We start from the raw sequence: 71834 nt of genomic DNA on the forward strand, positions 1-71834 counted from the left end.
TTTGATTTTATTTTTTTTAACAAAATTAACTACAAATTTTTAGAAATACAAACTTGTAATAGCTCAAATTTGATACAAACTTGAATTAGTTCGATTAAGAAAAAAAACTACTACAAATTAATAGAAATAAAACATTCATAAGTTATAGCATCCATCATTCATCAATAATAAACATCACAATTCATATATTAATCCTAAATGTGACTTAAGAGTGAATGATTTTGGGACTAATTTAATTATTTAATTTTTTAAATAATATAATAAATGTACATAATTTATTAAATTTAAAAAAAATTAAAAAATCGAGTAATTCGGGTAGTTTGGGTAGCCCGATACCGATCGGGTTATCCGATACCCGATAATTCAAAAATCCTATACCCGAACCCGATCCCGAAATCCGAAAAATCGGATATCGAATATCCAATTATCCAATATTTCGGGTTTGGATATCGGGTATCCAATACCCAATATCCATTTTGACACCCCTAATTATAATAATTAAACTTAATTAAGATACGTTTAAAATAGAAAATAATCTTGTTGATTTATGTTATAAAAGGCATAATATAATGATAGTTATATACACTATACTCCATATAAAGGAATAGCATAAATGTAAGACAATTAATACAATAATGCAATTTATTAGAAGATTTTGTTCTGTTTAATAAAAGATTTTTCCTTCCTATTTATTAAAATTAAATTTACATTTATACTGAATTGATTTGAATCTTAAAATAAAATTGCAAAGGTAATTTAAATATGAAAACAAAGGCTTGGCATAAAATATTACACAGACGATGATATAGGAGTAGTATATATGATTATATACAAATATTAAATCGAGCCCCACCAAATTTTCCACATAAATCTATGGTATAAAGGAATACTACTATTTTAAATTTAATTCATAAAAAATAAATTTGATGCCATAAAATTAATTGTAGTGCCAATGCATAAAACAAAGGCAATTCCTGTATAAAATTATCAATTAAATGAGATAATTTACTCCCTAAAACCAGTCGATTTTTTATTAAAATATTTTTAAAAATCAAAATCAGCTTGCTCTCCAAATCAATATTGATCTTTAAATTGGGATGAACATCTACAGTTTAAAGCACAACTCTAAGTTCATAACAGGTGGGCTTCTACTGGGTCGGGCCTGGGCCAGGTCTGGATCGGGCTTTGAATGGGCCTGGGCCTATGCTGGGCTTGGGTTTATAAAAAGGCCCAATTGGAGCCCAACTTAACTCTCAAGCCCAGCCCAAGCCCGCTCTATTTCACTAGTGGGCCTGGGCCTAGGCCGGGCTGGCTCGGCCCATTTGACATCTCTAAGTAGAACAATGCTTTGAGGATGAATTTCAATTCCGGAAAATTGTATGAAGATGATGCACAAAACTCACAAGGCAAGATGATCCAAAAAAGGTTTACAAGACGAGATGGTACAAAAAGGTTCACAAGACGAGATGATATGAGAAGGTATTTGTTTGGATGATAGCATAAAAAAATTAAGAAATTGAATATGAATAACTATTATTAATATTTAACTGGACATAAATAACTATTATTATTATTTTATTGAGGATGATAAACATTAAGAAATTAATTACATGCATGTAGTCATTTTTATAATTTAGAATTTTAAGAATTATTTAGTGATAAAAATTTGTTGAATGTCAGTGACTATTATTATATTCCATTGGATGATAATGTTTAGAAATTAAATATATACACATGAAATCGTTTTTATAACTCAGAATTGCAAGAATTATTAAGTAATAAAAAAAATAATTGGATGTAAATGACTACTAATATTCCATTAGATGATAACGTTTAGAACTTAAGTATATACACATGAAGTTTTTTTTTTCCTTTTATATTTAATACTAATAATAAGTAATTGGATATGAATGACTACTAATATATTATTGGATGATGGACTTTGTCTCTCAGCTTTACAAGCGGCTGAATTTTGTGAAACAACTTTTGTATGATAATTTATCCAAGCACATCACTGCCGCTACATTTTTCCACATAAAGTTGATTCATACTACTATTTACTTTTTTTACTTTTTTCTTTTTCTGGAATGTACTGTCTTCTTCAGCTTTACCCGCGATGACTGAGTGTTATACCCAGGTCATTACAATTTACGTCAGCTACTTTTCAATTTACTACTTTCTCTCTTTCTATAATTGTAATTAGATGGACATGCTACTGAATTTTTATTTGATAGTAATATTAGTAATCAAGAGTCTGATCAATGCAGGGATTCGGTAGATGGCATTGCGACTCTGAGTAAAAAAGGGGCCACTATTTGTGCACACACATAATTGCAAGCCATCTTTGATTCACAACTCAACCAAAGATGATGTATTTTCACCTTCAGTAAATATTAAAGTCATCTCTATATTAATTAATTAAGTTGAAGCAATACTAATCAAGACTTTTACCAATTTGGTGGCAGTGATACCAGTGCGTGGTGATGGCCTAGCAATAATTCCAGAGCAACCAGTTCCCAGTTTAAGGTGGGATTTCATTATTATTTGATAACATTGACTAAATTATAAAACTAATTAGGTGTGCGTTACCATTCTCAGGTCTGGGTGTGATTAATTAATTGTAATATACTATTTCAGGCCAATTACTTCTCAGATTTTATGGTACTACTAATATTCAATTTCTAGGAATAATCGCATATTTAAATATAAAAAATTGCACGTATGTAAATAGATATAGGAAAGTAAAATATTAGTAGTACAATACTCGATTAAAATGGCTTGCATGCCTATCATAAGTGTTGTTGCATGTTCGGGCTAACAGCCCATTCAATTAGAAATAAAGATTGCCAGTTACAAAATATTAATCAATAATAGTACTCTATTTGTTTTGCACAAACTACGCTTTTAGGAAGAGGAAAGAAAAGAATATGAAAACTAAATATCCGAATCGAACGCAGCCTTAATTTTTGGAAATATTGATTCTTTGATTCGGTTTTGGTTTGGTTTGAACATATAAAAAAACGAATTAAAACAAACACTGAATTTACTTTTTATATTATAATATAGGGTCTTGTTAGGTTGAGATTTATCAACCTAAATGAGAATTGAGATGCAATCTCAGCCACCCATCCAGAACATTTGTGAAATGTCAACAGCATGTAGTTTATGTCAACAGAGGGGCATAATTGTAATTTTATTAATTTTTTTTTTATTTTTTTAGAATTTTTTTTAATTTTTTTAAAATTTTTTTTTTCGTTTTTATTTTTATTTTCTTTAAATTTTTTTTTCAACTACATATACAATTCATGTCAACTACACATCAAATGTCAACAACTTTATTCAATAAATACTATTTGACATGAATAGTACATGTAGTTGACATTATATTGTGCAGTTAACATGAATTGTATATGTAGTTGACATGGATTGTACACATAGTTGACATTATATGTGTGTAGTTGACATGAATTGTATATGTAGTTGAAAAATAAAAATTTAAAAATTTAAAAAAAAAATAAAAAAATAATAAAAAATAATTTTAAAATTTTTTAAAAATAATAATAAAAAATTTAATTAAAAATTGAAAAAAAATATTTATTGAATAAAATTTACTATGATATTACCATTCTGCCCTTTCATAATTAATTAATCTAAAGATATTTTCCATGTGGAAAAATCTGGACCACTCATTTAATAAAAATGAGTGGCTAATATTGCATCTCATTTCTCAATTAGCATAAAAAATCTCAATTGATCACGATCCTTATAATATGTGTATATATAATAATTTATACGTACAATATAAAAGTCAAACTTAACAAAGTGTAAAACAAGTTAAATGCAATATTTTTCACAGTTAAATATATGTAAGTCACATAGTAGTTATATTTTATTTTTGAATTGTTGGATTTTTTATTTTTGGATATTGTTATACAATTTCGATTATTTTCGGTTTTACTCAGATTTGAGTTTGGTTTGATTTTAATTTTTTAGGAAAATTCAACTTTCGGTTCGATCCGATATTAGCAAAATATTGAATCGAAAACGAAATGCATGCACACCTCTACTTTTAGGAGCAGCCGAGCAGGAGCATTTATTTTTCCATGAATGATAAAATGCATAATTAGAAATTTAGTATCGTTATTATCAGTATTTCTCCAATTATATTATCAAAATTCAAAACCCATGAAAATTGAATTGAAATTGGAAAAGAAACTTTTAGACCGAAACAAGATTGAAGAGCTTGGGAACTTGATTTTGTGTACTTTTACAGGAGAATGCTAATTTTCATCAACCCTATAATGAAAAGGCATATTACCTTGATTTAATGCAAGACTCTATTAACAATTTTGAGAAAATTGATAGTATTAAAGTTTTTTTACCCTTGATATCTGCCCTCTATCTTTTGAGAAAAAACGAGTAACCAAGCAAAAATTTTATATCAAATACAAAAAATAAAATATGCGATTGATAAATTATTACTCCTAAAATAAATGAAATGGCAGAAGGGCGCAATCCCGGACGACGACGATATATATGTGTTGGAAACTTGGAATGTTACGAGTGTTGTTTTACGCAAATAATTTGGTAGTGTGTTATTTATATACCGTTTTGGGATAGGGTTGTGATCAATTGAGCTGCTAATTCATTAAATCTCAACAAAAATTTTGTTGATATTTTTTATACACTGCGTTTATGAGTTAGCAACTTAAGAAAGTTAGCAACGGATCAAACCTGGTTTTGGTATAATATCTCGGTTGAGTTTTGACTCATGGATGATAGAGCTCACAAGTGTGTTTAATTAGCTGTTTTCAAAGTTTCCATTATTTATGAATAGTTATAAAGAAAATCATGAAAAAAATCATTTATTAACAATTCTAAATCATTTACTATTTCATATGACTTTCCTAATCCCTTTTTAATTTTATTACTGGAGTATAGAATATTCGTGGACTGGCTAAAACTCAAAAATGAAGCAGTGAGCTAGAGAAAAAGTAACCCACAGTTTTAATTCCAGCACCTCCCACAGTTTACTTTTTTCTTAACCACGCAACCTCCATTATAATCCCAATTAACAACTCCGGGGTTTTTCACGCATTATTCCAATTCTCTCCACTTCACAAATCTCAACGAAAATGTCCGATTCTGTTTTCGCCAGCATCGTTCAGGCTCCTGAAGATCCGATTTTAGGGGTAACGCTGCTCTTACTATTTTCGATCTCTTTTTGCTTTAATGATCCGATCAGATTGAATGAGTTTAAGTTTTTTGTGATCCTTTGCTTCCAATATCACGCACAACTTCAACTTGTATCGTGTTCATTTTTTTCTTTTTTTGTTTATTCGAGTTTGGATCACTGACTATGAATGGAACAGGTAACTGTTGCTTATAACAAAGATCAGAGCCCGGTTAAGTTGAATTTAGGCGTCGGAGCTTATCGAACTGAGGTGTGTATCATCTAAAGCATTTTGCGTATTGAAAATTAGTATATATAATATTTTTGGCTTTATATTTGGTAAACGACAGGAAGGAAAACCTCTTGTTCTCAATGTAGTGAGGAAGGCAGAGCAAATGCTTGTGAATGATGAGTAAGTTTTTTAATGCTTTTATATTTTGATAGAGTGGGAATGTCAACTTTAATGTTTCATTTTCATGATATTACAGATCTCGTGTGAAAGAATATCTTCCAATTACTGGAGTGGCAGATTTTAACAAATTGAGTGCCAAACTCATTTTTGGAGCTGACAGGTATAGGAACTGGAATATAGTTGAAGTTGCAGGTTTTTATTGAGTATAGCAATTCTTTGGAATTTATTGCCCCCTGATGAATTCATAGTTGTATTCTTCCAAAGAGGAACTGATTTTCTGTTGTCAAGATTCTATAAGATTTCAGTTATATTTTTGATGTTTTAATATAGAATGGATTAATATATAAGTATATTTTAGATTGTACAAGTTCTTTTTATAAATACTCATGTAATAACAATGCAGTATTGCATTTCCTTCGATAACTCGTGATAGATTTTGAACTCCTAAGTCTCATTTCATTTGTAGGATTTGTTAGGTTAATTCTTTTTAAGAAGCATACACCCTGAAGTTTTCTTTCAAAATTTCTATTCGATAAACAAACATCTGCCACACTCAAGTAACATTATAATTGCAGAATTCTTTTGAACTTACCTTTGTAGCTTTTAATTGATTTGAAGTCTTCTTTTGTGAATACACAGTCCTGCCATCCAGGAGAATAGAGTGACTACTGTCCAGTGCTTGTCTGGAACTGGCTCATTGAGGGTTGGAGGAGAGTTTCTGGCCAAGCATTATCATGAGGTAAGTGACATACTTTTCAATTTATTCTGTCTGTCAAATATTCCAAATATGTGTTCATATTGATAAATTCTGTAATTTGTTGTTGCCAGAAAACTATATACATTCCATTGCCGACATGGGGAAATCATCCCAAAGTTTTCACTTTAGCAGGGTTGTCAGTGAAGACTTATCGATACTATGATCCAAATACTCGTGGCTTGGACTTTTCAGGTTCTCACTCTTTTCATCACAAAACCTATAATATTGTTCTAATGTAGACAACTAGTGTAATTCGATGATATGAACTAAATTTTGAGATGGTTGTCTTATAGTAGTTTATATTTATTTGTTTGACACCACCTCTCTACACAGGACTACTGGAAGACCTTCAAAATGCCCCATCTGGAGCAATAGTTCTTCTTCATGCATGCGCTCACAACCCAACAGGTGTAGATCCAACCTCTGATCAGTGGGAGCAAATCAGGCAATTGATGCGATCAAAAGAATTATTACCTTTTTTCGATAGTGCTTATCAGGTAAGCATCGATGATGTAACAAGTTCCGCGGATAACTTAGAGCTCATGTCTTCTGGATTATCATCTTAAATGAGGATGCCCTTGATGCACATTAGTTTGATGTATAGGGTTTTGCTAGTGGGAGCCTTGATGCTGATGCAGCGTCTGTGCGGATGTTTGTTGCTGATGGAGGAGAATGTCTTGCAGCACAGAGTTATGCTAAAAACATGGGACTTTATGGTGAAAGAGTTGGTGCGCTTAGTATTGTGAGTGCCACTATTATTTATCATGCCTTTTGTTATAACTGCCACTAGTCTATTTTTTTTACAAAAGACTAGCAACCTTGTAAAATCTAGAACAAATGTTATCTTAAATTTGTAATTAATGCCTTACAAAATGGGGCTGCCTAATGCAACATCCTTGAGATGTTGATTATGAGAGTTTGGCTTGTCAAGAAAAAAACAGTAAAAAGTATAAAGTAGCTGTAATAATCTGCTAATCACTTTAAGTCAGCTTTATTTTGTTTTATATTATATTCAACCCAGGTATAGAGATGAGGCATTGAGAATCTAACTCAATTCACTTATATTTGATTCACAAGTTATTCAATTGATGAAGAAGCCTCATTTTGTTCCACAGGTGTGCAAAGGTGCCGACGTTGCATCTAGAGTTGAAAGCCAATTGAAATTGGTCATCAGGCCCATGTATTCCAATCCTCCTATTCACGGTGCATCGATTGTGGCGGCTATACTTAAGGATGGGTATTTTTCAAGAAAACCACTATATTATCTTTATATACTAACAAATAATAACTTCATGTCCTTTGCTAATATTCACATGTTGAGTTGAGTCCCTGATATGCTAAAGGCTAAAACTTATGAATATGTGCAGGAACATGTATACAGAATGGACAGTTGAGCTGAAAGCCATGGCTGATAGGATTATCAGCATGCGCCATCAGCTTTTTGAGGCTTTGCAAGCCAAAGGTAAGATGATAAACATTTTTATATGATAGCTTGGCTTATTTTGTACATATCAAAGTATTGATTGTTTTCCTTCAAAATGAAGAAGATTAATAATCTTACCCACGTGCAAAGTAGAAAAATGTGCATGCAAAAAATGATTGTTAAGATAGAAGGTGAACACACTTGCGGAAATTTTTGATAGCATGGTCAACCCATTTTTTTATTTTCCCTTTTAGACGAGAGAGTGAAAATGTGTCAATGGTTTTGTTCTTCTAAATTGATGATAGAAGTTGTAGTTTTAAATCAAACTCGAAATACTTATCTATGCAACTTAACTCTGTCTTTTTTGTTTTTAATCCCATTTGTGGTTTCTAAGCTAATGGGAGTGGTGTTCATTGTAATGGTATCCATTGGTGGTTTCTAAGCTAACGGGAGTGGTGTTTTATTGTAATGGCAGGGACACCGGGTGACTGGAGCCATATCATCAAACAGATAGGGATGTTCACATTCACAGGGTTGAACAGTGATCAAGTTGCTTTCATGAGAAAGGAGTTTCACATCTACATGACGTCTGATGGGTAAGGAAATTAGATTCTTTATTTACACTTGATAAGTGGTATCGGGGCTGGGTGGAGGTAATATGTGTAAGAAAAGCTAGTATTGTGCACGCAGCAAGGTGTCACATATAAAATGCAAATTTGATGTTAGCAGTTCGACATAAATACATAGATTTAGCCTTCAGGTATTGATCGTAGAGAAGGAAAGAATGAAAACTCTGACACATGCTTTATGAAGTGTTGTTATGAATGGTTCGAAAACCATAACATGCATCAGTTTGCTCTCTGGAAACTGCAGTCATCATATGTTTGCAACTCTAGTAGCTGAAATGAAATTTTTAAGATTGAGTGCTCCATGGTAAATGAATCACGAAAGTTAACTCTTTATCCTTCTCTCGCGATCTTTCTGTTTGCAGGAGAATCAGCATGGCAGGTCTGAGTTCAAGAACAGTTCCCCATCTTGCAAATGCTATACATGCTGCTGTTACCAAAGCTGCATAGAACAGTCGGTTAAGGGCGCGATTTTGAGCAGTGAATTTTAGTGTTTGTTGAATAAAAGGCTGAATGTGATTTGGAAGACAGTACGATGAGAATGTGAGATTGATTTGAACAATTTATCTTATTTGAATGGAAACCAGTGGCTGTATTGTTTCCGCCTCAATAATATTTCTCTCGATTTCCATGTCTGGTGGTATGAGTTTTAACATTTTAAATGCAATTTCTGTGCCAAATCGGTATAGTTATAAACATTATGGTGAAAAATGAGAAGGTAAAGTTTCTCTTACTCTACCAAAATAAGATTGACATACATGTCTACGGCTTAGTGAACTAAAACAATGTTGGAAGCATTTAATTAGACTAGACTTTTACGCCGAAAATATGGTATCCTTGTTTTCCCTCACACAACTCTATGTCTAGAACTTCACCCTATCTACAGTAGTATGAAACATTTTTCAACATTCTTGTGTACATAAAAACCATTTTTTCAAGTAATCGTCATCCTGTTATCATCTGCTTCACCTTTCATGCAAATGAAGGTGAACTACTAAATACACTTCCATTGTCATCAAAACAAAAATTTTCTATTTCACTTGTGCCTCAGGAGGCTCAACTCCCCACCCAATGAAATCCAAAAGTGTACTTGAAGTTGGTGTGTTTGCAGCATAACACATCTTCTCTGCTGGCTGGTCTCCTAAGCTCGGGACGTTGTTCTTTGTTGGCGACGTTGCGGCAGAATCAGCATATAGCACGTCATCTATACGCGACATCACTGTGTTAGCCGAGGTCTCTAGCACTCTCGAATAGCTCTCGAGGATCGCTAGCCCTACATCCTACCTCAACAAAACCAAAAAATTGCAGTGAGTCCAAAACAAGTTTGATGAACCCACAATTAGACCAAAAAGAAAAAGAGGAAGTTTAGTACTACTTTGTTGTACTGGATTTTTGTTATGTCAAGTGAAGATTGTGGAAGACCAGGAAACTGATGCTTCAATAAGAGCAAGATTGTCCGTAATCTCTCCTCAAACATCTCTCTCTTCTCTGCACTGACATTGAAACCCCATGAAGGCTTGGCTTCCTTTTGATTCATTTTCCTCTTCCATATGACAATAGATGCCTCAATTCTGTTTTTGATATCAACTACTTTATTTTCAGATGATAAGTCTAAGGTTGAGAGAAACTGTTGAGTATCAAACACCTCATCAGTTATGCTTTTGTAGATTGCATCACCTAGGCATGATTTGCCATTCTACAAGAGCAGAGACAGGATAAGTCAAGATACAAGTTTAAGCATTTAAATCATTTGAATGTACCTTTGGAAGAGTTTCCATGTAGCTTTCAGGGACATTCATATCTGATAAAATCTTAGCATTGATGGCCATGGATGCTTTCAGCACTTGAATGACCGCTTCCTTCTGCTCATGCATGAAGAGGCGCGAGTCTTCTGAGAGGCCGTTTGAGGGAACCTTGATCGTAGGCAACCACCACTTGTCTCCTTTCTGAACTCCTTTCTCAGACTCCTCTGCGTCTCTTGAGACATACCAATATTCTTGCTCGCTCTTGAAGTTATCCAACGTGTTCTAACAGTTATGTCATGCAACCAAATCAACCTCCGTTCAACACTAATCATTTATGGATTATGACTAGCCTTACAAGGAGCATTGCATCAAGCTTCCGCAGTGCCGGGATGTTCGTGAGGAGGTCTTTCCTTTGCTGCGTCACCATTATCTTGCAGTCAAACGAAAACGAGTGATTTTGGATACGAAATGCTCAAAATATGGAGTGAGTATTTCATTTTTGTAAAAACTACCTCTATGTTAGTTCCATCTTTTCCTTTCTGCTCAGAAGCAACGAATTCGACTATGTGATCTGTGACAGACACAAGCCATGCTACTTCACTTCTCCACCTTGCCTTCCTCTCTTCCGACATTGGCTCTAGCTTCCATTGTTCTCCAAATACAGAAGCTGTAACAACAACAACAACGACAACAACAATATTAGTATTTATTTATTCATCAAAGTTGAAAGACAAAGATAAATGATGGAGCATTAAAAATGATGGTACCGGCGAGATTGGTGAGGGCGTTGGACAAGGCATGCGCGGAAGAGACACCCTTGCCGCAACCAGACATGTCCTCGCCGAGGAGCAGCTTGGCAAACCTCTCCTTCAACGTGTCCGTTTCTAGACCAAAAAATGGAAGCAACGTCAAATTCAGACAATCATCTTCAACATCTTTGTCGCCTCTTACATTTGGGCCATTACTAATAATTCGATGTATGCAATCACAACAGAATGCGAGGAACACCTGAAACTTGCTTCTTCTTTGACGGTGAAGGAACTTCTGCTTGGCTTCTTCCCCCACCGTTACCATTGCTTGAGGAGGAGGAAGATGGGCTCCTATCACTTGCCTTCTCATCAGAAACAGTTTCTGCTTGCTCAGTTTCCATAGATTCAACACTTTCTCCATTATCTTGTTCACTGCTATATGATTGCATTTTTCTCTCCCTCATTTGATCTCAACAACTCAATTTAGCATTCCTATCATTTGGCAGAGTGCCAAGGAAAAAAGACCATCAATCACCCCTTTGTTTCTTTTATTTCTTCTTTTTTTTTTCTAAAGTTTTGTGCAATAGATGGAAATGAAAGATGAAATTAGCAGCAGGTCTCTAAAATGGAGAGAGAAAAATGAATGGCGAGAATGGCCAAGAAGCCCGGGAAACCAAACCATAACCAACCGACACTTCTTGCATGCATTTCTTTCTTTCTAATTCTTTTCTCTCCTCACATGCCCTATTGATTATTGAATATGTACCTATATCTACAAAAATAAACTAATTACAGTTGCTAAACTGTATACATAATAAATTCCACTTTACAATTTATTTTTCCCTTTTTGCATTGCATTTGGTGACTAAAAATAACGTGAAACTAATAAATTTTGATATAAACTTTTTGTTTTCTTTGGTACTTAACTATGGGTAGAATTTAACTTAAAATTTTATCAAAACTAGTACTAAGTACTACTCTCTTTGTTCCATAATAATAGAGTCATTTTGTTATTTTGGCATGTTCCATAGTAACTGAGTCATTTCCCTTTTTAGTAAAAGTCAACACATTTTTCTACATCTACTTTACTCTCTCTTATTTTTTTCTCTCTTCATCTCTTTACCTTTTTCATTTTCCACTTTATTCTCCTTTTACTTAACTCACCTAACACAATTTTTCTTAATCTTCGTGCCGAAAAGAAACGCCTCCATCACTATGGAACGGATGGAGGATTATTTGAGTCAATGTTCTAAATTTCATAATGTGTACTTTTATTTATATCGAATACTAAAAAGACAAAACTTAATTGGTTTGTATTGGATAAATGTGATCGTCTAATAATCAAATAGAATAATTGATAGCAAAACCATACATAAATTAATAAATATATGTGCAGTCCAATTGTTGGTCAATTTATGATAATATTGAATTGTAGTATAAAAGCTCGTTACAACTATAGTTGTATGCAGTGGGCGGAGCCAGGATTTTAATTCTGGGGGACTCAAATTAATGCTAAAATTTGTTGAGTGTTTTTTGTGTTAACGGCGTGGAAATACCTCCGGCATAAATGGTAGTATGTACGAGAAATGAATAATGAGATAAAGACTTAGAGCATGAGTAATAAAATTTAGAAATATAGTAAGTTAATAACAACATCGAAAAAAAGTTAAAAAAAAATTAAAGAACAGATTTTTATAATAAAGAGTGCTATTCAAATTGATTTTACTAATAATATATCTATGTATCTATGTATTTATGGAATTAATGAATAATTTTCTTCTATTCTAGATTTTTAAAATAAAAGTGATGATTAAAATGATTTCTAAATAATATTATGTGAAATATTTATATATTCATGAATTAAAGAGATAGGAGTAATTTATATTGTTAAATAATGAAAACCATTTAATTGTAATTACAAAAAAAAATCTACAAAATTAATAGTTACTAGAGAAAATTAACATGAAAAATTCTTTATGGTATAAACTAAAATTATTAGCTATAAGATTATTAGTATACAATTACTAGAGAAATTACCAAAAATTGCATAAAAACTAAAACATTAAAAATGTTTTATGTCAGCACCTAGAATTCATGCCACCTCAGCTACTAATTCAATTATTATGTGATTTATACATATTTTATCTATAGTAATAAGTGGAATGGGTGAGGGGCCCAAGGGCCTCCCGGACCCCACCGTGGCTCTGCCACTAGTTGTATGCGTTTTTCATAGTTGTTTTAAAATTCATACCTAAATACTCTCTATAGCTATACCTACCTATTAAATATTTGGATACATCGTTAGTTGAAAATTTCCTACAACATATTTAAAGGGTAAGAAGAAGAAAACATCGGGAACAGAGACAACACAGTCACATTGAGACATTATGAGCCCGACTCTAAGTTGAGTCATCCTTAACTCGACCTGGCTCTGATATCACTTGTTCGGATTGTCGACTGCAACAGATGTTTGATATTGTCCGCTTTGGGTCAAGCCCGCACGGATTTATTTTTGGATCACTCCCAAAAGGCCTCAAACAGATTGGGGTTGGACATGAATCATATACATCTTCCAACTTTCCTCAGACTCCCGATGTGGGATGGGTTTGTACTCAACATTTAATTTCCCCAATAAAAAGATCCCATGTAAAATAGAAAAGTTAGATATCTACTTTTCTTCGTAAACCTTTTTAGAAAATAATAAAATATTATCCAATGATTCTAAGGTGAAAACTTTTGCTATCAATAGTCCTGATAGTAGACGATATAAATTTTCCGATTCTCGACTGTCGTCACTGAATCGCAGCTGACCGAAGGAAGGGGTGGGTACACCGAGAAAGAGAAGCAGTACCTTCGGTTTCGAAATTGGGGGTTTTCAAGGGATTTAGCCTTCGGCCATCTCTATGAGGAAAATAAGCCTATAATTTCTTGTTATTAGTGCTTAAGACACCCTCGAAGTTCGGGTTCGGAGGTTTAAGCACAATTTGTTGGTGGCTGATTGTGGTTGCTATGTTGGTGGTTTGATGCTTGATTTCTTATGGTTGTCTGCTGCTTCATTACCTGATGCTTGGTTTTATCTTGGTTGTTTTCTGCTTCAATACCTGGTTGACTACTTGTTGCTTGTTTGTTTAGCCTATGATGAGATTTCTGTTATGTTTGACGGTTGATTGTTTGGTGCTTCTAGCTTACAACTGATATATCATGAGACTTTGTGTATTGTTTGATGGTTAATTGGGTGGTGCTTGTTGCTTACTCCTATATGATAACATTTGTGTGAGTGGGTAATGTTTTTCTCTTAATGCTTGTTGATGGTTGGTTGGTTGCTGCTTGTTTGCTTTCTGCCGTATGATGAGAATTATCTGATGGTATCATGTTATGCAAAATCAATGTGGTTCACATGATTACATTGCTAGAGGCAAAATAAGCAAAAGCATATAAGCTATTTGAGTGATCTCTGTCCTAGTAGCCAAATGCAGTGACCAGTTCCCCAATGTCACGGAAAGCCCCATCGTTGTTCTTAGGCCGTGCTAAGTAGTCCAACACCTCTCTCACCATCCTTTCTTCCACCTCTAGAACATCAGGTAATCCATATGTTCTTTCCAACTTGTCCTTGTTCATGTGGGGGAGTTTATAATTCTTCCCACCCCTGACTTCTAGCATTTGTATGGGACAATCATGTAGTGTAAGGAACACACTGTTTAGTGTTTATGGTGGCAAATCTTAATAAGAGCTGCACACATTCACCCTCAGTTCATCTGCATTGCTGCATAGTTTGTCATCCTCCAATGACTAGATTGCCCTAAAAAACCAAGGTCTAATATGTTTGTATGTGGAGAGTTTGGTGGTTGACAAACCAGCTGGATTTTAAATCCGTTTGAGTTGGCAGCTGCCTCTAATCTGGATTTGTTGTTCTTATGTGTGGTTTGGCACTATCCCGCTGGATATATATCTCTTTGCTCGCATCTATAGACCACTTGGCTTGAATGAAATGAATAATCTGTACAATAATAGACAAATTTAATGATGACATATGATGAGATTTCGTTGATGGTTTAATAGTGTAAAAATGTGCTTACCTTGCTAATGAGCCACTCCCTTGCAACTACCTTTGTAATTGTTGGAATTGCCTTTGTTTCCAGTGTGCTTTGAGTTCCTACTTGTACAATGATTGGAAAAATACCAAGCTTTCCATCAAATAGTGTTTTGGCCTTAAACTATGGTCTGAAAACAATACACATGAACGTTATTTTGGTAATAAACCTCTTTGACTTGCATGCTCTATATGAGTCCTCTTCATTAGGCTAACATGTACTACATGTCTGCACTCTTTGTTATGTAAAATCATTTCTCTTCCATACAAACTATGTTGCGCATGTGATGATATGATACTTTACCTTCACTTATTATGGGTTGGAGTTGACTAAAGTATCATCTCAACCGTGCCAACATATTCTAATCAGTGAGATGTGACTTCACTACACTTATATATGGTCTCAGTTGTTTCTTTTTGACCTAACTGCAAAGTATAGTTTTGCTTATTCCTTTAATGACAAAAAAAAAAAAAAATCCTTATCCACACTCTTTTTATCTGCTCTTTTATACCCTTGAACTTTCTTTGCCTACCATGATTGCAGGTTCTCCATTCTTCATCATCTTTGCAGCTGCCTTCCATAGCTTGTAAATGGTCTTCGTATGCACACCAAATGCCTCTACCGCCTCATATGCCCCTTTGTGAATAACACCACCATGGTTGTTCTTGAGGAGAAACTGTATAATATTGTTTTTCATGTTGTTGCTCAAGTATTGTTTTACCCTTTGTTCTTCATGTTGTTGCTCAAGTATTGTTCCATTCCCAACAATGATGAAAATTTTTTAGGGAACTTTTGAAGTTAATGCGGTGGAGTTTTTGATTTTTTTTGTGACCGTGATAGTTGGGTGAAGTAAATGAAGAGATGAATGTGTAAATAGAGTATTTAAAAGTTGAATTTAGTTTTCAAATTAGAACTTCAAATTTATTTTTATTTAAATCTAAGTGAAGTTTGGTTTCCTTTTAAGATTGTGCATTTTTGTTGTTTATTACTCCCTCTGTCACGTTAAACATGCAACATTTGCTTTTTGGCACGAGGTTTTATGTATTGTTGTTTTGTGATTTAATGAAGAGAGGGTAAAGTAGGAGAGAAGAAAAAGTAGAGAGAATATTATTTTCATTTTTAGAAATGTTTCATTTTTAATGGAACAAACCTAAAAGACAAGTTTCATTTCTAATAGAACAGAGAGAGTATTTAAAGTTTTTATTTTGTCATAAATATATGTACAATTTACGAAGTGGGTCCAGAACATTCCTTTTTCGTAAATCAAATCCTAAATGAATAAAAACGTTGCTAAATCTTCCTTTTTTATGGTGCCATCAGAAAACTAACGGTCAACGCCAATCATCCAAATTTTCCTTCTAATTCATAATTAATTTAAATAAATATTGTATAAAATAAAATTGAGAAGGTATAATTTTTTATTATTTATTTGTCTTTCAATTTACCTTCTTTTTTTTGAATTAATTACTTTTTAAAGAAGTATAATTATCTATTCCCTCTGTCCCATTCAAGATTGCCACATTCTTGAGTGACACGAGATTTTAGGTAGTGTTGTTAGGTGGAATAATGTAGAGAGGAAAAATGTGGTTGAATATTTTAATGAGGAGAGATGAGAGAGAGAGTTATTTCCAAATTTGGAAAGTGACCATCTTGATTGGGACAAACAAAAAAGGAAAGGTGATCATCTTGAATGAGACGGAGGTAGTTTTTTTAGAAGGTAAATAAGAAATATACTCTTTCCGTTCCATAGTATTAGAGTCATTTTGCCATTTTGGTTCGTTCCACAGTAATAGAGTCATTTCCCTTTTTAGTAAAAGTCAACATATTTTTCCACACATACTTTACTATCTCTTACTCTTTTCTCTCTTCATCTCTCTACCTTTTTCATTTTCCACTTTATTATTTCTTTACTTAACTCACCTAACACTATTTTTCTTAATCTTCATGTCATAAAGTTTTGTCTTCATTACTATGAAACGGAGGGAGTACCTATTTAATTTATTTATTTTTTATAAATGAGGATAGTAGTATAAAATTGATAGAATAGTAAACCCATTCGCCGCCAGTTAACCCTAGAAGCTACGTTTCTCTATAAGAAGAAAGAAGCCAACGCATCCACCCAAAATTCATTTCTTTTTTCTGCGAATTCCTTTACATTTCGGCTTTGGCGACCACCTCTCATATGTCTTGGTCGTCGTAATGGCTTATTATTTATGCTTCGCCGATCATCCTCTTCTATAGCCACCTATAAACTCCTTTATCTATAAGGTAATTGCTTTTTTGTTTGTTATCTAAATTCTATTCCCATGGTAATTGTTTTGTGATTTTATTGGTGTGTTAAATTGACCGATTTACAGTTTTTACAAGCTTTCAATTGCTCGATCTTGTAATTGGGGTATATCATTTTGGGAATTTCTTCACATCGATGTTAATTTTGCCGAGATAATTGATTCAGTGGATTTCAATTGAGTTTGATTTTTAATGGTTGGGGTTTACTTCTACTTATTGTTAGGTACAATTGCAGGATCCGATTGTATAGTGAAGCAGTTCATGAGTTGATCATATGACAGTATAATCTATTATCAGTGTTTTGTTTTAATGTGTAGCAATGATGATCGTTGCTAATTATTCTGACACCTCTTGTATGAGAAGAGCTTCGGCTCTTCTATGAGCAGATAAAGCAACTCTCTGAGCCCATCATATTTTCATTGCTTAGGGTTTGTTCTATCGTCTATGATCTTTTTTCCAAATATTCTATTGGGTTCTTTTCTTCATAATCTAGTGGAAAAGTTCTGATTGTTCCTTTGCTTGTCATGCTTGTCTAACCTGTTAAGGTAGGATGTGCATTTCAGTGCACATGTTTCTATTTATCAGTCATGCCGTGCATCATAATTATTCCTATCTAAACACAAGATTAGATTTTTAGTATTTTCGGTGTATTGTATTATGGCTTTTATGTGTAGATTTGACTCCTCAAAAGAAGAGAATGGTTACCTAATTTCTTAGTTTTCATAGTGCAATTTGTCTTAGAATTTCCTTTGCTTGTCATCTTGCACTGGTTCCTGGTTTTTAAATATCAAGCATTACAATTTTGAGCTTTCAATTTAAAGGACTTGATTTGTAAGATCTATCACTAAATCCTGCTCAACAATTCTCTGTTATATATAAAGTAAAGCTTAAAATACTGTCTCATTGGCTGGACCATGTTTAAGGGAGTGGCAAACATATTATGTGGGTTTGTACTTATGGGTAAAAAAAGTTTAGAGATGAGTGGTAGTGATGATTAATATGTATCTGAATACGTATCTAACTAAGTTAATTTTTTATTAGCTGTTCACAAGTAAAGGTTGCTTGTTACTGACCTGCTGTCAGTATATAACATGCCTAAAGACAGAAGAGAACGCTCCTTATCCCTGGATAGCTCAAGGCTATCCCCTTTCCCTTGTAGCTCTGGTTGTTCTAAACAGTTCTTGCCTGTAGACCCCCTTGAAGATGAGAAGAATATGAAAGAATGGGAAGAAGCTAGATGTCCAGTTTGTATGGAACATCCACACAATGCTATTTTACTTATCTGTTCGTCCCATGACAAAGGATGCCGTCCTTTCATGTGTGACACAAGCTACCGCCACTCGAACTGCTTTGACCAGTTCCGGAAGTCATTCAATGATTCTTCAGAAGAGATACTTAGGGATCAAGGTGTACAGGACTTGGCATCTCCATTGCTGTCTGCCCCACCTTTATCTGAGAGTGCTGTACCTGAACTTGAAGGGGAGGGAAATTTGGATGGATCGTTGTCCACACTTGCAGAGTCTTTTGAGAAGGCAGTTAAGCCGGAACTACTCTGCCCTCTTTGCAGGGGACAAATAAATGGTTGGACGGTTGTTGACTCAGCCCGCTGTTTTATGAATACAAAAGCAAGAAGCTGTGCCAGTGAGACATGTGATTTCAGTGGTACATACAAAGATCTCCGGGTTCATGCAAGAGCTGTGCATCCCCTTGTAAGGCCAACTGATGCTGATCCCCAGAGGCAAGATAACTGGAGGAGATTAGAACGGCAAAGGGATTTAGGAGATCTACTTAGCACTCTTCAATCTTCAATTGGAGAAGAGAGAAGTGGGGAAAGCACCTTAACTGTTGATGATGGTGGCTGGCTGACTGTCTTCTTCCTTGTCCGATTAATTCGTCCACGAAACTCCACCACCCGAACTAGAACCTCAAGAGCTCGTGCTCAGGTGGCTGTGCGAAGACCATTGAGACTTTGGGGTGAGACATATGATGGGGTAGCTGATTCCATTGAAGAAGGTAATGAATCTTCTGACAGTGGTCAAACTACCACTCGTAGGAGGCGCTATGTCAGAAGACGCCTAAATGACCCCGGTGACAACGAGTGATTCAGCAACCTGGAGCTCAGGGAGGTTCAAGGACATGGAATCGATGGCTCCGCATTGCTGTTAATCCTTGTTGTAGGAGTATTTCATAATATTTGGTTAATTATGCTTTTACCATCTTTCCCCATCAATTGTTGTAGTATTATTTATACTTAAAGCTGAATTACAAATTGTTTTCCCCCTCCTTTTCCGGCATCAATGTAATATATTGGATCATATATGTAAATAAAAAGGTGAAAGTTGATTATTCAGTTTGAATAATACAAAAAGATTTTGCAGCTTCAGTGCATTTGCAATGCCAAGCGGATCACCTCCCCTTCGGATGGACAAAACCATTCAAAAATTACTTTTTATTAATTTTTTTTATTTTACAGTTAGATAACCATCTCGATTTTAAATATTTATTTTAATTCAATTATTCTTATAAATACACCTTTCAAATCACTTCTTTTGTCATATTTTTCATCTTCTTTTTCCAGTCATTTTTCTTTTATTTTCTTTAATAATTGTGAATTTTCGCGTTACTTTATTTCATAAGTAAAGTTCAACTGTGGTCCTAAACATATTGTCGTTTTATCTATTTGGTCTTGAACATTATCTTTTTGATTATTTGGTCATTCACAAATGAACTCGGATCGATCAACGTCATTTAATAAGGTTTAACCAAAATTAACCATTTTTAATTAATCGGTCCTAAACAAATCACGGCCTTTATTCCCATCTTCAATCACCGAGCCCGGCAAGAAGAAAATCTGGAAGAAGAAAACAGCAACCGAGCAAATCAAGGGGTATTTTTTTTTTAGTTCTAGAGGAAAACTTAAGTTCCATATTTGTACTGGACTTTTTTTAAAATCCGACTTTGGGAGAGACGCATTAAGGTCATGCGTCTCCTTTTAATGAAACGCATGAGCGTCATGCGTTTTAGGGTAAGACGCATGAAGCTCATGCGTCTTTCAATTTTTATTTTATTTTATTAGAAGACGCATGACAGTCATGCGTCTTAGGGTAAGATGCATAAGGGTCATGCGTCTCTTCTTCGAACTTAAAACAGAAATGAGAGGTAGTAGCTTCATTCTGCGCACGCGAGAGAACGAGGCAGGCGATTTCCGGGCAATTTTCCGTCGATTCTCGGTGATTTCCTATCATTTTGGTAAGTTTTCTTCAATATTTAAATATTTATCCCTTATTCGGTGTTTATTGCATATTTTGTGTAGGTTTCACCGAGAATCGACGAAAAATCGCCCGGAAATTGCCGGAAATCGCCTGCCTCTTTCTCTCGCGTGCGCAGAATGAAGCTACTGCCTCTCGCTTCTGTTTTAAGTTCGAAGAAGAGATGCATGACCCTTATGCGTCTTACCCTAAGACGCATGACTGTCATGCGTCTTACCCTAAGACGCATGACTGTCATGCGTCTTCTAATAAAATAAAATAAAAATTGAAAGACGCATGAGCTTCATGCGTCTTACCCTAAACGCATGACCTTAACGCGTCTCTCCCAAAGTCGGATTTTAAAAAAAGTCCAGTAACGTAAGTTTTACTCTAGAAGCAAAAAAGAAATACCCCAGCAAAAGCAAATCAACTGCAGATAATCCATTTTCTTGAAAAGGAGAGCTCTTGCAAATCTTGATCTGCTCCTTTGCCCCGAAAATCCAATGATCGCATTGGATTTTCGAAGAAGAGGAACGCTGCAAATTATGATCCCTCTTCAATGCCAATCCAGTTTCAAGTGAACCCATTTACACTCCCATGAAAAGAAACACCAAAAAAATCAAATCTTTATATCTGAAATTTCTTCCACATTGACATACTCGTTTCAAGAATATTGGTACCCAAACTTTACCCCCAAAAATACGCAGAAATTGGAAAAGGAAACAAAGAAAACAGAGTTTTGGGCCTCGACCGCGGCGGCTCTGAGCCTCCACAAACGTCAAGCTCCGATATGGCAAGTTGTGCATCTTGCAGAGGTCTCTGATAATTGGGGAAACCTTCATCAAATGGCACCTCGGCAGCCTCGGAGAGAGATGATGCTCCAGCTGAAATTGGAGGCCGCCGAAGAACCAATCCATGTAAGAAGGGCCGTCAATGTCGCGGTTTGTTTTCAAACCAGTTGTTCCCCTTCGGGGGGGGGGGGGCCTACGTAGACGTCGGCGGCGAAGTGGTTGAGGGTGAATTGAATGTGTTGGGTTAGTTAAAATGGTTAATTTTGGTCAAAACTTGATTAAATGACGTTGACTGACTATTTTAGACGGTTCTGTCAATTTAGGACCGATTCCGGTCCGAGTTCATTTGTAAAGGATAAATAATCAAAAAGATAATGTTCAGCACTAAATTGATAAAATGGTTTAGGACCACATTTGGTCTTTACTCTTATTTCATTGATTGAACGAGTCAACTAATATTATATGCATCCTCTGTTGATAACTGAAGTTTGGACCAGGAGTTACGTGCACTAGGAGTGAGAAGTTACCACTAGTGGCGATCATTCAGTTATTTGTTCGATTTTTCATCAATTCTGAATCAAACTTTAAACTGAACTTTTTTATTAAAAAACAAATCAAATCAAATTCAAATAAAAAACAAACTATAAAAATAAAATATCAAACCACTAACTTGAGTTTATGCCTCACAGTATAATGTCAACAGTGCAAGGACATCTATAGTTTATTCTTCTAAATTCATCTACATTCATAACACTTTTCATACAACAAACAAACTCTGACATGTTATCATACCTAGTTTTCACACCTGAACACAACTTCTATTTTACACCTTCACTCATACTACAACATAATTTTATACTTTTATTTTAATTAAAATCTAATATAAATTTACTCATTCCGTCCCACTTATGATGATACGTTTTTCTTTTTAATTTGTCATAACTAAGATGACACATTTCTTTTTTTGGTAACTTTCTCTCACCAATAAATGCACTCAACCACTTTTTCTCACTCTTATTTAAATATTCATCTTTCTCTCTTTTTCAATAATTACACCCACCTTTGCTCTTTCCAATTTAATACATTAACCAATAACTTCTAAAATCTCGTGTCGGCTAAGAAATGTGTTATTTTAGTCGGGACGGGGGGAATATTTTTTAGTTTCATCTTACGATAGACTTTTATAAAATTATAAGAATTCCAGCCCCACTAGACATTAATTATAATTGTCCATGATATTATGATTCTTGAATTACTAAAAACAGATTTTATGCTAAGTATAGAGATTAGAAAATCAGATTTGTAACATACGCATTGTGTTTGTATTTTGAGTAAAACTTGGTGGACACAATGGCAATTTCTAGCCGCGATATATAAAAATCTACAATAAATACAAGCCTATTTTATTGTTATACTCATATCCATTTAAAGCATTGCTTGAAAAGTAGTACTCCCTCAGTCAGAGACGAAGCCAGGATTTTTTTCTGGGGGGTCCAAAAATTGTTTATAATTATGAGCTATTTTTTACACCGGCATCAATGTCCCCATAAATAATTGCAACATGAGCGGGAGGAATAGTGACATATAGAGATGGTAATTAGGTAAATAGTAGTGTTAGAAACTAGAGATATATACGACAACTTTAGTAAAAATCAATCCCGACGTCACAAATTGCACAATTTCTTGAAAATGACCATACATGCATCTTAAATACTACTACTATTAATAACATTTCTCTTTAACAATAGTAAATTCAAACAAAGCATTTATCATTTTTCACACATATTCATTAATCGAAATCTTACAGTAGCCTTTCAGTAAAGCTCTCTGCATTTTTTGATCAATTTATGTTTTAAAATAATCAAAGATCTGTGATTTAAAAAATAGACTAGCAATGTATATTTGTGTTTTAAAATAATTACAAACTCCTTCCGTAGATGACTCACTTTCCTTTTTAGTTTGTCTCAACCAAGATAACTCATTACTAAAAATGTAACTACTTTTATCTCTACTTCACAAAACAAAATTGCATAAACTCCCGTGCCGTCCAAGAAATGAGTCATCTTCCTTGGGACGAAGGGAGTATTTATCATTCAAAATAACTTAAAAAATAGACCAGAATAATAAATAATTACCATAATTAAAGTATTAAAAAAATAGAGTAGCCAGAAAAATAACTACTACTACTATAGTATAAATAAAGTATTAAACTAAAAAATAGACTATAAATAAATTATTGTATTTATATATCAGTATTTAAGAGTAATTGAAATAAGTTCTTTTGAGGAAATAAAATAAATAGTACTAAGAAAAAGGAAGAAAAAGGTTGTTGCCAAGATTCAGCTGTACTAAGAAAAAGGAAGAAAAAAGTTGTTACCAAGATTGGAACAGCTGACTTCAGGTAGGAGAGGCTGAACATCAGACCAACTCAACTAGCAAACATACCTATAAATGTTAGGAATATATGTAATATATAGTAATAATTTCAATAGCTGGGGGGCCCAGTGGCCCCCCAGGCCCCAGTGTGGCTTCGTCGCTGTCCTCAGTTTCATTCTAATAGAGTCATTTTATCATTTTAATACGTTTCATAGTAATACAATCATTTTCATTTTTAGTAAAAATCAACACATTTTTCACCACCTACTTTACTCTCTCTTACTTTTTCCTCTCTTCATTTCTCTACCTTTTTCATTTTCCACTTTAATCTCTCATTCCTTAACTCACCTAACACAAATTTTCTTAATTTCTATGCCGAAAAGAAACGCATCAATTACTATGGAATAGAGGGAGTACTACTTGTCACACCTCAACCCCTCCTTGGCATATATACTTATAATAAACAAAAAATTTAAGTAAAGAAATCATATATTAATTATATCACCATCCAAATACCACAATTACAAAAACCCACAATTTATTAACTTATTTACAAATATTCTACATCAGCACACATAATCCACAAACATTAAATATCATCAACAGTTTCATATCCATATGCATATGCCTCTATGTTCAATTTATTATTATGTGACAAATCAAGCCTGGTATCTGCTCGGGATTTCCATTGTATACGACCCGTAGGTCCCATTGCCTTTGTACATATATATATGACCCGAAGGTCCATTGCCATTGTATAATATGACCCGGAGGTCTCATTGACATTGTATAAATATATATGACCCGTAGGTCCCATTGTCATTGTATATGACCCGTAGGTCCATTGTCATTGATATCAGACCCAGGGCAAGTCTGTCACAGATCCTCTTTAGTCAAATGATTCATATAATGACAATATCATATATCAAACATATCTATATGTTCCATCAATTAACTCCAATAATATAGATAAATATATCCATTTTACAAATCAGATATCCACATCATATTACACCATCAATATCAAATAACACAACTATTTCAAGCTCACATCATATAATTCAAATATTCACTCCAATTTAACACAGAACAATTAATCACATAAAATATATAAAATTAAAAGTGTGATTTATACACACCTGATAATGACAAGTGATCTACTCGAACTCCCGATTCTATTTCCTATTCTACAACTCATATAACTCACCATTTATTTCGACTTATTTCTCTCTAACTCACCTCTCCTGCTTTTTGTTTTTCTCTCCCTAGCTCCTCCGTCACTATGTTTTTCCTCCCTGAACTTATGAAATCACGATGGATAAATTTAAATTAATGAGAAAGCTGGAGCCATTCCCAAAATTTTGTATGTTGTATATCTTTAAAATCTTACACGTATAAATATACATACGCGTACCCATACCAAGATAAGTACTACTTATTTAGTTTAATTAATAACATAAATTTGCAAATACTATTTAAATACTCTAAAAGTTTCCATGGCATTTAAGCATATACGTCACTTTAAACTATAGTCAAAGTTTTTTTATTTTATTCTATTGCTTTTGCTTTTGCTTTTGCTTTTGCTAACTAATCAAAAAATACATGTACTAATTTTAACACGTAATGATATGATATAGTATATCATTATAAATTTAGTTATGTTGATGAGTAATTAAATATTATCTCCTTAGATGTCCATTTAAAATGTCTTACGCCAATAAAAGATACATAAGCGCTAAGGATTGAATATGCCAAAATGTGCAAAATAATGCATGTTTCGGGTTACGGATGTTACACTACTTCTTTCGTCTCTTGAAAATAAAGATTTTGTAGATGACATAAATTTTAATATAGAAAAAAAAAAGAAAAAATAATTAAAATAATATTGGTATACAATGAAATCCGCGTGATGATTTTTGTTAAAAATATACTCCTAACAAACTAATTTGGTGGAGCACATTGATTGGAATACAGTTTTAGAGAAGGAAATATGGAATGATTATACGAATATATTTATAGGAAAGTAAAAATAAAAACTAGCACTACAACACACGCCGCCAGTATGTATTTACCCGAAACCCTAGCACTGCTCTGCATAATTTTTCTTTAAATTACCAAACGCAACACTTGCAAAATCATTTGAAACTTTTATGCTACTTCTCAAATTCATTTCAATTTTGTGTTTGAAATCGTTTATTATTGGGCTATGACGACCAATTGTGATAGGTCTCGTTCGTCGTAATGGCATTTTACAGTGCCTTGCCGACCATCCTGTTATATCAACTGAGCCCTTTCTTTCTCTTATTTTGGTTTATTCTAGAAGAATTTAAATTTTGACAAGCATATGTTTGCAATATTTATGTGGATGGCTGATTCGATTACTATTTTAAAGATTAAATGATTTCTTTGGAATGTGCTTTGCTTTCAATTGTTATTTCTGTTTCGTTAATTTTACTCTGCCTGCTATATTTTTGTTAACGTGGGATTAGAAACGTGGAAAGAGTCATATGATGATGGTAATGCGTAGTTCAAATGATGATATGTGATTTTAAACTATTTATTTCTTTGTACGATGGAATGGAATTATGAAATGAAATGTGATTCCACTTCCATTCGTTTCGTTTGCATTGTAAGATGAAATGAAAAGGGAGTGGAATGAAAATAATTTATTATGAAAATCATTTATTTTATATCTTCGTTCCATTCTCTTTTCTTCCATTCTATTATACAAAGAAAGCAATCTTTCGCTCCTATCTGATGACTCCCTTCAAATTTATAAATTCTCCATATATTGGAAAATAAATTTGGTTTGATAATTTCTATACATCAATGATGATGGTTGCTAATTATTCTGACACCTCTTGTATGAGAAGAGTCGCAAGGTTCTTCTGTGAGCAGATAAAGCAACTCTCTGAGTTGTTAAATTTGAGGCAGTTTGTTTTTAAATTCTTATTGGTTGCTGAGATATAAGAAAATGATTCAGCAGCATATGATTTTGGTGGACAAATCACTCTCTCAAGCAATTCATTCAAAACTTTTTTACATAGATTTGTTTCTAAACATTTCTGACATAAGTTAATAGTACTGTATAAAAAACCCATAACATAAGTATCAGTAACGAAGCTAGAATTATAATTTTGGGCTCAAAACTTCCATACTTCTGTAAATAGTTGGTTCCTGTTAAAAAATCTGCTGCCAATATTGAATAATGACATTGGGGATAACACAAGTGATAATATTAATTACACTCTTATTAGATGAATAAGTATTATAAGGCCAAATAAACCATATAAGATTAATAAGTATTATAAGGCCAAATAAACCATATAACACCTTGCATAAAGATCATTACATTGGGTACTAAAAATATGGTCAGATTGTTAAAAGATTATTGGAGAACGTTGCATTGCATGAATGAATGATAAAGTATGTTTGTGATCTTATATTTTGATTTAATTGATTTAAGTTGTTCCTTTGTAGCTAGTCATTTCTTTGGCAAAAAGCAATACTATTCCTTATTTTGATTTATTTTAATTTTTTTCTTCATAATTTCATAAATCACAATCACAAAATTTAACTTCTAGAAAATTAACTTCAAAGAGAGTGCATAAGCAGATAACAAACGTTTAAAGAGAGTGCATAAGCAACAAAAGCAGATAACAAACGCTCTATATTCCCTATTCAATGTTCCGATAAACATTAGAAACTTCGTTGCACTCTAACCTCAGAGAATGACTAACATTCACAACCCGAGGATCTTTGTTGCTGCCCATTTGCCATATCAATGGTGTCGGGAAGATATCTTCAGAAGTTCAACCAATAAATATACAAGAGTTAGGAAAATAATTTAGAAGTTAATCTACAAATGCACATGAGCTTATAGGACCCTTAGCACACAAATCATCAAGTGCAAATTTCGACAAAGGATACTGGTTAACTTAGAATTATCTAATGCATGCCCCCAAAATTTTTACCAATGATCTGAAGACTCAAAAATCTAATGGAGATTATATCACATTTATTTGACAGGAAAAAACGGCGTAGGTATATTACTTCATTTCTTTCAGATAGATTAGACTCAATGAGAAGAGTTACTTACAATTCTTCCTCGGGTTCATTTTTTAGAGCATTTTTCGCTATGCATTCGAAAGCAGCATCCACATTGAATCCTTCTTTTGCAGAAGTCTCAAAGTAAGGAATACTTCCTTTAGAGGCACACCAAGCTTTTGCTTTCTTCTCAGATACCTAAAAAATGGAAGGCATAAGCATGCAAAATTTTAAAATACCCAGAGAAAAATAAAAATGGGATGCTAGTGGTAATGCAGCTGAATACTATTAACCCAAGATTAATACTATACGCATATCATAAGATCCTATGTTTACTTTATCTCAGCATTTTCACATCACCAGAAAGAAGGTTTTCATGCATACACCCAACTACTTGAAGTTTAAACCTTCAGCAACATAAGCATAGAAGAGTTGATTTCAACACTAAGAAGCTACAAAATGGTACCACTCTGCTGTTGCCACCATCCACATCAATTTTGTTCCCTAAGACAACGAATGGGAAATTTTCAGGATCATGAGGGCTAGCCTGCATATTAAAATGGAACCAGTCAGTATTAGAGGATCAGGAAGTAAAACTGACAGCAAAATTAGCAGACTGGATCTATAACCTGAATAAGAAACTCCTCCTTCCAGTTGCTGAGGTTATCAAATGACTTCATGACATTAACATCATAAACAAGCACACAGCAATCTGCACCTCGGTAGAAAGCCACACCTAGGCTTTGAAACCTCTCTTGACCAGCAGTATCCCATATCTGTAACAGGTAGTAATTCATAGAAGGTTCTGGGCCTTGAGCAATGTCATTCAATAAACTCTAATTTGCCAACTATCAATTATAACAGTTCATGCAACTACTTAAATATGCATCCTAGTAAATTTAGATGTTAAAGAGGAAAAAGAAAAGCTTTTTATGGCATATTCCAAGAGTCAAAAAGTTTCATCACTAATCTTAAATGGAAAATACCATTCATTTAAGCATTGCATTGTGCTTAAATCTATATTCCCTCCGTCCCACATTACTTGGGTGTTTCTTTTCAGCATGAGATTTAAGAAAGTTGTCGGTAGTGACTTAATTGGAAACAAAATAACAGGGGGATAATAGACTAAGAAAGAGAATAAAGTAAGTGTCATTAGATTTTTTTTAAACCATAAAGGGAAATAACTTAAGTAAATCGGGACAACCCAAAATGAAGTACGACTGAAGTAACTTGGGACAGGGGGAGTATTTTATAACATCTCACACAATATAAGTTTCCAATTTCTATTTTAACAGCCAAGAAAAATTCTTCCACCAATTTATATGTAAGGGATTTTAGGAATCAGATATTGCACCGAGATCAAACATTTGTTGACTTGTTGTGAAATAAATCTAATTTTAAGTGCTGGCCTTAGGATTATTTAAATTGGTATAGTTCAACTGAACTAATTTCCCACAATCAAAGATGTAAGTGACTTAGTCCAAATTATATTATCTTCAATTTGATAAGTGTATTAAATTAAATCCTAAGGCCCAATTTCGGTACAATTTGACAAACAACAAAGTTAAAACTAAAGTAACTTCCCAAATGTCTGATCTTGGCGCAATTTCGGACTCCTAAAATCCCCTAAGGCCCTAAACATATATAGTAGAAGAATTTTTCTTAACTATTAGACTAGAAATTGAAAACTTAAAAACTTAAAAAATATGGGGTTTGACATATTCAGTCAGGACCAAGTTTCAACTCTTAAATAGTGAGTTTGTCCATCAACTATCTAAAACATAAAACCGAAAGCAGCTTATGATGTAACATAAATCAAAGCACACTTGAATATAGTTCCTACATGATGACATCATACTTAAATGGTACAACTCCCCCATCCCTTTGGGCGTTACGCTCGAACTTAAGGTTCATACTAAAAGAGCAGTTATAGCAACTACTGATTGAGCTCAACTGAATTGAAGAGCTTATCTGCTTATTGCTTGGGTCATAACTCAACTGCCCAGTTATTTAGGCTCAAACCCAACTAGAATCGGCATGCTCATTCACCAACCGTTTAACTGGTAGCTTGCATCTACCGAACTCAGAGTTTGTGCAGCATGACTTACCGAATTATGATACAGTCCAACAGTGGTCCAAAGGAGAAAATTTCTTTAATAAATATGGGCACCCTTGCCTTCCAGGTTTTTTATGCAATTGTATGAATGTGTCCTCTCTATTCATGTTTAAGCAGACATATCTTTTCATTAAAGAACTATAACATGTTAAGTCCTACAGTCAAGAATGTTGTATTCAAAAGCTACTACTTGCAGAATAGCCAATGATATATTCCCAGTCACCAAAATGAATTATATTATATAGATATAATCTCCTAGTTGCTTACTGAGCCCACCGACTACTGTAAGTACTGGAAATGATAGAATGCATTTTCATATTCAACACATATAAACCATAGCCTATTATTTCTATTGTGAAAAATTAGGAGCTGAAAGAGCAATAAAATGGATAGAAAGAAACTGCATCATGATTCCGGAGGATGAATTCCTAAGACTAGTTGCAGTGAACATATAAAACTGTGTTTTGCATTTGCACTCCTGACAAATGCAACACCTACACAAATACGGATAAACCTTATGTGAATGCTTGATCTACATCAACAATTATGCCAACAACACTTGATCAGTTAACTATAGGAAACAGTAAAAAAAGAAAATGAATATTTGTCATTACTTTCATCATGCAAGCACAAATGCCTATAGCCAATCAATGGAACAAATAAAAGCAGAAGCATCAATTGCAAGATTACATGCTTAGTGGTAAATAAATTCACATCTCAGGTTTGGGATGGAATAACAGCACCACAAAGTTATATGGATTACTTATTTCTACTAAACTCAGATAATGAACATACAAATAAGACAAAAAAACATGAACAATAGTAAATTTGGGTAGGCTAACCTGCAAGGTGAATATCCTATCCTCAAACTGGACCTCTTTGGTCAGGAAATCAGCCCCAATTGTAGCTTTATACTGATTACTGAATTTCCTATTCACATATCTGTTTTAGCTTAATCAAGGCCAAACAAAACTTCAATGCCACCTTGTCATTTTTCGGCATAGCTAAAATTTGCAGTACTTTATATATATTTAATAGATCGGCAAACCAACAAAAGGATACTGATTCATCAAAGACGTCTTACCAACCCTGGATATGCACCAATCAATCAATCACACACGAAAATTATTGATCAGTATTTTTTTAAAAATACTCCATATTGTGCGATTTTTTTTCGTGTTGGTGTGTATGTGTGAGTAGAGAGAGATGGGAGATTGAAAGAGAGACCCGCTGTCGCCGAGAATGATGACCTTGAGAAGGACACGGCGACGAGACGCCATTCCGATTCTGATTCCGATTCTGCAACTGTCCAATTGAGATGCGAATGGTAGAATTTGTGGAGCTCGCTTTATTTTCCAGGAGCACAATTCTGAAAAAAAATATTCTGCACAAAAATAATTGGGCCTGTATGTGATTTATAGTATAGTTGCTAAATTTGAAATTTGTATATAAATGGCTCAATTGAATTTTGGACGTGTTCCTATAATCCTATTTGAATATGGATGTATAATATATACATATTTAGAGGAATTGCCATTCCCGTTTGACGCACCTTTAACGTTGTTCATTTTGTTTTTGTTATGACAAATAGGGCAATTGTGAATCGAGAAACAAAAGAACATAAATAGACACAGAATTTAAGTGGTTCACCAACGTTGTGTTGGCTACGTCCACGAGCAAAAACGGAGAACAAATTGTATTATGACTGCGATTTTCAGATACAGATTGGACCTGTCAGATCACAGAATTATGTGCTATACTCCTATATATATAGGCACACATTAGATAGACTGGGCCTAGGAAACATAATCCTATCCCAATTAGGAAACCTAATCCTATACAAATTCAAGGCATACTAACAAATCTCCACCTTGACTTGAATTCTCCCTTGCGGACGCATCATCATAACACCAGACGAACAACCTTCTCCATTCTTGCCTCAGATTTGCCCTCCACGGGCAACTAACAGCTCATGACATTAAGCAAGTCCAACCAATGTTGGAACTTGCTTTGCGGAACCGACTTGGTGAACATATCAGCAGGATTATCAGCAGTATCTACTTTCTTCACCTCAATTCTCTTCTCATCTCTTAGAAAATGATACCTCATATCAATATAAAAAATGGACTTGATCTTTGGTTAAACAAATAGCGCTCTGACTATCACAGAACACAACACACTTGCTCTTGATGTAAACCAAGATCACCAACTAGCCCTTGCAACCATATTCCCTCTTTAGCAGCTTCTGTCAACGCCATATACTCTGCTTCAATAGTAGACAAAGTAACTGCAGCCTGCAAAGTTGCTTTCCAACTAACAACAGAACCACTAAGAGTGAAAACATAACCGGTCATAGATCTTCTACTATCGACATCTCCAGCGTAGTCAGAATCAGAATAACCAGTCACTAAATAGTGAGTATCACCTCCATAAATGAGACCAACATCAGACGTACCTCTCAAGCTGTGAAGACACTCAAACATGGGTCTCACAAATCGGACCAGACCTGACGCCAACCTGGCTCTGATACCACTTGTCAGGATTGTCGGCGTCGGCAGTATTAGTTTGATATTGTCCGCTTTGGGTCAAGCCCGCACGGATTTGTTTTTGGTCTCCCAAAAGGCCTCAAACTAATTGGGATTGGACATGAATTATATACACCTTCCAACTTCCCTCAAATGTCCGATGTGGGATAGGTTTGTACTAACAAACCTCCCCCTCAAACCGAGACCACATCGAAACACATAATGGGCTCCGACTCAGACGGATCGTCGGCCCCACTCAAACATGGGTCTCACAAATTGGACCAGACCCGACGCCAACCTGGCTCTGATACCACTTGTCAGGATTGTCGGCGTCGGCAGTATTAGTTTGATATTGTCCGCTTTGGGTCAAGCCCGCACGGATTTATTTTTGGGTCACTCCCAAAAGGCCTCAAACTAATTGGGATTGGACAGGAATTATATACACCTTCCAACTTCCCTCAAATGTCCGATGTGGGATAGGTTTGTACTAACAGTTTTATATATTTAATTTAATTACAATACATTAAAAAATATTATTGACATTTCAAATTTCACAAAATTCATAAAAATCAAAGCTCGATTTGCTCGTTTTCTCTATAATTTCAAATAAATTAATATATAACAAATCAAGCTTTTGTTTTATGAAATTAAAATTTTCAATACCATTTTTTAATGTATAAATCGAAGCGAACACCGCTAAACATGCATTAAACGAGAGTGGTGTTCATACAAGGAGCTCATATAAGGTATGTAGCATTTCATTCATAGGAGATTTCAAGTCAAACATGGTGTCGTAGTCACTGGTGCAGTTGCTTGAGACGGTGATCTTCGTTCTTTTGGGACTGCCATGTGATCAGTGGCGGAGCCAAGTGAGAATAAAGGGGTACGAGTGTACCCCCAAAATAAGTTGGTACAGTTGGTCTAGTGGTATGATTTCTGGTCTTCCACTGTCGAGGCCTGGGTTTGATTCTCCTCAGCGGTGCCTTTTATCAGTTTTTTATCCTATTTGTCTAGTATCTTCACATATTGAATTTTATTTAGTAATATCTTTGCTTTTAAATCTGTTAAATATTATAAAATTCGTTTGAAAAACCAACACAAATTCACACACATTCTCGTGTAATGCATGTTTCATCATAATATAGAATTAGTTTTTTTTTATCTTTTTTATTTCCTTTAGTTGCACATCTACGTGATGTTTGTTTTATTAAAATTAAAATTTTAGATTTTATGAGAGAAAAAATTAAATAAAATATTAAATTTATCATATTTTGAAGCTTCAAATCGTTAAAATTATTTATCGCACCCCCAAACGAAAAATGTTGGATCCGCCACTGCATGTGATGTAGGATTCCCCGAAAAGTTTGGGTGGTTTCAACTTTCAACCAATTGCACCTATATCCGTGTATTCAAATTGTTTTTGTTCTCTCTCAAAGAACGCCTAATGAGCCTCGTTGTGAATATCTTCCCAACTGACTGTGCTAGATCACAGTTTCTGCACATTGTTGACGATGCTAGCGTATTTATTGATATTCGTGTGTAGTCAGACCTAATGTTTGCAAAGATGGCGTCAATCGCGCTTTTATGCCAACCTTGGTTTGTTGATATTGCATATGGAGGCAATTCTCTCCCAAACCTTGTGCACTGTTTGTATGTTGCCTATCACTGGGTTCTCAAACACATCGAGGAAGCACATCGCTAGCACTTTTGTTTCCTCCATCGAATACTGATTCATGCCTTCCCTGAGAGCCTTCTCATTTTTTTGGCCTTCGTTTGGGAACTAGATCCGAGCTTTAGAGGGAGTGGGTGCACCGTACCAGCTAGTTCTATGTATCTACGTTGATTTTGGAACCACGAGTATACGATGTCCCCGTTTGTGGGCGTGTTGCAGACAGTTATTGTTGTTGTGTGGAGAAGCTCATATTGATTCTTGCTTATTGTATTTTTTGAGAAGCTCATACTGACTTTTAAAGTGCCAAACTAATCACATTTTATCATTTAACTTTGATCCAAATCTCTTCTAGATTAACTCTTTCCTCATGATGTTAATCTTCCATGTTTTTAGTTTTCCTTTGATTTGTCTATATATTTCATACTCAATGTTGAGCCAGAAGAGAAGATTCTGATTCTCTTCAGTTAATATTTTCACCAATGATCAGATCTCTTACTTTGTCAAACTTTAGTTTTGCCTCTGCAGCGTTGTAAGCTGTCATTACGTGGGCCCAACTTTCCAGCAGGGACAATATAAAAATTAGGGTAATGAGCATGTTGAACTCATCATATGTTATTGCACCGATTTTTACTTTCACATTCTAAAAATCAAACAATCGTTTTATCAAATGTACATTGTTTATTGTAGATGTTTTCTGATATATATGATACGCCACATCCTTGGACATGATAACCGAATCGCGCTCATCACTTTTATGTTTAGCAGCCCCACTCCTCATTTCCCTCTTTTCGGCTTACAATTTTAGGGCCTGATACAAATCTTTAATGTACATGTAATCCTCGATCCGCTTCTTCCAAAACCCAAAATCAGATTCATCGAAGTTTTTCTTAAAAATCTTCTCATCGATCCCATCGTGATTTTTGTCTCTTAAGCCCTTGGCTCTTAATATCGATTGTTACAAATAAACAAAAATAATCGTAAATATTAAAGAGATAAACATATAGAGTTATTTATCTACGATTTTTATATACGTATATAGAGTGATATCAAAAGCAAAAGTTTTAATGTACCAATTGGCAACAAATCCTAATTATCATACGACACATTCCCAAAAAATTGTACTCCCTCCGTCACATGTTACTCGCATTTTTCATTTTCGGCCGTAAATTTGGGATTGATTTTTAGTGTAATTAAATAAGAATTTTAAGCATAATGATACATCACTTAATAAAGGATCACTTAACTAAACCTAACATATTAATTAGTACATTAATTATAACTTAAACTAGAAATTATGTAAGTAGTTTGGGACGAGTCGAAATGGAATAGTGTAAGTAATATGGGATGAAGAGAGAGTACTATTGGAGTAATTAAGATATAAAAAAAACAAATGGACCTAAAATTAGTCCAACATATCGAACGGTCCCTCACTTAAACATACGGACCTAAAATAGGTCTACCATATACATATCAAACGGTCCCTCGCTTTAAAGTTCAAACCTTACGCATGATTAGGTGCATTTGCGAAATTGCGAATTCCCACCAACTCATTCAACCATTTTTATAAATTCTATCAATACGCGCATTTCTTATATTCGCATCGTTAAATCCCACGCACCACCGCACAAGAGTGAGGATTTACCTCTAGTAAACGTAGTTTTGTAAACCATAGCCTTTAGATCTTAAAATATTTGTCTTGAATATTACATATCTTTCTTTTGCGTTTAGATAAAGATTTTTGACATGTTGAGCTGTAATATCCTCTACTATATTAAATTTTGTTTAATACAACACTGTCACATAATTGATACACCTCGCTATTCATATTGGTAAGTTAACTAACTTAAGCTAGTAAAAAAAAAAAAACTATTATTCTTTCCGTTCAAATTTAAATAATGCATTTCATTTTTGTATTAAAAAATTAAGAAAATAATATTTAATAATTTAAATGAATAGATAATAAAGTAGATAAGAGAATAAAATATAATTTTGTCAAAAGAGAAAATATGAGCTTAGAATGTACCAATAAGGGGTCACCATTAACAATGCAACAAACGTTTTCAAATTATACTACAAATGCTAGATTCTTGCTTTAACAAGAAACAGATAATCCCTTTATCATGAAATGTCATACTATATTATACACATATTTTACTAATTCATTGCACTCAATTTTTAATATAAAAATTATTATTAAATTAGTATAAACAAAGCGTACGTTTACAAAATGATGCAACTCTATGAGATGACAAAAATTAAAATAGTAAAAACAAATTGAATTATTACTAGTAGTATAAACAAATGAGGAGGCCATGTGCAATTTGGTGGCACATGCCTTTTATCAACCAAAAGTATGGTAGTACATGTGATGAAACCCAAATTTATTCCATGTGACCACAACCTTAGGTGGACAGTATCATTAGACTGTGACACCCTAATTCCACCAATTCCACCATATTTCATTCCACCCACCTAAGCTGCTAATGACCTTTACCTTTCCTATATAAAAAAACTTTTGAAGGAGACAAATATCCTTGTTCATCCAAACTGGTGAAGAATTAAATGCCATTCCTAAATAATAAATCCACAGCTGGATCAGAGCGAATCTCAAAATAAATACACATGCATAATAAAGACCAGAGAAAGACAGGTTGTATAAACTTTGTCATTTACCCAAACTCAGCATATTTTCCAACCCAACTGTCAACCATATATATCCATTCACATATACACAAGCAACATCTTCCACTCTGTACACTCAAAACCTTGATAGAAAAATTCAAACATAAAACAATATAAAAATCCAATGTGAGTTGTGCGTATGAACTATTTATAAATACAATTTAATACCCAGAAAAATAAAAAGAATTTCAAAAAATCAATAATTTGGAAAATGGAAATGAAAAACATGCAATCCTTGAAATATTTGCATGAAAATACACTGTTGATGTTAAAGGGAATTAGATGGTCAGGAGCAGGAGTGGGAGTGTCAAGCCCCACTGCTGAAACCTTGACCGTCTTTCTTCCTTCCCATCTCCATTTCTCTTGTGTGTTGGCCTTCGCTGCTTGAGCCCGACGGGTTCAACCCGTATTCACTTGTCGGGTTGCTGTATAGGCCACTGCTTCCATATTCTTGGCTGCCCAGTGCCATTTTCCTGAACTTCTTCATGTCCTCGTTGTATTGTGCGGTATCATAGTCTGAGCTTCCATGGGAGCTGTACATACTGCTGTGTCCAGGTCTGATTCCTTCGTTCAGGTCGGATAGCGATACGTCTCCTTCTAAGGCCCTCACCACCTGTGCCACGGTTTACAAACTAGGTGAGTATGATCCGGTCGCATTATAGGCTAAATTAAATGCATAGTTAAGCCTAACATAGATATGGATTTAAGATCATAAAACAAAATCAATATACCTGGCTCATTCTTGGGCGACGCCTTGCAGAATGACGGACACAGGCAGCAGCACATGCCACCAAGCGAGCCATCTCATTCTGATTATAATCAGCTCCCAGTCTTCTATCAATAAGAGACTCGAAGTTCCCATCATCAAGGGCACGAGTCAATAAAGGCCTAGCCTGTATCAGAATTGCTTCATGTTAGCATCAACTCCTCGGGGTACATAATTTACTGATGCTGATGCAATGATACTAAGCAACCGAAGTTGAAAAATACTTAGGGTCACTACAAAAATTGATTCCTACTCACCCAGTCAACTAAACTATCATCCATGTACGTTTGATTTGAGTCAACAGGCCGGCGTCCAGTGATCAACTCCAGAAGCATAACACCATAGGAGAATACATCGGACTTGTCACTAAGCTTTCCCGAGGCAGCATACTCTGGAGCCAGATACCTGTTACACAGAAATGTTAGCACGCGGAGAACTGAAATAAGTTTAATAAGACATCAAAATGTCCTCCCCCTCGCTCATGGTGCCTTGCAAAATCAGTTTGTGGGAGAGTGTATCAAAAATTTTATCTATCCATACATATAATCCAACCTTACAGATAAACAGTAAAATGAAAGAGAAGTAGTATTTCATACCCGAAGGTACCCATCACTCTTGTTGAGACATGAGTATTGGCATCAGAAGTAAACTTTGCAAGACCAAAATCTGCAACCTGGGATTTGAAATTACATAGCATCAGCAAACATTTCGACAGCAAATTATTCGTTAGACATTTGAGAAAATCAAAGATGATCTTGAAGATATTACCTTTGCTTCAAAGTTGAAATCCAGAAGAATATTAGAAGCCTTGATATCCCTATGGATAATCTTTGGATGACCTGATGAGGAAAAAAAAAACATTTTAAAACAAAATAGATGAGAAATAGTGTAAACTATATTCCACTTTTTAATTGAAACAGAATGACCACTCTTTATGCAACACAATAGACTTACAATCCTCGTGCAGATATGCAAGTCCTTTTGCTGAACCTAGAGCAATCTTCAACCTCGTTGCCCAATCCATCACCGGTCTTCCCTTGCCTGAAACACGTCAATGCTATAAGGTTCCCTACTTTCAGTTTATTCTTCGATGAAGTTCAAACATCATGGCAACTAACCATGAAGGTGGAATTCCAAGGTATTGTTTGGAACAAACTCGTAGACAAGCATTCTCTGAATTCCAGCGATGCAATATCCAACCAGCGAGACAAGATGCTTGTGATGCACTCTGCTAATGATCTCAACCTCGGCCTGGAACTCACGCTCCCCTTGCCCACTCCCAGCTTTCAGCTGCTTAACCGCAACTTCCTTACCGTTCGGAAGGACTCCCCTATGCACATAACCGAAACCGCCTTGTCCAAGCAGGTTGGCGTCTGAGAATCCATCTGTTGCCATTGCCAGCTCTTCATATGTGAATGTGCTCTTAGAAAAGCCTAATGCCATTCCAGGTGAAGGCGGCGGGAGCGGAGTCTCAGGGCCCGAATAATTGGAACCGGAACCTCCACTGCTGCTCATGTAAGGCAGAGGAGGAGGAGGCTGAGGGGAAGGAGCACGCGCTGGCGAATGTGGAGGCCTCGAAGCACCACCGGGCGGGGGAGTAGGCTTAGGAGGCATTGTAACAACATGATGAGGAGGTGGTGGTGGAGCATTCTGTTGCCAATTCTGTACCTGGCCACCATAGGGATCAGCTGCAAAAGGATGTAAAGATGTAGAAAGTCAGCATCTTTAAATCTATAAGTTTTCCATATTCATTCAATCAATCATCAAATCATCTCCAAATGTGTATGACTATAAACAGCATATAGCAAATTGTGAAGAAGAAAATGAAATTCATAAATTCAGCACCTTTATAGCCAGGAGGCGGCGGAGGCACATAATACTCAGGCTGCTGTCTTCTCCTCTTCTTCTTGCAGCATATAAACATCAAGCTGAGTATCACTAGCAATGCGACGCCTCCGACAGCAATCCCAACCACCATCCCCATCGAAATCGCGGGGTCATCATTAGAAGGCGGCGGAGACGGATTCGACCCGGACGAGCCAGGGGGGGGGACGCCCCTGGTCGGCGGCGCCGGTGGGGTTCCTCTATTGGGTGGTGAGGGAGAGGAGCCGCCGCCGGATGGAGATGGCGGCGACGGAGGGGATCCAGACGGGACTGTTGGGGCGGGAGGCGATGGGGTGGTGGAGGGTGGTGGGGTGGAAGGCGTAGACGGAGGGAGAGCTGTCGGAGCCGGGGGCGGCGCGGTTGCTGGCGGATTCGGCGGCGGAGAGGGAGTGGTGGTTGGAGGAGGTGAGGTGGCGGCGGGCGGTGGAGCGGTGGTGTTGGTGGGAGGAGGGGCGGACCCCGGCGCCGGCGACGACATTTGTGGACCAAATTAACGTCCGAAACGAATCGAATCAATTCAGTGTGGATTTGCTGGAAAATTGAAAAAATAAATCGGTGGGCTGGGTTTTGCTTTAGAATGAGCTAACTTTTGGTTGCTCTCTCCAACCAGAGAGAGAGAGTTGAGTGTAATGTAGTCGTTGGTAATTATGAAGGGTTGAAGAAAGTGGGAAATGGATTTGCTTTTTTCGGTGGTATTTTGTGGGGTGAATACTGAATAGGATAGGGATAGATTCAACATTCAACTCAAAATATACTCCGTATTAATTATGTTTAATTTGTTTCTAAACATGCTCTTATGTTTCATTTGTGTTTTCCACTGTTTGGGTAAAGCTACAGCGTGTAAAACGCGTTTTTCTTTTTCTTCATTTTTTTATATCCGCAATCGCCTCTTTACAGTAAGTGCTCATATTAGATTATTCAGGTTTTGTGACATCATCAATTGCCTAGTTTGTGAATAATTTAATTTATAAAGTGATAGTTTCATTTGTTGGACAAAATAATTCTAAGATGTATTTTAAGATTGGCTGTGAGATTATTTTAGTGCGAAAGAGAAAGAGAAGCCTAACATTTATTATCATATGATTATATATATAGGATTGAGTTGTACTCTCTTAGTCCACGAAAAATAGTGCTATTCTAATTTTATCCCTCATTTTTCCAAAATGAGGGATAAAAATAGAATAGTCATAATTTTCGTGGACGGAGAGAGTAATATTCAAACTCATGATACTATATAATCTTCCAAACCGAACAACATTTATGGTATATACTACCAATTCTCCAATTTAGAGCATGCATAATGGAGTTGCCCGAATGCAGGCTATTTCAGCACTTAGTACTGAGCCGTCTAGACGTGCATGAAGGCGGCCATGCGGCGCCATTGCAGCGATTGCATCAGTCGCTAAGTATTTTTATTTTTATTAATTTTGAATTAAACTTAATATTTTGATTTCATCTATAAATACACTCATTTCCTACTCATTTTACACTCACTTTTATCTTTCGTCTCTTTTCATCACTGCACAAAATTGTTAGAAGCTTTCATGACCTATGCATATACAATAGGGTGGGATCCCAATTATTCAATGACTTGGAACCAACAGGTTCCGAAGAGACAAATTTTGATAGCATAGATGGGTACTAGCACCCTAGATACTTGTAGATATGGAATCAACGTAGATGACTAAGATTTCGGATATGGAACCAAATGATTAGTTCCGAGCGAGGGACAAAGGCAATGAGAAGGTTCTATAGCAAGTACGAAAAAGTACCCGACGTTCCCGAGGACCCAATCATCGTCCATCGACACCGCCTAGAGGTTGCACTAGCTTTGGGAGAGAATCGCTTAAGTGTACAACAAGAACAAACCAAATTAGGCATGAGAGAGAGTTTATGATCAGATCCAGTCGGATTTCACCAACTACACTGACATCCTAAAAAATACTCCATATGCAGAAACTCAGTCCGAGTGGGGCAAGTGCGGACGATATTCACGGGAAATGCTCGTTAGGCGTTCTTCAAGTAAGAACAAAGATAATTCTTTTATGACGTTGCATATGTCATTGTTCGGAACTACCGGAAATTATCTGGCAATTCTAATTTGGGAGGCTCGAATATAACAAAGATCAATGTCTTGAATTCATTTGCAAGATGCCGAGAGCCTACGCCGTAAAAAGATGGCTTAAAGGTATAAAAAAACTGAGACTTAAATAGACTGTAGTTTTAAATTAGATTTTTAAAGTTATAATTTTCTATTTTTAAGTAATATGAGATAATTTTTTTTTTAAATGATAGAGTTATGACTAAAAACTATTTGAAATGAGATTGACTGTATTGTAGGGATTAATATCATGCCAACATTAAATTTGAACGTTCATAGGAGTATATTTTAGTAAGTACAACAAATATCCTATCGTTTGATGTTCAGTTTTGTTTCTTATGTTATCAGCTCGAAGTACATGTATATTTTGTACCCCGTATATCTATTTTTATTAATCCTTTGATGATTTATGAATGGTGCTTGGACCTTTGATGATTTATGAATGGTGCTTGGAAAAAGAGCTCGCTCTGTGAGATGTAACATGATATACAAAGTATCTTGATTTTTCTCTTTCTTACTTCTGTTATCTATTTTTTTTATATTTTTATTATTTTATTAATTTTTTATTAAACTCATATTCTTTCCATTTCATAATAATTGTGTGATTTTTCCATTTTAGATATTTCATAGTAGTAGAGTCATTTTCGGTTTTAATAAAAAAAAAATACTTCATTCATCCCTGAAAATTTATCACTTATTCTATTTTTGTCCAACCCTAAAAATTTATCACATTTCACTTTTATCATTTTTTGTAATGAACCTCATATTTTACTAACTCATTCTCACTCGCATTTTATTATAAAACTATTATATAAAAGTAGTACCGGCATACCACTAACTTTTTCAACCTACTTTGTTTACATTTCTTAAAACTCATACCGGGTCAATAGTGATAAATTATTAGGGATGAGGGAGTAACACATTTTCACAATCTTACTTTTCTCTATAACTTTATTATCTTTACTTTTTCCTCTCTCCTACTATATTAGTATCTTTTTATTTAATACATTACGTACATTTTTTCTTAATCTTTGTGACGGAAAGAAATGCGTTCACTAATATTGAATGAAGGGAGTATAACATCTTTTTCGACTATGTAATTAGACAATATAACATTTTCTTTAACTAATATATATGTAATAAAATAAAAGATAAACCAAATATTTCACATGTGGAAAGTGGTTCTATAACATTTGCATGAGAATGATATAAGGCCATGTTTGATTGTTTGGATTTTATCAGTGAAAATAATCTGATTTCTTAAATTTTAAATTCATGTATTTGGTATGGTTTTTAATCTAACTAATAAAGTATGCAAGAAAAACACTAATTTTATTCAGTTATATTTTCTAATTATTATATAGGCCACGGTAGTTATTATGTCCCACTATATCTTAATCTCATATAATCCTAATAAATTCGACTATTAAATTTCCTTAATATCTCAAACTTTCTCTATGGTCTTGAATTAAAAGTTGGTAACATTGATCTATCATTCCTTCCATAATCTCACTTAAGATGAAATACATAACTAATTATGTACAGTAGTCTTAGGTAAAAATGGTAAAGTTTAATTCGTAAATCTTTCTGTTATAGGAGAAGATATTTCACAATTTCATATCTTAACATTGCAAATTTTGTTAAAGTTGGGAGAATTTTAGAAATATAGCGCTGGTGGAGGGCGTGGGAGTAAAACAATCATACTGTGGACGGCCACCAAACGAATGCAGCTGAAACAACAGACCAATTCCGCGGCCCACCCGTGTAGGCCCCACAATTGCTTTCGTTTTGTTCCATCCCACGCGCCTCTGCACACAGCACACACGCACCCTTATAGCATCCACAATGGTAAATAGGTCAGTCATAGGCTAACCTATTTCTCCTCCTGCGACATCATCCAATACTAAAATTCCTCCTGCCACATCATCAGCACAAACAATTGGACAAGCAATAGGCTAGCCACATCATCAGCACTATTAAAAAACACAACTACATTTACGAAATTAAACACAAAATACGGAATTAAATTTACAACACATATACGGGAAAATTCGTTAATTTTATTTAAATAAAAAAAAGTACATTAACTAAAAATAAAAAAATTACATAATAAAAAAAACTTTCGGGCTTGCACACACGACCCCGCCCCACTCTACTCCTCGTCACCGTCACCGCCGTCCTCGCCGCCACTGCCACCAGCTGTACCCCGGGCACCTGAGCCCGCGTCTGATCCCCCCAACTGTGCCGCGAAGGTATCCAAATCGATCCGCATACTCTCGAGCATTGAGTGAAGAAACCTCTTCTCCACGTGGTCAATTGTCTCCCTCCATTCGGCCAAGATCTTGTGCATCTGTTTGCGCGTTTGTTGACGCGCGTAGAAGGCGAGCTCGGCTGCCGACTTGCCAACCGGGGGGGGGGGGATGCCGACTGGACCTCCTGGGACCCCTGGGCGACTCCCCTCGCTGCCCGTTGCGCCCTCCTCTGACCAATCGGGCGAGTGCGGCGAGCGAAGGATGGAGGGGACGGCTCTTCTGGAACATCCTCGGGGAGGTCGTGGGAACCGCCGCTGCTGCTGTAATCAGCGGCATAGTTCAACCGCTGCTTCTTCGGCCAGCCAGCATCGACACCCACCCGGAACTTCTCAGAATCCATCAGCACCAGATAGCAGTTCCAGTAGGTGAATTCCTTATACAGACCTGGCACGGGGAAGGCTTTCTCTGCTATCCTCCTACAATCCTCGTCAGTCCGGCCACTGGTCTTCATGCGGAGGGCGTTGGTGTACAAGCCCGCAAATTGGGAGACCGCGGCCCTGATTCGCTCCCACCCCTTCCGGCACTCCTCCCCGGTGTATGCCTTCCCATGCGGGCAATTCCTCTTGTAGGTTGCTGCAATTTTAGCCCACATGTTGATGATCCTCTGATTGTTCGAAACGAGGGGATCATCACAAACAAACACCCAAGCCTTGGACAGCGCGACGTTCTCATCATCCGTCCGCTTCCTCCGTACACGGTCGTCATCAGCCGGCTGCGACGACTCGCCTACCACCTTTTTTCCCTTCTTCTTCTTCTTCGGTGCGCCCCGACCCTGCCCCGCCCCTGACACGGGCTGCACCCCCGCCTGCCACCCCGGCATCATATGTGGCATCATCTGCATCCCGGCTCCCCAACCGGGCATCATCTGCATACCGGGTTGCATGCCCGGTACCCCCTGCCCGCCGCCCCGCGGCATCTTTTGCTGCCAAGGGTACATGCTGTAGTACCCGCCGCCCATCTGCCCCCATCCCGCTCCCGCGAGTACCGTGGGAGTTTGATTCCCGCTCGTCGATGGAATAGACTCGTTGTTGTGATCCATTTCGCGTTATGCTCTTGTACAAAAATTAAGAGAGAGAAAACTCGTTAAAACAAGTGGTGCGAATGAAAATGACGTGAAAATCGCGTATATATAGTGTTTCGAAAATTTAATTAAAAAAAAAATTTGCGCTGGCCGATCGCCAGCCTACAATGGCGGCGAGCGCATCGGCCAGTGCCTGATAATCGGCGAGCGCTCGCCCAATTTCTCGCCGATTCCGTGCTCGCCGGTTGCAATGGTTCGGCGAGCGGACCGGCTAGCGCTGGGAATCGGCTAGTCGGTCGCTCGTCAATTATAGTGGATGCTCTTACTCTCCTTCACTACTCACTAGTCCCTCCGTTCCGTGGTGACGAAGACGTTTCTTTTCGAGTCTTCGTTACACGATTTATAAAAAATTGTGTTAAGCGGGTTAAGTACGGAAAAAATTAAGTAGGAGATGAAAAAGGTAGAAAGATGAAGAAAGAATAAAGTAAGAGATTGTAAAGTAGATGAGATAAATGTGTTAACATTATAACTTCACTACTATGGAACATATCAAAATGGCTAAAGGATGCGTTATATTGCTGACTTTTTAAGTTGTTAATTCTGGTAACTCATCAACGCAGTGTATTAAAAATGTAAACACGATGACATTAAAATATCAACACATAATGTCAACACAATATATGTGTTGACATTTTTAATACACTGCGGGGGTGTTATGTTTGCAAGATTGTATCTGTGACTATTGTAGTGTGTTTGGTTCATGAGATTCAACCTCACAACTCAATCCTAGATGGAAAATCATGAGATAATTAGTCATCGCTTACCCCATATGATTAAAATAATCTCACAACTCAATCCTAGATTGTATTTTTGTATTATTTTATCTTGGAAACCGAACACCACCTGTATTGATGAGTTAACAAAGTTAGCAACTTAAGAAAGTTAGCAATTGATCACATTCCAATAGTTAAAATGACTCCACTATTATAAAATGATTGTGAGTATTACTATTACGTATCTTATGAATGTACGATAGTGACTGCATTTATAATCAGCATAATTTGAAATTGGTAAGGTTATCCACAATGCTATCTCTTATTCATCTCTTAACCATCTCATCTCTTAACTATTCATGGGCCCCACTGTACTTTTCAGTCCATCTCTTAACTAAGAGACATCACCTGCATCCCTCCATCTCTTAACCATCTCATCCCTTAACTATTCATTCAATTTCATTTTTTTATTTTTATTTCCAACAAATTCAATTAATAAAAACACACTTCATTAAATAAAATAAGCAATTTAAAAACCTAAAAAAAATAAAAAAGACATAATTTAAAAAACTAGAAATTACAAATTGCACACTTAAATTCAAATCACAAAAAATAGAGGCAAAGAAGCAGAAGAAGGAGTTCTCTAGTGACGATCATCTAACGGTTACCAAATTTTGCTCAAATCGCGTACCAACCTTGCGGCGGCTTCCTCCCGGTTACGATGGATGTAACTCCGAGATCGTCTTTGAGGAGGCGCGGCGGCTTCCTCCTTCTTCTAGCGATTCTTCCATTGTTCGACGCATTTGCTCAAATGGATCAATGAATGGATTAAATTTGCGAGAAGAATAATTTGTGGGAATGATTTATAGAAGTGATTGGAGAGTAAAGAAAGAGCGATGAGAGAAGAATAGATGTGTGTTTGTGTGTAAAATGGAGAACGAAGAGTATTTATAGAATAATTAAAAAAAAAACCGACCGTTGAACGGTCATATTACCGTTTAAAAAAAAAATTCTTCGAAAAATCGATTTTTTTTATTAAAAAAAATCAAATTATGACGTCATAATTACGACGCGACTCGCGGGCCGGCGAGTGGGCGTCACGCCTAGCGCCAGTGCGCGCCACGTGGCGCTTGCGCGTGGTGCGCTGTCTCGTCGCGATGCCCTTCCGCGCGAGACACAAGACGCTTGGCTCGTCTCTTCGGGACGAGATGGAGGTTGCAAAGCCATCTCGTCGCCGTCTCCTCTCTGCGGGACGAGATAGAGATGGCGACGAGATGCGTTGCGGATGCTCTAAGGGAATGTCATTAAAAAAGATTTATTGCATATAATTCATAAAATAGTTCCCCAATCCCCACAAAGAAATCCTTCATACTAACATCTGCAAAAAATACATACAATACAGCCCAGGGATGTGATCAAATGAAAACTCTAAATATTGTACAAACTCAAAACTATGATTTGGACCATTGAAAAATGTCAACAGATCACAAAAAAGCATTAACAGGAAAATGTCAACAGAATTTCAACGGTAGTCAATAATTAATGTTGTGTTGATATTGTGTTGATACTGTGTTGACATTAAAATATTGAAATTTTACAATGTGTTGATATTATATTAAAACTGTATTAAAGAGTTTTGAGTTTATATAAGTTTACATTTTATCACTGGTATACCATCCATCCAATGTATCCGAATCACACGGTCTTGTCCAATTCCAGGAGTAAATATTGTGTTAAATCAGATAATTAATGGATTAAAGATGGAGGGGTCGAAACAATCATTAAATGGAAGTTTCATTAATTTCATACAGTAATCAAAGCGTACTCAATAATTTGATTTGAAAATTGTAATGCTAGGAAAAATGCTTAAACAACATCATGAATCATGATCGCTATTACCAACACGTCCTGCTATTGAGTATCATTTTTAGTTTTTATTCTATTTTATTTCAAATGCTTTCTGCAAAAATATATCCATCAATATTGAAAATTATAAAACGTAGAAATAGAGTTTCTCTACTTTCTTCTTCGTCGTCCAATAGCAGTTTGACAATTTGGATGCTCAATTATTCACTCCCAGTTTATTTGAGTGTGCATGATTATTAGTTGAATATGTTATAGTGTTATACTATGAATTATTAATTGGCATAAGCTTCAATTAGAATATAAATTATAAAACGGATGAAAATTCAATTATAATTAAATTATCCTTAATAATTAATTTGGTACATACCGAGGTATGAAATTGGGTTCAGTAAGTCGGGCCTAACCTAGATTAGTCATAGTGATGTGGCAGGACGTGGTCAGTCTTAGTGTGGCAGGATGTGTTTTTAGTTGGTCCTAGTACTATGCTATATTGGTTAATCCGTCTGATTGTGGATGCTCTTAATAGTACTAATATCAAACTAATTATTATCCATTAACTAATATATGCGGAGATATTAATATGATGCCTTCGGTTGAGCTCACATGTGTTTATTGGTTTTTTATTCTTATTCTTGTTTTATAATTCTTCTACGCCATGACAGTTGCTTTTTTCCCAATTAAATTTCCATGTATATTTACGTACTCTCATTGCGGTAATGTCAAATTAAGAGAGAAAAAGTCATGCAACACACAATTAAAACTGTATTTAATTTATTGACTGGCTCCATTAAAAATTGATCCTCATTACTCCGATTGTTGGTTGGATTGTTCTCATCGTCTGTAGCACATTGTTTTATTTTGACATCAGATTCTTTATTAGCAATTAAGTATGTTATATTCTTTAATTTTCAATTATCCATACGCACCATGTATATTAATGATATTTTAATTTTGTATTTTACTGAAAGACAAATTTATATCAAGACCTGAAGATTGAGAATTAATAAAATCGACATCATCACTATTTTTCTTCAACTACTTTTTGGATGCAAACCACAAAAGAAGATAAATCAAATGCAACATACTCCGGGCGTCGTCCTCAGTCTGCCCACTTCTGAGCTGACGGAGGGTGTTGGCGTACAAATTCGCAAAACGGCCCACCGCGGCCCTGGTGCGCTCCCACCCCTTCCGGACCTCCTCGTTGCTGAAGTCCTTCCCGTGCGGGCAGTGGTTCTTATAGGCAGCCCTGATCTTCGCCCACATGTTGACGACCCGCTGGTTGTTCGCAACCAGTGGATCGTCGCACACCTCCAACCACCCCTTGGCCACCGCGGCGTACTCATCCTCCGTCCACTTCCTCCGGCCGGTGGCAGTGGGCTGCGATGACTCGCCGACCGCCTTGCCCTTCCCCTTCCCCCTCGTCTTCTTCCTCGGCGCGGCCGGCGTCGTTCGAACGGGAGTATCATCGTCCCCGAGATCGATCCCCATATCATGCAATGATAGAAGGTCATCGCCAGAGAACTGCGTCTCCACCGGGGTCGACGTGTGAGACGAAGCCGTCAAAAAATCAAGCGAGGGCCGATATACCGCGTCCCCTCCCGGTGACCCCTGCACCCCCCCGCATCCCGGGATGCATACCGTGCGGCATCCCCCCCCTGCCACATCATCCCCATCATCTGCTGCTGCATCTGGGGCATACCCCCCCACCCGGGCGCTGACTGCCCACCGCTCCCCTGCCCGCCGCCCGGCATCCCCCACGGCATACCCCCCTGGTTCCCCCCCATCGCCCCCCCCCGGCGCACCAGCCATCATCCCCATCATCTGATTCCAAGGGATGTTAAATCCCGGGCCCATCTGCCCCCATCCAGATCCCACGGGTACTGTGGGAGTCTGAGAGCCGCTCGTCGCCGGACTGGACTCGTTGTTGTGATCCATCACTCGATGATGCTCTTGAACAGAAAGTTAGAGAGAGAGAAAACTCGTTAAAACAAGTGGTGCAAATGAAAATGAAACGAAAATCGCGTTTATATATGATTTAAAAAAAAAAAAAAAATCAAAAATCGGCGCTAGCCGATCGCTGGCCGATCGGGCCTCCACAATGGCGGCTAGCCGATCGGCTAGCGTTTCGGCCAGCGACGAGCGATCGGCGAGCCCACGCCGATCCGCTCGCCGATTTTGCGCTGGCCGATTGCAATGGTTCGGCTAGCCGATCGGCCAGCGCGACGAATCGGCTAGCCGGTCGCTAGCCGACCATTGCGGATGCTCTAAAAATCACTTACGGACATGGGGTCCACTCAAAACACGGAATTGGAATCAGATTTCTACGAATTTCAAATCACTTTGTTTGGTAAAAATAATGTACTTCCTGTCCCATGTCCCATAATAGATGACAAATTTAGATAACACATTATATTAAAAGATGTTATTTTATGTGTTAAATGGTGAGAGAATTTTTTTCAAAAATATAAATATGACATCTTTTGTGAAACAAAACTAAAGAAATATGACATCTATTATGAGACAGAGAGAACCTGATAGTATGAAACCGAATTTTAATAAATTATATAGTTTGTGTGCATGTGTGTGCAATATATGCGTGTGTTGTGTGTGAAAGTGTCCAATTTTATAATAATTTGAAATTCTATTTTTGATACAGAATTCAAATTTTAGAATTGGAATTAGAATTGTCACTCAATTCGAAATCCAAATATATTGCGGTACATGGGTGATCAATTGTTAACTTTCTTAAGTTGTTAACTCTGTCAATTCATCAACATAGTGTCTTAAAAAAAATGTCAACACGATGACATTAAAATGTCAATACATATGTTGACATTTCAATATATTGTGTTGACATTATGTGTTGACATTTTTAATACACTGCATTGATGAGTTAGCAACATAAAAAGTTAGCAATATAATGCACCCCTTGCAATACGAGTATTAAATTTAGTACTACAAAAGACTTCAATTTCATTTCCACAAGTTCAATTCCATAATATCAAAGAGAACATAGACTTTGTAGTTGAAATCTTTTACGTCAAGAAAACTAGTAATACTATATCATAGTACTATTAAAAATGATTTTTTTTTAATTATTTATAAGTTAGGCCAAATGTTAATTAGGCCACCCCAAATAGATCTCCCAACGTTCATTTTGACTGGATTTGACATAGTTGAAGCTCGGTCTCCAAATTTAAATAAAATATTAAATTAAAATTAAATACAAATCAATTACATTAATTGAGATGAATGATATGCTACACACCTTATGTGAGCACCTTATGTGAGCACCACTCTCGTTCGACATATTTTTAGCGTTGTTTATTTCGATTTACCTATTTAGTTTGATTCTAATACATTAAACAATGTTATTGCAATTTTTAATTTCACAAAATTCATAAAAATCAAAGCTTGATTTATTATTTTATTCATTTATTTGAAATTATAGAGAAAACGAGCAGATCGAGCTTTGATTTTTATGAATTTTGTGAAATTAAAAATTGCAATAACATTTTTTAACGTATTAGAATCAAACTAAATAGGTAAATCGAAACGAACAACGCTAAGAGCATCCACAATGGGACGGACTAAGCGACGCCCTATGCACCGCCACGTCAGTATTTTATCCTCCGCCCATTCCACCTGCAGTGGGGCGGACTATAGCCCGCCCTAAGCATTTTATCAATTATTTGAATATTTAAATACTTCAAAATTTGAAAAAAATAAATTCATTTCATTAAAATTAAAACATTACAATACGAAATAAAAAAAAAAAACTACAAATTCTCAACGGCGGTTGCGGTTCCAAACTTCTTCAATCATGTCGGTCATGAGCTGAGTATGGTCTTGTTGGCTGCGCATTGAGCTCTGTCGCTGCAGAACCTCACCGAAGCCCATCGGTAATCCTCGAGTGACAGGCGGGGTCGCCGTGCTGGAGCTAGGTCTGGCTTCATCATCCACCCAATCGGTGACATGTCCAACTTCTTGTTCGACTATCATGTTATGCATGATGATGCACGCATACATGACGTCGCGATGACTTCCTTGTACCAGAAACGCGCCGGACCTTTCATGATTGCCCACCGCGATTGGAGCACCCCAAAAGCCCGCTCTACATCCTTCCACGTGGACTCCTGCTTTGCCCCAAACAAGACTCTCCTCTCACCAATTGGGCAACTGATCGTCTTCAAAAAAACAGGTCACCTTGGGTATATGCCATCGGCCAAGTAGTACCCCATATGATGTCCGCGACCATTGGCAGTGAACTCGATGGCCGGTCCGCGACCCCTGCACTGATCCGCAAAGATGGTGGACGAGTTGAGGACGTTGATGTCGTTGTTCGACCCGGCTACTCCGAAGCAGGCATGCCAGATCCAGAGGAGTTGGTCAGCGACGGCTTCCAGGATCATCTTAGGGTGGCTGCCCTTGTAGCCGCTGGTAAATTGGCCTCTCCACGCCGTCGGACAGTTCTTCCACTGCCAGTGTATACAGTCGATGCTCCCTAGCATCCCAGGGAAGCCGTGCACCGTCTCGTGCATCCTCATCAGCCTCAGGCAATCATCAGCAGTCGGGCGTCGCAAATATGTGTCGCCAAAAAGTCTCCACAACTAACTTACAAACTTACAAAAAGTCTTGAGACATTCACGGCCAGTTGTCTCCCCGACATGAAGGTACTCGTCGAACATATCCGTTGTTGTGCCGCAGGCCAACTGGCGGATCGCAATCGTGCACTTCTGCAACGGCGTAAGTCCGGGTCTGCCGATCCCGTCTTCCGATACTGGAAGTACTCATCACGTCCCTCCAACGTTTGCACAATGCGGAGAAAAAGATCTCGGCTCATTCTAAAACGGCGGTGAAAAATATTCGGGCCCCACGTTGGATTCTCGGCAAAATAATCTGCGAACAAACGTTCGTGGGCTACGTCGTGCTCGAGCGGGACATACGTCCGACGTCGTATTGGGCGAGGGACCCACGTAGACGTGGCCACGGTTCAAAAACCGCCGGTTTTGGTTCGTCGAAAGCTTGAACCGTAACCGGCCCGGATACCGGTTATCTGGTTCTGTTTTAACCACGGTTACCGCCGGTTCCGGTTACTAACCGCCGGTTTTCAGTGGTTCCGGGCCGGTTCCGGTTCATTTTTTTTTATTTAAATCTTATAGTTATAACTTTTAAATTCTATAGTAAAATCCAAAGAGAATTGATAACGATAAAGAATTGCAATTTTATTGATTTGAAACTTTGATTGTAAATTTCTACAATACAATTACAAGTTACAAAATACAACAATGCAACTATACACTTGAATTTAAAATTTAAATACAAAATTACAATTTACAAAAAACATATTAAAAGTAAAGTTGAAACAATTAGAAAAAAAAAAGAAATAAAAGGAAAAGGACTTGAGCTCAACTTAAATTTAAAATTTAAGTTGAGGTGCCTACGTATCCTTAATGCTCAATTGCATTGAGGAATCAAAGTCCACATAGTTCTCTTACTTTGTTTGTTGGCGGTTGACGACGGTTGGCCTTCATTCTTCACCTTCATCCTCAGTGTCGGTGAATGTTTCCTCACTCTCTTCACGAGCATCCCAATCTGGTTCTTGCGCTCTCTTTGCAGCTTTTCCCCAATCATCAAGTAACATCACAACTTCCATATTTCTCGCGGAGAGTTTGCTTCTTCTCATGTCCAAGACACATGCTCCAACACTGAAAGCGGACTCGACGGCTACGGTGGAAGCCGGGACTGCAAAGATCTCCTTAGCCATTGACGCAAGTATGGGATAATCTTTCTCGTGTGTTCCCCACCACTCTAGGACGTCGATTTGGGCGGTTGTAGGACCTGCATCACTAAAAGTATGGCGGCGTGCTTCCAAATAAAAATCTAACTCGCTTACCGATCCCATTGAGGTGGGCCTTGAGCTTGAGCCTGTGCCGTAGCCGTATAAGTCAGCTAATTGTGATTGAGCATCGGGGTCATCATAAGCAAAACCAAAACCGCCATATTGCTGCGGTTGAGGAGCAAGTTGTGTACGTGGACGAATTTGGTGGGTACGGTTATACTTTTCTTCATATTCGGCAAAGAGAGTACTCAAGCTACTTTCAAATTGAGCTTGAACAAGTGATCTATCAGGAATGGTTAGTTCAAAAACTCTCGAGGTTTCATCATCATCATAAGGCAAATTTTGAAGTGGACTAAGATCAATAGAACGCAAATTTTGATAATAGAAATCTAAGATCTTAGTTGTGCCAGATAATTTCCATTTTGGATCCAAGCACTTAGCAATTAAAAACACAGTTGGAATTTCACTAAAATACTTCAACCATTTTTCAATCATATAAAATAAAACACACATTAACTCACGAGATCTAGCATTTTTTATGCATGTTTTAAAACCAAGTGCTATATACATGCAATGCTCTAACACACGAACAGATGTGCAATAGTAAACACCCGATAATTCAACGGTCGCACATTTGAAAGCTTTGAACAATTGACATAAACTCATGCTTTGGTCCCAACAATTAGGCGTAAGAACTATATCACCATAGGGATTAGTTCTAAAAAAATCTCACAAAGCATCTTTATGCTCCAAAGTAGAATTGAGGCAATCATATGTAGAGTTCCATCTAGTAGACACATTCATTATAAAAGTTGTATACCTGATGTTCATGTTACGGCAATATTTTTTTCAAGCCTTGCCAAGCTTGAAATGGATCGCTCTAACTGCATTTCTAATAGGATCAACATGCTTTTGCCATAAAGAAAGCGCATCTTGTACACATAAGTTCAAAATATGACATACACATCATTGATGAAAATACTTACCATCAATAATCGGAGAACACACATCAATCAAGTGGCTAATACTTGCAGTATTAGCAGTTGCATTATCAAAAGCAATACAAAACACCTTATTGCATAATTGATATTCATTCAAAACTTGAATAATTAAAAAAGCAATTGTATTTGCAGTGTATGGTGTAGGAAAATCTCTAAAAGTAATTAAACGTTTGTTCAAAGACCAACTATTGTCCATAAAGTGAACCGTAATTCCCATGTATGCATGCTTTTGGAAAGCATCAGCCCATACATCAGAGCAAATATTCACTTTGTGTCCCAAGTTATTCAAATATCGTGATAAATCTTTTTTCATTTCATAATATTGATTTTTGGTAGATCGTTGAATACTAGTTCTAGGTAGTCTTTTTGAGTTCAAATTATAACACTCTTTCATCGAATCTTCGTAATCTTGATTATCATAAATATTAAAAGGAAGATGATGCATGGCAGCAAATTTAGCCATAACTTCAATAGTATGCTTATGATCATATCTTAAAAGAGCGGAGGACGGCGTACCTGTTTGAGACGAACCGGAGACGGAGCCATGGGCACTCGCACTTTGGAAGTTGAGTTGGGTTTGGCTAGCGCTATGCCCATATAGTTCGGGATGAATCGTCTGCATGTGACGGATGAGAGAGCCATATCCCCCGGACTTCTTGAATTTGTATTTTTTGGTGCAGTAATTACAATATGCCATAAAAAATATCGGCACTTCATTAGCGGAAGACACTATTGGGACCTTTTTGAAATGTTTAACAAATATATCAGATTTTATTTAGATTTTTCTCCGCGGCCGTCTTGTGAAGAGGGGGGCATTTCCTCATTTTCGTGGTCACCGTCACTGTCCTCATGATCATCGTTCAGATTAACATTAACGTCATCAATTTCGTAATCATCGACCAAGATGTAATTATCACCCGACCCAGCATCGGATTCGGCGCCAACCGCGCCATGACCACCCAATTGGGCTAGTGCAATGGCTACAACTGCACGACGATCTTCTTCCATCTACAAATAGTAGTATATGTACGAATTAGAATTTAGAAGATGAACATAGAAAAATCATGAACTCAAACTTATTAAGTTTATGTATAAAAATATAATATGCAAAATATTTTATAACTTACTTGTAAGCAAACAGCCTCAGCATGGGAAACCTCTTCCAAAATTTCTCGACGAGTAGGTCGTCGTGATTTTTTCGGACGGGTAGATTGATCTTCGGCAATTCCTTTGCCCCGTCGATCACGGTCACCACCACCACCACCACGAGAAGAAGACATATTTTTTTTATAGTAACGTAGTTGAACAAGTTGTAAGTTGTAACTAATATGAAGAACAAATTATGAAAATTGATGAACAACTTAAGTAAACAAGTAGAGAGCAAATTGAGAGAATGAGGTAGAGAATAGAGAATTGGAGATTGAGAGAGAAATACTTGTTAACACAAGAATGAAGTATTTATAGATGAAAAATGGGGGAAAAATCTGATATTAAAAAAAAAATTGAATTTCAAAATTTGAAAACGGTCGAAAACCGCCGGTTTTCTGACCGAGCGCCGGTTTGTGTCAGAAAACCGCCGGTTTCTGACCGAAAACCGGCAGTTTCCGACACCTTTTCAGACCCTACGCTGCAACCCTACATGCCTACGCCTGAACCCTAGCCTTGAACCGTCGGGAACTGGCGGTTTTGTGTCAGAAACCGCCGGTTAACCGGTGGTTTTCCGACCTTTTTCAGCCCTACGCCTACAACCCTAGGAACCTACCGATGACAGCTACATATTCCCGGTGAACCGGCGGTTAACCGCCGGTTCCGGTTTTGTATTTTTGGAACCGTAACCGGCCCGTTATAACTGTGAAACCAGATTTCAAACCGGAACCGTCGTCTGGTTCCGGTTCCGGTTCCGACCCGCCGGTTGGGAACCGGCGGTCCGGTTTGGTTTGGCCACCTCTAGACCCGCGCCACCGCCTCCTCCGCCGCTGCCTGCTCCCGCTGCATTTGTGCCAAGCATTCCGCCGCGGCTTCATTAACGGCATCGAACAAGGCTCGAGTCAAGGCCCGCCTGCAGCCATCCGATGTACTCAAATCGTAGTCGCCGGGATTCATTTTTGAGGGACGAGAGGGAATAATTGAAGAGATGTGAAATTGGAGTGTGTGAAATGAGTTGGAATTGTGGTGTTTAAATAAGAAAAAAAAATTGGAAAAAATTCAAAAAAAAGAAAAGAAAACGCGTTCGCATCTTCCGTGGCATCGTCCGCGATGCCACTGTGGCGGACGATGAGCATCGTCCGCCCCACTGCGGATGCTCTAAAAGTGTGTCGAACGAAAGTGGTGCTCACATAAGAAGCCCACATATGATATGTAGCATATCATTCCTCCATTAATTGATTCGATAAATACTAGTTTGTCGGAGCGGATCAACTCATTCAAATGCTACATCTTTTAATACTATACTAATAAAATAATGACATGTGGATATTTTTTAAATTAATAAAATTAAAGACTAAAAGTTTAATTATCATCATACATTTCCTCATACACTAGTAGTTTGCTGCCATGTATACAAAGAAAATAAACACTAGAGAAATAGATGCTCCAATTCCAAAGTAGGATGCTTAATAGAACAGACCAATGCCGAGACTTCAACATTTGGAATTTGTATCTCTTTCAACCATGTCAAAGTTTGAAACTTCTTTTCTTTCATTTCTTATTAGTCGTTGAACATCTTACTTTTCGTTTATTATGTAATCCTCCTCTCAGCCGTCAATAAGTGAAGTGAACAGTAAATGTTAGAAATTTGGGCTTTCACATGGCTGATTTAATGTGTATGGCTATCTTTCAATTGCCCAATTAAAGTGATCCAATAAAGATTAAGGTTTGGGCTAAAGTGTATTTAATTGTTATGGAAATAAGTGTAGATACCATAAAGTGATTTTCTATTTGATGAGGGACCGAATAGAAAATAAAGGGGTTTATATTTAATATAAATATAAGCTAGGGTTATGGTCCCCAGACGTCAGAAGAACATTCGATATCTCTGTATTCTCTCGGCAGACTATCACGAAGAACGTCTCTGATCGTTTGGAAGATCCATAGCCGCTGCAAAGCAATTCAGCCGTTCTATACGATATGGATCAAGGTACGCTTCCGCTTTACAGTTTGTGCTCCTTCTCCGTTGTTCTTGGTTAATCATCATAGAGAGCTTTAAGTAATTGTTCACTCAATTTCTCTAACAAGTGGTATCAGAGCCACTCTATTGATGATTCTCTGAGAATTGAGAAAAGGGAATTATGGTTTTTCGATTTTAAAATTAAAATCATGCGGCTGTTTTTTATTGTTTCATTGTCTGTGATTCAATCTGTTTTTTCGTATGAATCGAATTAATCTTGGATCAAGGTACAATGTTTCTGTTATCGTTGCGCATTCTGGATCGTTAATTGTCAAATACATGTCGCAAATTTGGTTTTCATATTAGAGTTACGGAATTGAATTGTTGTTATTGTTTTGCACGTGTTTCAAAGCATGTTTTGATTGTGGATTGCTATGGCCGAGAATCTTTTTCAATTATGTGCAAATCTGCCTTATTAAAATATTGCAACAAATTGATTCTTTCCTTTTGTTGTGTATTAAGAATATTGTCGTATCTTATGTTAATGGAAATTGAGATGATTGCCATGATTAAAATAATTCTGATTCCATATTGGCATATTTCCGTTTTTTTTTTATTGCGGTGTATTCATGTTTCCATGATTATGGTTTATTTGTTGCCAAATATATATATATATTTGTTGCCGTACGTAATATATGTATATAAGTTTAAAGTATGGCGATGTATTCGTGCTGCGTGAATTCCTTTTCGGCATTTTTTATGCACGTATACACTATTTGTTTGGAACTTCGGATGATAGATTGAAAAATTAGGAATTCTATTTATTGGTAATTCATTGTCATGGTATGAATTGAGCTATATGGTATTGTTTGGCTGTTTTGATGTTGTTTTTGAATATTTTTATGTTTGTTGGTTGCAATTTTGGGGAACATCAAAATTCGGGTTTTGTCAATTTTTGTCTAAAATCGAGAAAAATTATATAGAATCCCATTAGGAGCAGCAATTTGCTGGGGAGCTATTGGACTGGCCGTCAGGATTTGGCGACTCACTGAGTTCGCAAGGTATGCGAACCTAATGACTCGTTGGCTAATCACCTTATTCCAGAAAATTATAAACGACTCCCTTGCGAGCGTTTGTATTCGGTTTTTTAATTTTTAAATTCAAATTTTTTGGGTACATCTCATGTTCCTTATTTTCTACTAATGAATGTGTATTTTAATGCGGATATTAGTCGGCCAAAAGGAAGATTAATATTTGGCACGAAATACACATATACTTGTGGTAATAAATACGTGACAATTATTCAGTTTTCTTGTGAGTGGTGTGATGCAAAAAGGTGGACGCTACTTAACAGGATCTTATTGCCAGTATTTAACCACTGTAAGGAGGTTGCCAATTACAAGTTCATATTACTTTCAAAAGACTTGATGTGGATGTTGTGCTCGGTACCTCGTAATGTTTTACTAATGTTCAAAGTAGATTAGTCGAAGCAAGACGTTGCAAAAGTAACCTCTCTTGTCTAGACTTCTTTATTGCGAATGTTAGGACGGTATGTGTGTAAGTATTTTAATGCGGATATTAGTCGGCCAAAAGGAAGATTAATGTTTGGCACGAAATACATATATACCTGTGGTGATAAATACGTGATAATTATTCAGTGATCAAGTGAGTAGTGTGATGCCAAAAGGTGGACACTACTTGACCAGATCTTATTATCAGTGTTTGATCACTACGATGAGGTTACCAATTACAAGTTCATATTACTGTCAAAAGACTTGATATGAATGTTGTGCCGGTACCTCGAGATGTTACCTTTTATTTAAATTTTATTATGTGAGCATGACAATTATTTTAGTTTTGTTCTCTGTTCAATTATGATGTCTGCTTCTGCAGCTTCTTCTAACATGAACAATATGTCAGTGTATGAATGGGTCAAATTTTAAGGATTGTAAAGATTATATTTTGATTGCTCTGGGTTGCATGTATCTGGATTACACGCTAAGGATTGAGCAACCTACTTCTCCTACGGACGAAGTACTTCTTATCAAAGGAGAAACTACGAGAAGTAGGAACACTCTAATCGTGTAAGTCTGTTGATCATTAGGCGTAGCATCCCAGAAGCTTTTCGAGGTACTGTATCTAAGTATATCACTAAGGCCAGTGAATACCTTGCCAAAATAAGGAACGTTTTATGAAAAACGATAAGGTTGAGACAAGCGTGTTTGATCTGAATAAAGTATATAAGGGCAAGGGCTACATAAGGGAGCACATTATGAAAATGTCTCATGTTGCTTCAATTAAACTTGAATTCTAAAGACTTGTATGTGCATTTGGTGTTGCACATCTAGTCAGTATCTCAAGAAATAAAGTAAATGGCATTAAGAGAGCGTATTGAGAATGCTACTATGGATAAGGGTTGATCACAAAAGAAACAACATAAAGATAATGATGGTTGTTTCTTTTGTGGTGAACATGGATATAAAAAAGAAGAATTGTAAATTTCACGCATGGCGTGCAAAGGAAGTTACAATTCTTGTTTTGGTCTGTTCTAAAGTTAATTTGGATTTAGTCTCTAATGATATTTAGTGGGTAGGTTCTGGTGCTACTACTCACATAAGGTTATCAGTGCAAGACTGTCTGAGCTACTGAAAGTCAATTGATGGTGAAAGATATATCTATGTGGGACATGACAAATCGGTGGAAGTAGAGACTATTGTGCATTGTAGATTGTTATTAAAGACTGGAATTATTCTGTCTTTGAAGGATACTTTATTGTACTGTCTTTTAGACAAAATTTGGTTTCGATTTCTGCTTTGGACAAATTTGGTTTCTCTTGTTCATTCAGAAATAGTAAAGTTCTTCCTTCAAATAATTCTAGTATTGTGGACACTGTTTCCTTAAGTGCATATAACAATCTTTGAATGCTCAATTATGTTACTTCATATTCAAAAGCTTTACATGTTGAATCAAAGGGACTAAGCAAATTAAATAATTAGAATTTGGTTAATTTATGACACAAGTGTTTTGATTATTTCTCAAAATAAAAGATTGTGATACTTGTGTCATATGTTGTATTGAATACACTTATCTTTTCAGAACTTGATTTGTGTGTTTAATGTATCGAAGGAAAGCAGACCAAACTTAAGAAATTAGGTGCCAATAGAGCTATACATTTTAGAATTGATATATACGGACATTTGTGGTTCATTCACTTCGGTTTCATCGAATGATCAACAATATTTTATATCATTCACAAATGAATATTCTTGTTTTGGACACCTACATTTAATCTATTAAAAGTCTGAGGCTGTAGACAAGTTCAAAATATTCAGGGCTGATGTTGAGCTCCAACTCAACCAAAGCATTAAGAAAGTCAAATCTGACCGTGGTGACAAATACTACGACAGAAATGACTGCTCAGGTGAACAATGTCAAAGACATTTTGCCTTCTATTTGGAAGAGTGTGGGATCGTCGTTTTGTACACTATGCCGGGATCGCCTAGCATGAGTGGTGTAACTAAAAGACGAAATAAAACTCTTAAAGATATGTGAAGGAGTATGATTTATCATTCTTCCTTGTCGCATTCGCTTTAGGGAGAGGCATTAAAGACTGTAGCATATATTCTCACTTTGGTCTTCCAAAAAAAAAATTTTTTAGGGGGTTTTAAATTTTATGATCCCACAAAAGGAACTAATTTTTGGGACGAGAAATATAGTATTCCTTGAGGATGTTGAGCTTGGGGGGAAGAATGTGTTAAGGAACATTACTTTTGAGGAGGAGTATGTATAGACACCTACTATTGCTTCTGACAATGATCATGTATCAATTACTATCATTGAAGAAGAAGCATATTAAGAACCTCAAGATGATATTGTTGTAAACATTCAATCTCATGCGGATGATATTATTTAAAGTCAATCTCAACAACCTCAATTAAGACTCTCGTCAATGGTACCACAAATTTTATGAAGTAGTCATTTCATTTGGATTCGGAAATAATGCTATTGATGGTTGTGTGTATCACAAGTTCAGTGGGAGCAAATGCATCTTCTTTGGCATTTGGAATCGAAAGAAATATTTTTCGATAAGGATATATTGCACTAACACCAAGAATTTTCTCTCGAAGAAATTTGAGATGAAAGATCTTGGGGAAGCCTCTTTTGTATTTGGAATCGAAAGAAATAATTTTCGATTGTCACAGAAGGGATATAGTGAAAAAGTGCCTAAAGTATTTGAGATGCATAATTATAAGTAAAGAAATACCCCTATGACTAAAGGAGACAAACCTAGTCTCATTCAGTGCCCTAAGATAAATCTTGAGATTTAGAAAATGCAGAAGGTTTCTTATGCTTTGGCTATTGGGAGCCTAATGTGTGCTCAAGTGTGTATTAGACCCAATTTGGTTTTAATTGTTTATATGTTGGGCAGATATTTCAATAACCCGATATGGATCATTAGGAAGGAGCAAAACGGGTTATGAGATATTTATAGAGAACTAAGCATTACATGCTCGCATACAGAAAATCAGATCATTTGGAGAGATCTTTAGGTATTTTGATTCTGATTTTGTTAGATGCCAATACAGTAAAGGATCCATTTTAGGTTACGTGTGTCTGTTGGCTGTAGAGCCATTTCGTGGAGAAGTGCTGAGCAAACACTTGTAGCTACTTCTGCCATGACAACAGAATTCGTAACTCGTTTTGGGGCATCTAGTTAATGAATATAACTATGAAAGAATGTCAATAGGCTGCATATTGTAAGGTATTGAAAGACCACTTAAGTTATGTTGTGACAATAACTCTGCAGTATTATATTCTAAAACAACAGGAGCTTCATGGTTGTTAAATAAAGAGTTCGGAATGGACAAATGCATATAGAGCATAAGGGAACGGATTTGATGATGACAAATCCGCTCATTAAGGGATTATCACCCAAGGTCTTTCATGGAAATATAGCCCAAATGGGTGTTATGTTGTTTAAAGGTACTTCCGTTCAGTGGGAGTAGTTAGGGTTGTTGCTCTATATTGTGTTTTGAACATGAAGTTATAAACTCATGTTATTCTCTGCAGAAATAAAGTATTATGTTTTGTCCATTATTTTTGGTTTGATCTCACTTTGGAAGGACCAGTTGGAAATAGGCATGTATGATCACCTTTCATGAAATTTCCATGCTACACTCCATAATTGATCTGTTGTTGATTATATTTGCATATGTGATTACTGATGGGTTTAATCATGAAAAAATATGGTGACTGCCCCTTTAGTCCTATGTCGATATGGTTGATAATAAGATTGTTCGGAAATACACTATGTGATAGCACTTTTGAGCGCTCATTCAGTTTGTACATATTTATTTGGTGTCATGTGTTGCCCAAGTGGGAGATTGTTAGAAATTTGGGCTTTCACATGACTGATTTAATGTGTATGGCTATCTTTCAGTTGCCCAATTAAAGTGATCCAATAAAGATTAAGGTTTGGGCTAAAGTGTATTTAATTGTTATGGAAATAAGTGTAGATACCATAAAGTGATTTTCTATTTGATGAGGGACCGAATAGAAAATAAAGGGGTTTATATTTAATATAAATATAAGCTAGGGTTATGGTCCCCAGACGTCAGAAGAACATTCGATATCTCTGTATTCTCTCAGCAGACTATCACGAAGAACGTCTCTGATCGTTTGGAAGATCCATAGCCGCTGCAAAGCAATTCAGCCGTTCTATTCGACGTTCTATTTGATATGGATCAAGGTACGCTTCCGCTTTACAGTTTGTGCTCCTTCTCCGTTGTTCTCGGTTAATCATCATAGAGAGCTTTAAGTAATTGTTCACTCAATTTCTCTAACAGTAAATTAATATAAAGAAACTACATCCAACAATTGTAAGTTTAAAAAAAATTAGCAAGTCCTACACTAAATAAAGGTTCACCTATCTTCAACTCCGGGAATGAAATACGATATATCCCACTGTCACTTTGATCTGAAAAATACTCATATGAAATATAACATAATGGCAATATGTCTTTATCATATCAATACTGCATTATTTTCTTTCACCTTTGCTAAAAACCACAAAATGTCAAAAGCTCTCCACTATAAATTGGATGAACGAAACAATCAATTAATGAAGATCATTCTTTTAAATAAATTTTAACTTATAGCTAAAAAGCTCTCATATGTATCAATTATCATATTCCTATCCAATACAAATTTTATCTAATACTGCCTCATAAAAAGTTACAAATTACATTGAATATTTAGACGGAATTTTCTATCCTTTAATATATTTTTCCTTTCATATGCATCTAACTTAGAGAATTAGAAGGAAGAAAAACACATAATACCAATAGGTTCGAAATAAGTCAAGAAATCAAGTAAAAAATACATAGTTGTAAACGTAAATTAATCGGAGCTAACTTACGCGCAGACAAAAAAAAGTTTAAGAAAAAAGAAAAAAAGTATAAAGCTGTGGAGAGTAGAGACAGTATCTTCGGATAACATAGTCCACACCATTAAATTATGATGTACTTGGAGGATCGAGAGCAGTGTACGTCAAGTTCCAATACTCATCATTAATGAGTGTAGTCGTCCCATCAGATTCCTGTGTAGAAGAAGCATGTTCTAAACCACTCTTTGTTGCTTTTGGTTTCCGTTTTTTCCTAATAGTCCGTTCCAAAGCATTCTTTGGTCTCTTACTTGATTGGTATATAACCCTTCCTTTAGGTTTGAAGCCTCTAATTTGACTTTCATTGGCATCACCATCAGCTGCAACAGTTACAACATCTCCAACCTTATTTGCCTCAACTGTCACATTATTTGCCTTCCCTACCATTCCATTAATGTCGTTTCCCATTTTCAGAAGACAATTGAAGTCACTAGTTTAGACTGTGTGCACAGTAAGGAATATCAAGCTTCCTGAGTCCAACGAATCCTCTAGATCACAGGGTCTAGGAACTCACGGATCGTTGAAAGATCTCGGTCGTCGGACACACAGAATACCCCTTCAAAACCCTCAACCACGTATACTAAAATTAGCACAGGGAAGTAGGGATCGATCCCACATAGATGAATGCGCAAATAAACATGTTCAAAGACTCGGGAACTATTTTTTGTTGGCTGCTGCCACGTATTTTTAGGGTTGAGCTTTACTTCCTAGACTTGGTAATAGAAATATGTTACTCTAACAGCTAGATCTAGGCAGAAACAGGAAACATGCATGTAAACTGGAACAAACGAGACAATTACTAGATCTAAGAAAACTATTCCCTAAATTACCCAGACCTAAGAAAACAACTGAAAGTGGGGACCATTTTCTGAAAAGGTAGAGTACGATTGAAAACCTGCAAAATAACTAACTAAAGGTCCAACTAACAGCGACATCATCTTCTTCAACATTTACCAGGAAATAACCAGCTAAGAAACAGAGCAAAAACGTAAATCGACACGGAGCAGACGGAATTAAAAGCAGTAAAAACGAAGAACAGTTAAAACTAAGGCAGATCTACGGCTACTAGACGAGGTAAAACGAGAATGTAGAATTTAAACAACTAAATGAAACTTCAAACAAACAGATCCAGTCACGGGACGCTTAATCCACTCCGGATCCAAGCCATCCACAACAACCAAACATCATTTCCACCTCAGATTCTCACTGATCTACGTAGATTTTTCCGATCAACAACAGATTTCTCACAAACCAGCTTCAAACTCAGATCAACCAACAAAGATCAGCAAATCGATCCCAAAACAACACAACAAGATAAACGAAACATAAACAGAAATATCCATTGCAAAATACGAAATATCCAACGATAGGAACAACACAAAAGGCCGAGCCTCGAACAGCGAAGACTCGGCGAGTACCAAAAGTAGACAGAAAATAAAGGATAATTGTTTCTTCGCCTCTGTAGAGACGGTGTTGCACCCAAACTTCCTATGAAACGAGAACCCCCCAGAAAATTTCCCCCAAAAGAGTGCGTAGAAAAGTAGAAAACTAAGCTAGGAGCTGGAAAAGGTGACGATCGTGTTTTCTCATGTTGGTTGCGTGCTCCTTTTATAGTGGATAGAGCTTCTAGACTGTTCTTGTGATTCCTATTTTGCCCTTCAATCGATGCTCCTCAGTCTAGTGGCTTTTCATCCTTCTGCTTAATTTTTCTTGCCAGCTTCCTTCACCAGGTGATCTCTATCTTCTTCTTGGGACTGGCATTTTCTCTACACACCTGGCTCAAAAAGGTTTGTTAGACCCAGGAAATCACAGAATTTATCCTTATAACCAATGCATGAAATTAGCTTTATCAACAATCACTAGCATAAGTATAACCATCTTCACTCTCAACTGCTTTTGCTGCCAACTGCATGAATGAGTTACATAACTCTTTATATTGTTGCTTTTTTCTTGATTTTTCATCAACAATAACCGCTTCATCGCAACCTCTTGGCGTACCATTCTTAGCATGTTTAGTCCACCGCTTTAAAATATATTCATCAGGTATTCGATCGATATTCATAAATGTTAAGACTTTTAAACTATGTGAGCATAAAATACCTGAGAATTCAAACTTTCAACAACTGCAAGAAATAGAACCTCCAATAGAATCATATGTGACTGTATGCTCATTAGTTCGATGAAATGGCCTGACCTTATATATTCTTGAACTTCCAAGCTCATTCTCACTCTCGATCTTGCTTTCAAATGTCTTTATCAACTCTTCGCTAAACAATGCAAACATCTATGTGTATATAAGGCAGCAACATGCTTTAATATTTCCAATGGAAATGTCATAACAGGAGAACTTTGAGCATTTTTGAAATCTTCTTTTGATTCCATCTCACGACAATCATCTATCAACCATTGAAAATGATGGAACACCTCAACAATATTGTTTTTGTAATTTACATAATGCTTCACAATAACATTCATGCACTCACTCCGTTGAGTTGTGATGATATCTGCACAAAAAGTATTTCTTCCATAAACCAATGCCCATTGTTCCCTTAGAGAAAATATTCTTGCCAACCACTTATTATCTTTCAAGTCGTATTTCTTTAACATTTTGTTTCATGCATCAAGGAATTCTGACTCTTCTTCATAGTCGTATATACAACGACTAAAATCAGCTGCAAATTCTTGAAACTCGAAAAAACACTCGAGAGATGAATGGCTGCATTCTGAAAAATATGCCAAACACATAGGCGATGATAAGTTGATGGCCACTTGGAAGCTAAAGCAGCGCTCATTGCTTGATCTTGATCTGTTAAGATGGTTTTTGGTCTCTTTCCCATCATGGCATCTTCAAATGCAGCAAACAACCTGTAACGCCCCGCCCTCCTAGGGTATAACAAATTCGGCGGTTGTTAACTAGGCGGACTTAAATGCAATAAGAACAAGGCTAGGGTTTCATTTAAAGAGATTTGACCTAGGTATATAATAAGCTAACGAAGCAATAAGTCAACGGTTTGATCAAGAATAATCAATGAAGAGCAGATAGCATAAATGACGATCAAAGTCAAGGGTTGGAATGAATTCAACAAAACACCATATGTCTCAGTCTTCTAATCCAAAAAGAAATAGGTTCAAAACGACTAAGTGATAAAAAATGAGTTTCAAAATTTAGCGGAAGCATCCAAGAGAAAGTGAAGCCATGTATGAAGACACGACTACACTCGAAGTTCATATTAACCATCTTATTAATTAGATTTGTCTCAACACCCGCCAACGCTCGTCGCCGTTCAACCTGCACATAAGGAAAACACATGCAGGGCTGAGTATTTTGAAATACTCAGTGAGCTTGTTGCCAAAACATTTTATTTAATAAGTTATGTCACCCTTACCATAGTGAACTCGAGTTTTAAGCAGTTATAAAAGAATATCACGAGTATCACAAAAATAATTTCTTAGACTGGCCAGTCAAACATCTCCCCGCTTTTTCTCATCAATAGTCACAATCACAACATTTCCATAGTGCGACGAAAGTGTGGCCACACTTTTCGCCCACGAGACCGGCCGACTAGCAAGGACGGCTCCCGATCTCATCGTGTACACAGCCTGGTAGGGTTTGCGGCCCGTACTCAGACCCGAATTCGTTTATACATATCCATAGCCACTGTAGCCTAATGGAGCGTACTCACAAACTAGGCATCTGATACACAATATCATCAAAAACAATCACAGGCATGGCATAACGTTTCAAACCACCCTTATAACACCAATCAATATTTTTGCAAGAATTAAGAGAGTTTAAGAATAAAGCCCACCTCGACTACTTAGATTTCAAGTATGTTCTTTCCCTTTGTTATCCTGCTTCGCAACCGAGGTTTCACCTTCTAATCACATAGGCACGTATCATGAATCAGATTCAACACAAACTCCTTACTCATGCATGTCTCAACGCTTTCCCTTTTCCCATCGGTTTATCTTAATATCACCAATCAAAATCATGTTCATCATATAAATCTCATTCGCATCTTAACTCTAGATCTATCACCAACATATGTCACACGTGAGTGTTTTGCCAACACACACCCACAAACACACACACACGACGCGCACACACACACACACATGATTTCACATACATACATGCATACGTTTTCTATGTCCTTCATACCCCACTCTCACTCAATCCAGATGCATGAGGGTTCAAGAATACCGATTAATCGGTTAGAAAGAAGAGGATTAATATGAGAATACCTTTTTGAGAAAACGAACGGTAGAAATCAAAGTATTAGCCTTGGTTCTTCAAGATTCTTGGATTAAACTTCATTTCTTCTCCAAAGGATGACGAAATATTGGAGAATAGAAGAAGAAAAATTGAGAGAGTGAGAGAAGAGAGGGAGGCGTGTTCTTTGGGTGGGGGGCGAAAATTTGATGATGGCTAGGGTTAGGTTTTTGGCTTCTTATTTATAGAGTTCAATAAGATCTTTAGGTAAGTAAATAGAATATTTGAGAAGATTTGATTCTACACAATTTATTAAGGTAAAAATTGTGAAGTAAGGAGGAAGAAATAATAAAATGTGAACTAGGGTTCCAAGGCATGAATTTTTTAAAATTGTGGCTTCTGATTAGCCAAGATTTTGTTTTGTATATTTTACGGAGTAGAATAAAATATCACGGAGGAAAATAAAATAAAAATCCTCCCCATTTTAATAGGTAGTAGGCGTGTAGTATAAGGTTTAAATAAGGAATGGATTTTGAATATTAACTAAAATAAGATATGGCAAAATCTTCTTGAGGTATGGTAAGATTTGATAGAATATTTGATTTTAGGTATGGAAGGAAATCAATAAGGTATCAATTAAACAAGTAAAATAATATTTCCTTCCCAACATAGGTGATTTTCGAAAATCACCTAAGAGTAGGGGGGGGGGGGGTCGATTTTTCTCCCATTTAAATAAGGAACAATTGGGTTTTGGATTTAATTTGGATAAATATCCCAAGAATTAAATTAAATCCGGAAAAATAAGATTTTCTCCAATAAGGCTAGGGATTTTCGAAAATTCAAGAAAACAAGGTTATGGGAAAAATATCCTAAAAATCTCACTCACCCTTAAACAATTTAAATCATCACATAATTTCACCTTTAATTCAAATATTCACATGCCACGTCATATAATCAACAAGTTTGACTTTTCAAACTTCCAACGCAACCCTAAACTCGACTCGGTCATAATTTCGTTCCTCAATTAATTCACGTCTCCTAAGTCATAAATTAGGGAATTAAATTTTTGGCTCTAAAAATAGGGTTCGAAAAATTCGGGATGTTACACAACCATTCAAAGGTTTCAATCGTTTCATCATACAATAATGCTGCACCAAACACATTTGTTTGTTTATGATGATTAACGCCGACGAACAAGGCGATTGGTCTGCCATCTCGATGTTTTCTGTATGTAGTATCAAAGCAAACGACATCACCAAAATTACCAAAATCTTGTATCATCCTACCATCTGTCCAAAATATATTTGTAATAAGATCTTCCACGTCCAACTGTATTGCATAGTAAAAGTGTGGATCTTCACTACTCATCCTTTGTAAATATTGTAAAACACCTCCACTATCGCCTTGCTTGATCTCCAAAGTCCTCTTTGTTCTCAAATAATTCTTCAAATCAATATGAGTAAAACCAAGATGTTGAATTCCGCCAACTTCTTTTGCCATTACATCTATAATTTTCTTTGGAGGCAATCCACAACTTTGAGCCACATCAACTTGAGTTTGTTGAACATTAGACATTTGTCTAAAATATCTAAACTGGTAAGACTTTTCCGGATCACACAATTCATGATTGTGCTCTTCAATGAACTTCACAATGCAGAACTTTCCACCATATTTGCAGTTAATTTTCATTATAGCCTTACACCCACACCTAAATGGTAAATTAAGAGAGAGAATAATATAGAGAAGAGTCTTATCTACATTATTGTATCTCTTACTTTACCATTTCTCCACTTTAACTACTCCCTCCGTCTCAAGATAAGTGACCTACTTCTTTTGGACACGGGATTTAAGGAATGGTATTTAAATAAGTTAAAGTGGAGAGAGTAAAGTATGAGAGAGGGAAAAGTAGAGGAGAGAAAAGAGAATAAAGTAGGTGGATAATAAAGTAAGAGAGATGACTTTTGCTAAAAATGGAAATAGGTCACTTATAGTGGGACACCCCAAAAAGGAATACAAGTCACTTATCTTGGGACAGAGGGAGTATTTTTTATCATTTTTACAAAAAGAGGGTAGAAAAGTCAATGGGACTACTGATATTCTTGGATTTTACATGGTTTTAGAGGGTGGTTATGTATGAATTTGATCATATTTTGTCTATTATTGGACATGTTTGTATATACTTCTCTATTATATTGGTATGTTGACCATTTTGTTAAGAATGTGTAGAAAAAGGTACAAAATATGTGGATGTGCAGCAGCCTTGCTTTGAGACAATATTTACTGGAGATTTTGAAGTCCAATCAGCCCATAATGCATATCAATCTCTTCGTCTTCGAAAGAGTTTCACGTGGTGAAGTGCAGGTTCTTTGTCCTAGTGGTTTTCGTATGTGAATTGGAGTGTATCCAACTGATCAGGAAGTGATTCCCGACCCAGCTGAGTCGTTGGTACGATAACCGGGACCTGGCTTCAAACAAATTTCCTCAACCCATTTCTACTGGCTAGTATAATGGAGGTAAGGGTCGAATCCCACGAGGATGGACACGTTTTGATAACTGTGGTGACTTTCCTGGGTGTTTTGGTTAGCTACCACGCTTCGGTTGAGATTTTACCTAGACGGGAAATAAAGGTGGTACTCTACTGACTAGTAGGCGGGAAAATAACAGACATGTGGGAGTGTTCGTGAAAATAGGGGACAAGGTATATCAGAGACATATGGAAAGTAGACAGTTACTAAAAGAGGAAAGTTAGACAACAAGGTGTATCTGATGGCTGGGGGCTTTCTGACAAGTCTGGATAGTACCTCTGAAAAGTAGGGAACAAAAGTAAAAAGTAACTTAAAAGCAAAAGAGGTCCAAATTAAAGTTGATTTTGACGTTTTCTTCCTCACCAAGTATTGACAAAAATCATATGAACACAGACACCATAACTAAACTTCAGATTCATGAATTCAAACTCAAGATCCATCGATTAAAATGCTTAAACTCAAATTAAACGGTAAAACTGTAACTTTACTCCTACTGACTGACATGCAAGGTGGTAATCACGGCGCAGAAAGGAAACTCATGCATGAAAACTTGACTAAACATAGCTACAACTTTTGAATCAACAACTCCCGATAAGAAAGCACTCAGAAATTAAATGCAATAACTAAATCTAACTTTCCTAGGCAGCATGAAGCGAACTCAAACCAAAGTGACATGCGAAATAGAAACTTCATAACGTAAATGTTGGAAAATAACAAGTTACTTCAAAAGAGCAACAGCGATGAGTGTTTGCAAATAACTAGCGACGAACAAAAGTAAACTTTAAACTAAGAAAGCGATTAAGATTGTTTGTGCCACTCCGGGCGATGATACTACTACACTGCTACGATAACTGGCTGGAACGGCGGACTGATGACTTTTTCGGCAGACTCTTGGACGTCAAGTGACCATGGCTGTGGCGAGGAACGAGAGGTAAGATAATGCTGAAGGATCGATCTTCTAGAGAGAATTCTACTAACTGTGATTGTCAAACTACGAACTGAACTCTTAGGAGGCGTCTATCCGAACCCTTTCTCTCTCTCCAAGTGGCTTCTTTTATAGGGAGGCTTGCCCTTGCTTTTAGGGTAGACTTCTCCCGCGTTTTGACCTTTTTGCACTTGTCAATGATCATCCCAGCTATCCTCCTTCTCCATCTCGAGCCTTTTCTCTGGCATGCATCCTGGTCAGTATCGCACCCTTCTGGCGCCCTTTTCACTTGCGTCACCTGAATCGTCTCCTGCTGACTTGGATCCTTTAATCCT

At 36.5% G+C, this 71834-nt stretch overlaps 5 protein-coding genes, 3 non-coding genes and 1 pseudogene across 9 annotated transcripts; 5 read left to right on the forward strand and 4 right to left on the reverse strand.

The window, feature by feature from the left end:
* The first annotated feature begins 5014 nt into the window (after positions 1–5014).
* On the forward strand, positions 5015–9022 carry LOC125197212 (aspartate aminotransferase, cytoplasmic). The gene is made up of 12 exons (XM_048095924.2): positions 5015–5192; positions 5373–5444; positions 5524–5585; positions 5662–5745; positions 6225–6324; positions 6414–6534; positions 6676–6839; positions 6947–7084; positions 7458–7579; positions 7710–7804; positions 8241–8361; positions 8757–9022. The coding sequence occupies exons 1-12, from the start codon at positions 5136–5138 to the stop codon at positions 8839–8841; spliced, it is 1221 nt and encodes a 406-aa protein (XP_047951881.1). The 5' UTR covers positions 5015–5135; the 3' UTR covers positions 8842–9022.
* A 267-nt stretch (positions 9023–9289) lies between these two features.
* LOC125197327 (rop guanine nucleotide exchange factor 9-like) lies at positions 9290–11433 on the reverse strand. Of its 2 annotated transcripts, XM_048096062.2 has the most exons (7): positions 11145–11334; positions 10904–11020; positions 10649–10803; positions 10492–10566; positions 10152–10418; positions 9767–10087; positions 9290–9671 (listed from the first exon to the last, which is right to left on the reverse strand). In XM_048096062.2, the coding sequence occupies exons 1-7, from the start codon at positions 11332–11334 to the stop codon at positions 9423–9425; spliced, it is 1374 nt and encodes a 457-aa protein (XP_047952019.2). In that variant the 3' UTR covers positions 9290–9422. The 2 variants fall into 2 exon arrangements, with proteins under 2 accessions (XP_047952019.2, XP_088913345.1); XM_089057219.1 differs by having other exon boundaries at positions 10904–11433.
* A 5607-nt stretch (positions 11434–17040) lies between these two features.
* On the forward strand, positions 17041–19648 carry LOC125196154 (MAP kinase kinase kinase, putative (DUF1644)). The gene is made up of 2 exons (XM_048094548.2): positions 17041–17244; positions 18307–19648. The coding sequence occupies exon 2, from the start codon at positions 18357–18359 to the stop codon at positions 19365–19367; it is 1011 nt and encodes a 336-aa protein (XP_047950505.1). The 5' UTR covers positions 17041–17244; positions 18307–18356; the 3' UTR covers positions 19368–19648.
* LOC125197623 (small nucleolar RNA snoR1) lies at positions 17581–17671 on the forward strand. Its single transcript, XR_007172157.1, has one exon. It is a non-coding gene; the product is annotated as a small nucleolar RNA snoR1 (small nucleolar RNA).
* A 6233-nt stretch (positions 19649–25881) lies between the features above and the next one.
* On the forward strand, positions 25882–25971 carry LOC125197618 (small nucleolar RNA Z43). The gene has a single exon (XR_007172153.1). It is a non-coding gene; the product is annotated as a small nucleolar RNA Z43 (small nucleolar RNA).
* A 534-nt stretch (positions 25972–26505) lies between these two features.
* Positions 26506–26598, forward strand: LOC125197624 (small nucleolar RNA snoR1). The gene has a single exon (XR_007172158.1). It is a non-coding gene; the product is annotated as a small nucleolar RNA snoR1 (small nucleolar RNA).
* Positions 26599–27244: 646 nt separating this feature from the next.
* On the reverse strand, positions 27245–31236 carry LOC125192658 (ras-related protein Rab7). The gene is made up of 7 exons (XM_048090279.2): positions 31071–31236; positions 30906–30932; positions 30686–30785; positions 28357–28503; positions 28194–28274; positions 27780–27925; positions 27245–27482 (listed from the first exon to the last, which is right to left on the reverse strand). Exons 1-7 carry the CDS (start codon positions 31121–31123, stop codon positions 27416–27418), a joined length of 621 nt encoding a protein of 206 aa, XP_047946236.1. The 5' UTR covers positions 31124–31236; the 3' UTR covers positions 27245–27415.
* Positions 31237–36806: 5570 nt separating this feature from the next.
* Positions 36807–40083, reverse strand: LOC125194516 (proline-rich receptor-like protein kinase PERK15). Its single transcript, XM_048092779.2, has 8 exons — positions 39334–40083; positions 38607–39176; positions 38443–38529; positions 38257–38327; positions 38085–38161; positions 37746–37893; positions 37454–37615; positions 36807–37335 (listed from the first exon to the last, which is right to left on the reverse strand). The coding sequence occupies exons 1-8, from the start codon at positions 39848–39850 to the stop codon at positions 37030–37032; spliced, it is 1938 nt and encodes a 645-aa protein (XP_047948736.1). The 5' UTR covers positions 39851–40083; the 3' UTR covers positions 36807–37029.
* A 25602-nt stretch (positions 40084–65685) lies between these two features.
* On the reverse strand, positions 65686–71249 carry LOC148928592 (protein FAR1-RELATED SEQUENCE 5 pseudogene; annotated as a pseudogene).
* Positions 71250–71834: the final 585 nt, after the last annotated feature.

This window comes from Salvia hispanica, chromosome 4 (assembly GCF_029641045.1).
Source record: "Salvia hispanica isolate PSC_SH4W2 chromosome 4, Shi_PSC_v1, whole genome shotgun sequence".
NCBI lineage: Eukaryota > Viridiplantae > Streptophyta > Magnoliopsida > Lamiales > Lamiaceae > Salvia > Salvia hispanica.

What these genes read in the sequence shown, in the direction of transcription:
- LOC125192658 (XM_048090279.2), bottom strand. Translation starts at nt 31,123, where the DNA reads ATGGCGTCTCGTCGCCGTGTCCTTCTCAAGGTCATCATTCTCGGCGAC. An exon ending in ATAGGATATTCACCTTGCAG is followed by an intron (nt 28,504 to 30,685) that starts GTTAGCCTACCC and finishes TACCTGTTACAG; the next exon opens with ATATGGGATACTGCTGGTCA. An exon ending in AATGAACCCGAGGAAGAATT is followed by an intron (nt 27,483 to 27,779) that starts GTAAGTAACTCT and finishes GAACTTCTGAAG; the next exon opens with ATATCTTCCCGACACCATTG.
- LOC125194516 (XM_048092779.2), bottom strand. Translation starts at nt 39,850, where the DNA reads ATGTCGTCGCCGGCGCCGGGGTCCGCCCCTCCTCCCACCAACACCACC. An exon ending in TGCATATCTGCACGAGGATT is followed by an intron (nt 38,328 to 38,442) that starts GTAAGTCTATTG and finishes TTTCCTCATCAG; the next exon opens with GTCATCCAAAGATTATCCAT. An exon ending in ATTTCAACTTTGAAGCAAAG is followed by an intron (nt 38,162 to 38,256) that starts GTAATATCTTCA and finishes TTCAAATCCCAG; the next exon opens with GTTGCAGATTTTGGTCTTGC.
- LOC125197212 (XM_048095924.2), top strand. Translation starts at nt 5,136, where the DNA reads ATGTCCGATTCTGTTTTCGCCAGCATCGTTCAGGCTCCTGAAGATCCG. An exon ending in CAAATGCTTGTGAATGATGA is followed by an intron (nt 5,586 to 5,661) that starts GTAAGTTTTTTA and finishes ATGATATTACAG; the next exon opens with ATCTCGTGTGAAAGAATATC. An exon ending in TGGCCAAGCATTATCATGAG is followed by an intron (nt 6,325 to 6,413) that starts GTAAGTGACATA and finishes TGTTGTTGCCAG; the next exon opens with AAAACTATATACATTCCATT.
- LOC125197327 (XM_089057219.1), bottom strand. Translation starts at nt 11,306, where the DNA reads ATGGAGAAAGTGTTGAATCTATGGAAACTGAGCAAGCAGAAACTGTTT. An exon ending in AGCTTGATGCAATGCTCCTT is followed by an intron (nt 10,419 to 10,491) that starts GTAAGGCTAGTC and finishes CATAACTGTTAG; the next exon opens with AACACGTTGGATAACTTCAA. An exon ending in CAAAAATCCAGTACAACAAA is followed by an intron (nt 9,672 to 9,766) that starts GTAGTACTAAAC and finishes TTGTTGAGGTAG; the next exon opens with GATGTAGGGCTAGCGATCCT.
- LOC125196154 (XM_048094548.2), top strand. Translation starts at nt 18,357, where the DNA reads ATGCCTAAAGACAGAAGAGAACGCTCCTTATCCCTGGATAGCTCAAGG.